This window comes from Neltuma alba, unplaced genomic scaffold (assembly GCF_004799145.2).
Source record: "Neltuma alba isolate B1F8T4 unplaced genomic scaffold, ASM479914v2 tig00012654_pilon, whole genome shotgun sequence".
Lineage (NCBI taxonomy): Eukaryota > Viridiplantae > Streptophyta > Magnoliopsida > Fabales > Fabaceae > Neltuma > Neltuma alba.
Window position 1 is genome coordinate 54,595 of NW_021637089.1, and position 72,089 is coordinate 126,683.

The 72,089-nt window shown below is 37.4% G+C and overlaps 2 pseudogenes; one reads left to right on the top strand and one right to left on the bottom strand.

Annotated features, from left to right (window-relative positions):
* Positions 1-24,214: 24,214 nt before the first annotated feature.
* LOC114729638 (uncharacterized) lies at positions 24,215-36,209 on the bottom strand (annotated as a pseudogene).
* Positions 36,210-42,869: 6,660 nt separating this feature from the next.
* On the top strand, positions 42,870-45,739 carry LOC114729639 (zinc transporter 11-like; annotated as a pseudogene).
* The last annotated feature ends 26,350 nt before the right edge of the window (positions 45,740-72,089 follow it).

Here is a 72,089-nt window from a genome sequence, read left to right on the forward strand (position 1 = left end):
CTAATAGTTCCTCCATGCGCCTTTGTCTACGTCTCCTATAACGTCTCTCTCTGTCCAATTTCTCGTGGAGGCTCTCTAAGCTTTGAGTGGTAGGGTCAACACTGGCACTGGCTCAATGAAAGAGAGCCTTTTCGTCGTTCGCCTTGGGGTTCTCAATCAATAATAAATCCAAGCTATGCAGTATAATGCAAACTCGGGTCGTTTCTCTTTTGGGAGCCTTAATTAATTACCTAAGTTAGACTAAATGCTATGCAAAGTAATGAAAAAGGGGTTTTTGGGTTTTTAACAATTAATAAAATGTGCCAAAATTGAATGCAATGGAAACAAATCTAAGATACTATGTTTTTGGAGTTTCTAAGATAATAATGATGTAATGGAAGTGATTGATAGGAAATCTCTTGAAAATGGTTTTGTTAGCAATCATGGTTCACTTAAAATACTGGGAGTTTCAAAATCCATTAGGTTTTCTTAAAAAGAACCTCATTAACTCAATGAGTCCAAAGCTTTCATTAATGAACTCATTAATGAAAACTTTGTTTAGCTCCCCTAATGTGTAAAATTGGAATGATCATGCAATTGGCTCAATGTAACACACATTCAACTCAGTACCCAAACACAACCATGCAAGATAGGAGAGAATCATGAGAGTTACAAAAAGCATATATGCAACTACATATATTTAAGCTCATAGTTCAACATCAATCAATCCAAATTACAAATGATAACCAGCAACCACTGATTACAGGATTAATCAAAGTGCCTAACTAAGACTTTACAACTCCTAAACCTAGGAAATTATAAACACATAGCTAGAAACCAAAGATTAAAACTAAAACTCCCCTTTGAAGCTTAGGAACTCATGCTACTCCACCATCTTCAAGAGTTGAAAAGCTTAGCTCATCATAGCCTTGGAATCAGCTCCAACCAGAGGTAGATCTTCAGCCATAACAGTAGCAGATGAAGGAAATGAAAATGAATGAAGAAGAAATGTAGGAAAATGGAAGGTGAAGAAGATGGAGATGGAGGATTAGGGTTTTTCTGGAGAGATGAGAGAAGATGATGATAGAAACGTAGGTGGTGGCTGAATAATGAGGGTCTGACCTCATCATACCCAAAATAGGGTTTCTAACCCGAAAATTGCGTGCATGGGTCGGTTCTTGGGGGTGGGTAGGTTAGAATTTCCTAAAATGGTCGGGTCTGGAATTTGCTGATTCGAGGGGTTCGCTGCGGTGAAGAATAGGTTCGCCGCGGCGAACCATGGCAGAGAGTTGTGCTTCTTGACGAACCTTCACCGCGGCGAACCATGGCAGAGAGCTGTGCTTCTTAACGAACGACATTCGCCGCGGCGAAGGCAGAAGTGTGCCGCGGCGAACTGAGGCAGAGGCTCCTTTCTTGCTTCTTGTGCCTTGAGTTCTACAATTCTGGCCCCAATCTTTAGTGTTCTACAATAAAAAGCAACAAATTGAAGTATCAATTGTCCTAGAAATCAATTGAATACAATTAATAACCAATTATGACAATTTTATCCTCAAAAGGACACTAACTTAAAGTAAGAACTCTTAATCTAAATTAAGCACAATTATCATTAAAAAGGGCCAGAAAATACCACAAAATCATGGATAATGTAATGAAAAGATAATAATATCTTGAGCTCAATCAAATTCCCCCACACTTAGACCTTTGTACTCTTGGACAAAGCTCAAGAATAATTCAAAGAGATATTAGCACAACGAGAAATACTATCATGCTTAAAGATGAAAGCAGAAGATTAGTAAGAAACTCTCACAGGGTCGACATCAGTAAATAAGGATATGCTAAGAAAATGAGCACAATGGACAATTAACTCAAAAGATTGATCAAGAAAGATCTATCTCACGGATAAGTGTTTCACTCTTAACTCACTTGTTTTAGGGATATTTCACTCCAAGTCTACTCAATCCAATTCCTACCATAGGCTTGTAATGATTCTACCTCTCTACCACAGGAAGCAAACTTTACAAATCAAGAGGACTTTTAAGGGTTAGAATTTAAATGAAGGCCAAGTGAAATGAATGGAATGAGAATGAAAATGGAAATGAGTACAAGCATACAAATTATTAAGACAGAATTAATCTAAATAAAAGCAAGGGAAGAAGCTACTTCGTTTTTATTTTATAATTTTTTTCTATCTTTATCCTTTCTTTTCTTTGCTTTTTCTCTTCTCTTTTTTTTTCTTTCTTTCTTTCTCTCTCTCTCTATATATATATATATATTTTTCCTTTTCTTTTCTTCTTCTTCTCCTTCTTTTTTTTTCTATATATATATATTTTTTCCTTCTTCTTCTTCTTCCTTTTTTTTTATTGACGATAATTGCATGCATGTACTCAAGATGAAGGTCCAAAGGGGTTTACAATGGTAAGGTGATTGGGTTTGTGTTTGGGAAACATGGGTTTGAAAAACGAATGCCTCTATCATCTTTACAAAAATTTGATTCACTAAGCTTCGATTAAGAATTAAAACAAGTTCTAGAGAAATATGAAATAAGCAGATTCACTCACTTTAATAACTTTAGGCCCAAAAATCCTTCCAACAAGGCTAAAATCTCAATTAATCAATCTCAAGGGTTAACAACCACAGAGTCATAATTTCAAAGCATATCATCATTTACTATCTGTTAAAAACATGAGAATAACTAGCCCAAGTTCAACCCTCATTTAAAAGCATGAGAAGTTTTCTAAAAGCACAAGTAGACTTTGAACTTTCTATCAATTTTAAAAAGAATGTAGGAGCATAAAGAATCTAAGCTAGGAGAAATTTCTGAAGACCAGTTGAAATTGCAAAGAATTTATTATTTAAATAATTTTTTTAAGGGGGTCGCCGCGGCGAAGAATGAGGTCACCGCGGTGAAGGTTGACAGAGGCGAAATCTGGAGAAAGGCCCTGCTTCGCCGCGGCAAAGTGTGGCCGAGAGCGACATGAACGTGAAAAGAAAGGGCTTCACCATGGCGAAGGCAAAAGTTAGCCACAGCGAAAGGTAGCAGAAAGTGAAATCCTGTGCAATTTTCAACTCTTCAACAAGCCAAGTTCAAAATATTCACCATTCAACCAAATTATCAGTTCAAAAACACCTCAAAATCACACAGATGCATGGATGCATGAGAATTATTTGCTAAAATCCCCTCCCCCACACTTAAACACAACATTGCCCTCAATGTGTGAACAATGTGAATCAATGACAGCAAATAGCATAAATGAAGTGCAGAGGTGAAAATAAAGCAAAGATCATAACAAACCAATGAGAAAGCATCCATCTAAACAAGTTCAAAACTAACTGAGCACAATAAAGGTTCAGAAATATCTAGCCTCAGAACAACAGAACAAACGAAACAAAAGAAAACAACAGAAACACAGAGACTAAAAACTAAAGCTGCTGCCCAGGATCATCTGCTCTGGACCCTGACGGTCCTGCACCCGATGTGCCTACTTCGTCCATACCCATACTGCTCTGTGGCTCCTCCTCCTCAGCTAGTAAGGCAAAGTTCAATCGGTCCGCGATCAAGGCATCAATACGGCAGCGGTAGTGACGATCTCGCTCATATAAGGCATCATGGTCCTTTTGCCGCTTAATCTCCTGGAGTAGTGTAACGCGTAACTGGTGAACATCCTCAGATAGCGACAATCTCGCTCATACAAGGGTTCAGGGCGCTTAGTGCGAGGCATTGTCCTGTAGCAACAAACAACAACAACACTAAACACAGAACAAATAACCACAACCTAAATAACCCAGAAAAAACCAAAATTACAACCTAGACAGTAGCAAATGGTTATATAATGATTCATAGGTTGTCAGAGGATCAAAAGTGTTCAGAATGAAGTAAAGAGATTAAAGAAAAACACAATGTACTATGAATCATTAGATAACCTACAGGCTACGTAACTACAATCTAACAACAAAAATAACCCAACCCAACAACACAATAACTGTATAAATAAGCAAATTAACAACTAAACAAAATTAAAAGACAAGAAAGAACAAAGGAAGAGAGAAAACATACCGAGAGGGGGAGAGAATCGGTGCGCATGGCAGAGGAAAAGAAGGAGAGAGAGGGAAAAATGGAAAAGAGATATGGAAGTCGAGGGGGGGAAAACGAAAGGCAAAGGGGGTAAAGGAAAACCGAATGGGGGAGATGAAAGGCAGAGGGGGTGCGCCACTGCTGCTTGAAGGGAAGAGGGTGTGCGTTTGCGGAAGATAAGGGGGGGCTGCAATTTCTGAATATGAGAGGGCTACGGTTTCTGAATATTTGAGAAGGAGTAATGGGGTATAATGGAGTGGGGAGGGGAAAAGACTAAAAAGGGTTTAAGTAAGGAGTGTGGGTGAGTCAGAATGAGGGGCAAAACGGGAAAATCACGTGAAAAATCAGGAAAAAATGAAACCGTCCAGCGCAGAAACTGCAGGTTCACCGCGGCGAACCATGCCCGAGATGAAAAACAAAGGGGGAGAAGGACGTTTTGTCGCGGCGACAATATAAGTTCGTCGCGGTGAAACCATCCCGAGAGGAACACACGAAGACTGGCGACCTTCGCCGCGGCGAAACATCACCGAGAGCAACACAAGAGAAAACGAACCACTTCGTCGCGGCAAAGGCTAGGGTTTGCCACGGTGAAGTGTCACAGAGAGCATAGAACAATACAGAAAACACTCAAACATCAGAGAAACACAACATCAAACAACAGATGAAGCCGGATACTTCAAAAAGTTTAAAGTGCATCAAAAGAGATCAGAAGGTGTTCAACAAGTCCATGATTAAGCAGTATACCATAGACAAACTTTCTCAATCAATTTGAATCATATAATTCATTTCAAGCACCAAATCATCAAGCACAAAACAAGATAGGATAGAGATCAAAACTTCCAGGGGGTCTTATTGAATTTAAACAACAACTACACTACTTTCCTACTGAAAAGGGTTTCTCCCCCACACTCATTCAACATACAATGCACAAAACATAGCAAGATCAATAATTAAGCAAAAGCATGTAAATGAGTGAAGGAAAGAAACGACCAGGGAGTTAAGGAGGCTTTTGGTTCTCATGGTAGAGCTTCAGTTGATGGCCATTAACTTTAAGCTTTGCTCCAGTTTCCTCATTAAGAAGCTCCACCATTCCAAAATTATGCACCTTTGTGACTGTGTAAGGCCCATCCCAACGGGTATTGAACTTTCCTTGCTTAAATGTGAATCTGGCCTTAAACATCAGTACCTTGTCTCCCACCTTGAAATTCTTCCGTAGGAGACCCTTATCATGCACAAATTTTGTCTTCTCCTTGTAAAGTCGAGAGCTTTCATAAGCTTCCAATCTCAGCTCCTCTAATTCTTGCAGTTGCAACTTCCTCTCCATCCTAGAAGATTCCAAGTCCATGTTACATTGTTTGACTGCCCAATATGCTTTATGCTCCAATTCTATTGGTAGGTGGCATGTTTGCCAAAGACTAAGCGATAAGGAGACATTCCAATCGGTGACTTATAGGCAGTTCTATAGGACCACAATGCTTCCTCTAATCTTATGCTACAATCTTTCTTAGATGGTTTGACTATCTTCTCCAGTATCTGTTTCACCTCTCGATTGGACACTTCAGCTTGACCATTGGTTTGGGGGTGATATGCAATGGAGACTTTGTGAGTGACACCAAATTTAGAAAACAAGTTATCTACGACCTTATTACAAAAATGTGTACCTCTATCACTCACCACAGCCCTTGGAATCCCAAACCTACAGAAAATGTTGGACTTAAGAAACTTAGAAACTACTTGGGCATCATCTTTTCTAGTAGGTACAGCCTCTATCCATTTGGAGACATAATCAACAGCTAAAAGAATGTATATAAAACCAAAGGACGGAGGAAAGGGACCCATGAAGTCAATTCCCCAAACATCAAAAATTTCACAAAACAGTAAAGGTTGTTGATGTTGGAAATTGTGCCCTAGGGGCCAATCATTATATTATGAACATTGTTGATTTATGAATTTATTAATTACGTTATCATATTATTTACATGTTTACTGTGATGACTATCCTTGGATAACTCATGATTTATCCTAAATGTCCCTGGTCGGTCATCTATGTGGGAGCAGAGATGAATTAAGACCAGTATGACTTTAAAGATATATAGAGATATAAATTAAAGTCATAGGCACATGTAAGAGTACAAGGTGTTGGACCGACCCGCTATGAGAGAGCTGCATGGGTTAAGTCATAAGCTTCTCTCATATACGAACCATGTCACTGTGCCCTTTGACCTGAGATCATCATGGATTCCTACATGAGAAACACTCAGCTTTGACCTAGTCAAAAGTCACTTTTGACCGAGTGATCATAAAGACTATGTTCAGGCTTAGTGGTTTTTCATGCGGAGGAATGTGAATGGTCAAGATGGAATTTGTCCCTCATATTCGTAGAGAGATATTATTGGGCCCCTCAATGAGTGAGTCTGAGAAATGTATGGCCATACTATAATGGAAAGGTAGTTCCATTTTTATACTAAGATTACTCAGGGATCGAGAAAGTAACGGTCATGAATAGGAGGATGACGTTTTCCATGCCTCATCCATGACCAAAATGTCGTGTGACAAAAGGGACATGATATGGTTGTATGAAAGGTTACATCGTTCAACGATCCTCATATGATTTGGGTAGTCGTGATGTCTTGCTAGAGACCGCTTACGACTTGTGGGTCATTATAGTTAATGGCCCACTGCCAACTTCATATGGGCCTACAGGGTCGCACACAAAACAGCCCAACACGAGTTATGATGTCCAGATTCATTGAATCTAAGATATGTCCAGATTCAATGAATTATATAGGGTGGACGTGTATATATATATAAATTCGTATATATATATGTTATATAAATATTAGAGATATTAATTATTAGATTTAATTTATAAGGATAAATTAGATCTACATCACTTTTGAATTTGAAATTCAAATGGATATGATATCTTAGATTTAATTTATTAGGATAAATTAAATCTATATATCAATTTTAAATTGGTAAGATATAATGTAATATCTCAAATTTGATTTATGAGAATAAATCAAATATAATTCTGTCATATCTTTATTATGAATTAAATAAATAGGTGAATTAAATCTGTAGGACGGATTTAATATAAACCACATTTATTTAATTGTTTTCTTATCTGATTACGCAATATTTGATATTGTATTAATTTCAAAATTAATTTAAGATTAATTTCGAAATTAAATATCCTTCATAAAACCTATAGCATCCTATATATTTGATATTTAGGAGCTAGGGTTTTGAGAGAGAGAGTGAAAACACTTGCAGATAAGAGACGCCCAAAAATAGAGGAGGAGGACAGACTCTTTGAAAAACCCTAGACGGACAAAGAGGCGCTAGCACGTCGTTCGTGACTGGTGAGCTATTCGTGTGGATACCGGTAGAGGAAGCCGATCGGAGTTGTCAACTTCAAACGAAAAAGGAGGCGAGCAGAGGCATCCTGAATGGCGGAATCACCGAGCCACCAAGAAATCAAACGAAGTGCGGGAATTGAAAGACGACGCGCAGCGGAAAACGACATAAAATTTTAAAACTTTCAATCCCTTTCCCGGATCTACCGATCGCGTTTAAGTCAGGTAGTAAGAAGCATTACCTTCAGGCGTTCGATTTCCTGGTGACTCGATGATTCGGCCGTTCAGGATGCTTCTGCTCGCCTCCTTTGTCGTTCGAAGTCGACAACTCCGGTCGGCTTCCTCTACCGGTATCCACACGAGTAGCTCTCAACCTCGAACGGCGTGCTAGCGCCTATGTCCGTCTAGGGTTTTAGAAATCCGTCCTCTCTCCTTTGTTAGGCCGTCTCTTATCTGTTGGTTCTCTCTTTTTTTTTTAAACCCTAGCTCCTCATATCAAATATATAGGATGCTATATAGGTTTAATTAATAATATTTAATTTCGAAATTAACTCTAAATTAATTCTGAAATTAATACAATATCAAATATTGCCTAATCAGATAAGAGAACAATTAAATAAATATGGTCTAAATTAAATCCGTCTCACGGATTTAATTCACTTATTTATTTAATAAAGAGATGACGGAATTTATATATTTAATTTATCCTTATAAATTAATATCTCTTATATTTATATATATATATACGAATTTATATATATATATATACACACGTCCACCCTATTTATTCATTGAATCTAGACATATCTTAGATTCAATGAATCTGGACATCATAACTCGTGTTGGGCTATTTTGTGTGCGACCCTGTAGGCCCATATGAAGTTGGCAGTGGGCCATTAACTATAATGACTCACAAGTCGTAAGCGGTCTCTAGCAAGACATCACGACTACTCAAAACATATGAGGATCATTGAACGATGCAACCTTTCATACAACCATATCACGTCCCTTTTGTCACACGACATTTTGGTCATGGATGAGGCATGGAGAATGTCATCCTCCTATTCATGACCGTTACTTTCTCGATCCCTGAGTAGTCTGAGTATAGAAACGGAACTACCTTTCCATTATAGTATGGCCATACATTTCTCAGACTCACTCATCGAGGGGCCCAGTAATGTCTCTCTACGAATGTGAGGGACAAGTTCCATCTTGACCATTCACATTCCTCCGCATGAAAAACCACTAAGCCTGAACATAGTCTTTATGATCACTCGGTCAAAAGTGACTTTTGACTAGGTCAAAGCTAAGCGTTTCTCATGTAGGAATCCATGATGATCTCAGGTCAAAGGGCATAGTGACGTGGTTTGTATATGAGAGAAGCTTATGACTTAACCCATGCAGCTCTCTCATAGCGGGTCGGTCCAACACCTTGTACTCTTACATGTGCCTATGACTTTAATTTATATCTCTATATATCTTTAAAGTCATACTGGTCTTATTTCATCTTTGCTCCCACATAGATGACCGACCAGGGACATTTAGGATAAACCATGAGTTATCCAAGGATAGTCATCACAGTAAACATGCAAATAATATGATAACTTAATTAATAAATCCATAAATTAACAATGTTCAAAACAGAATGATTGGCCCCTAGGGCACAATTTCCAACACGAAGAAGGTAATGCTTCTTACTACCCGACTTAAACACGATCGGTAGATCCGGGCAAGGGATTGAAATTTTTAAATTTTATTTTCCGTTGTGCGTTTTTTAATTCCCTTCAGTTGAGGCATTTTGTGTCTTTTACCTAACCCTCCAAAACGTTGACATTTGTCACAGGACCGACAAAAGTCATAAGAATCTTTAAAAAGGGTTGGCCAATAAAAACCAAAATCTAGAATCTTCCTAGATGTTCTCTTTACACTGAAATGACCACCACAAACCATGGAATGGCAAGCTGCAATGATAGACTCAAACTCTTCACTAGGCACATACTTTCTTATAACCTGGTCACTACATATCCTCCATAGATGAGGGGCATCCTAGATGTAGTGTCTCGATTCGCTTCGAAGTTTTTGTGCCTGAAATTTAGACATAAAAGGAGGGGTGAGTCCAGTTATAAGATAATTAACAATATACGCATACCAAGGCTCTTTAACAGCTAAGGCACATAATACTGAATTAGGAAAGGAATCACAAGTGAGTTCAGAAGAGTCTATTCCCCTTGTATCATCTGGTAGCCTGCTTAAGTGATCGACTACATGGTTCTCTACCCCTGCTCGATCCTTTATTTCAATGTCAAATTCCTAGAGAAGTAATATCCACCTAATCAATCTTGGCTTATATTGTGGTTTCTTAAGAAGATAGCGAACAGCTGCATGATGTAACATCCCAAATTTTGGCTCAAAGATACAAGTAATAGCACAAGAAAAGGATGATTACTAAGTCCAATGCAATGAAAGTCCCGGAGATCCCTCGGAAGAAAAAAGAGATTTTCCAAGGGCAAATGTGTAAAACAATAGTGTTCGGGGACTAAAGAATGACGAACTAGAAACAACTAAGGGCCAGAGGTTATGCCAAAAGCTTGCAAGAGATGGTTCCGAAGGTTAGGCCTAAGGAGGGACTAAATTGCAACGAAAAGATTCCTAGGCCAAGTAGGGACCTAATTGTGAATAATAAAAATTCTGGTCAATCAATGTTTGAAGTTATCGAAAATGGCCCAAATGTTTCAGAAAAATTCCAGAAAAATAGGAATAGGATCCTAGAGTTAATATAAGGCTAGAAATGACGGAAATGCCCTAAAGTCATTTCAGGTTTTTGAGCAATTTGAGATAGTAACTCAAATTGAATTATTTAAGGTACGAGACGGCTTCAAATAATCAGGAAAAACTGGAGAACAGTAGTTGAGGAATTTACATAGATTGTAAAATTAATTCCAGCCCCAGAAACTGACAAGGTTAGCTTTAATTGAATTTAAAGCCTATTTATGCCCTATCCGGGGAAAGTCAAATTTCCTGTCTATAGTTTGACTTTGAACCCGAGAAAAATTTGAGGAATACCCTGTGATGAAAGGGAAAGAATGAAACCCAGAGACAGATCAACAGAGTTACGAGCCGATAGGAAAGAATTCGGCAAAATCGACTCCGATTGAATATTAATTATTAATATTTTGGGGAAATGAGACAGAAGTATGATTCCCCTATGAATGTTATTAGAAGAGTATGGGAATATATTTTGAAGATGAAAAATGTGCTAAACAATGTCCCAGAGGTATCGGGTAAGTCAGGACCTGAGAAAGTACCTATTACGATGTAAACGGTAAGATAGGTAGAGGAATATTTTTGGATGAATTTATGCACAAATTTTGTATGATTTTCCTCCCTATCATATTGCCATAGGGGCATGAGGATATGTGTGGAAATGTGTAAAAAGATTAAGGACATATTAGGATTAAAGAAAGGATTTTAAGTAAGGTGATTAAGAAGCTTAATCAAGGTAATTAAGAAAGTTAACCATGGTAACCTAAGATATTTAGCAAGATTTCTTGATGAAGAAGCCAAGATCAAGGGCTAGGATTAATTTGAAAATCAAGGGCCAAGATCTAATCTTGCAAAATAAGATCAATGGCTAGGATTTGTCAAGACTTTTTATAAAAATCTTCTCTCCCTCCCTTATGATATTTTCGTCCACTATGAGAGAGAGGAGAGGGAAAACTGAAATGGAGAGAGGAAGAAGGAGAAGAGGAAGAACTCATGATCCTAAGGCCATCCAAGCTTCAAATCAAGGTATGTTCATGGATTTTGATCTAGTTTCTACCTCCCTTGGTATTTTTGAGCTTAGATATTGGTTTGGTTGGGTTTTTCATGGTTGAAACCTAGGGGGAGGTGCTGCACGAAATTGTTCAGAATGGGAGAAGATGAAATTAAAGTCATAAACATGTTTAAAGGCTTGAAAACAACAAGAATCAATTGGTTTGATATTGATTCTTCAAGAAATCCAACTTCCCCTTTCATTTGTGTATGATTCTACCATGGCTGGTTCTTTATGTTGGGTCTGGAATTTGATGATTTTGATGCTTCCAATGAGTTTAAATGATGATTTTGTGTAGGGATACATGTAGAAAACATGTTTGGAAGCATTAGAATTGAAAATGGAAATTTTAGACCTAAGGCACCTATGTTTCGGCCAAACCAGAACAAGGGGGAAGGAGTTGGATTTTGATTGTTTTGAACTTAAAAATGGATTCTAAATGCAAAATTATGTGGGAATAGCATGTGGAATTAATTTTAGAATGATTGGAAATAAATCTCAAAAGTTAGAAACAAAGTGTGATCAAGTAAGAGCCAAGTGTGGAATAGGTTGATAACTTGGTCCTAATTGATATTTCGCGTAATGTGTTGATGTGTTTAGGACCTTGGAACATCCAAGGGGATGTCTTGTTTATGTCAACCGAAGGCTTAAACACTTGGAAGGTTAGGGGAAGCAAACAGAAAGCAAGAGGGAAGCTATGTTACAAGGTAGTGAACTTACCTATTTTGTGTGCTTGATATGTATGCTTGCATGATGTTATTATGTTGCCATGATGTGACTAAGTTATGATGAAATGTTGCAAAGTTATGTTTGCAAGTTTATGTTATGTTTTGCCTTGGCAATATGTTATGAAAGCATGAAATGCTTTAGCTTACTTTCCATGGCGTTCCTATGATGATGTTATGATAACATGTCGTGCATTTGCATTATGTCTTGCATGCTTATGGGTAGTGTTTGCTACTGAGATTCTCCCGAATCTCACCCTCCCTTAACAACCCCTAATAGGTATAAAGGGCATGGAGGAAAAGTCAAGGATGAGGAATGCAGGATTGATGGAAGAAGTCAAGAACATGTTATGGTCTTATAACATGTTAAGTTATGTAACATAGTTTATCAATTTATGTTTGATATGCCATGTATGTGGAATGATGATATTAAATGTTTATAATATGTAATATGGTATGAGGTTATGTATGGAGATATTATGTGGATTTATAGCATGACAAGAGGTGGAGAAATAAATTGTTTATAAAGATTGAATTAAGTTGAAGGGATAGAATGTTCCTAAATGAGTCACGAATTGGTGCCAATGATGAGGTAGATCAAATGAATGAATTTAGCCATAAAATTTGGTGACTATACAGGAAACATCCTAAGCTTTAAAACAAGTGGTAATTCACGAAAAATGGATGTGTATGCTAAGAGATATGGCTGTTCAAAATCAAGACAGGATTTCTGAAAAGTACTGTTTCGACCACTTGAACAGTAATATTTAACGAATAAACTGTACTAATTGGCAAGGTTTGAACCCTGAAAGTTATTTTTCCCTTGTAGGAGATTGAAATAGATTTAAGTGAAAATTGGAATCGCTCCGTTCTGATTTTTGTAGAATTAGTTATGATTTTTCAAAGTTGGACCTGAAATCTGGAGTTTAAACAGTGAAAAGTAACCCGAGTAATTATGTTGAAAATTTTAATCCACGGGCTTGTACTTTGACCTGCTTGAACCATAACACTTACAAATGCGTACTCTGAGGGGTTAAAGGTAGGATGTTTCACATGATCAGTGAAAACAATCACATGAGAGTTTAACAAGTAAGGCCTAAACTTGTCTAAAGCGAAAACAACTACAAATAGCTCTTTTTCTGTTGTTGTATAGTTGACTTGAGCTGCATCCAATGTTTTCGAAGCATAGGCAATGATTCTTGAGAGCTTCTCCTCCCTCTGGCCTAACATAGCTCCTACAGCAAAATTAGAAGCGTCACATGAAATCTCAAAGGGCAAAGTCTAGTTAGGTGCAACAAGAATAGGAGGAGAAATGAGTTTAGACTTTAAATCATCAAAAGCAACTCTACAAGAATCATCAAAATCAAATTTCACATCTTTTTGTAAAAGCTTTGAGAGAGGTAAAGCAATCTTGCTAAAATCTTTTATAAACTGCCTATAAAATCCTGCGTGACCCAAAAATGATCTAATATCTTTAACACAAGCAGGATAAGGCAAAGAAGATATAACCTCAATCTTAGCTTTATCAACTTCAATTCCCTTTTTAGAAATCAAATGCCCTAGCACTATTCCTTCATTGACCATAAAATGACACTTTTCGAAGTTTAAAGTCAAATTCTTTTCAATGAATTTTTTTAAAACTTTTTCAAGACTAGCAAGACAATCATCAAAAGAACCACCATAAACAGTAAAATCATCCATAAAGACTTCCATACATTCCTTTAAGAAATCACAGAATATAGCCATCATACAACGTTGGAAAGTCCCTGGAGCATTACATAGCCCAAAAGGCATCCTACGATAGGCGAAGGTACCAAAAGGACATGTGAAAGTGGTTTTATCTTGGTCCTCTGGTGCAATAGGTACTTGAAAGTACCTAGAGAAACCATCTAGAAAACAATAATGAGATTTGCCTGCAAGTCTCTCAAGCATCTGGTCTATGAAAGGAAGAGGAAAATGATCTTTTTGTGTGGCATCATTGAGTTTTCTATAATCTATGCACACACGCCAGGAATTCTGAACTCTCGTAGGAATAAGCTCATCCCTATCATTTCTGACCACAGTAACCCCACTCTTTTTAGGAACTACATGTATTGGACTAACCCATTGACTATCAGATATGGGATAGATGATCCCAGCACTTAGAAGTTTGGTAATTTCCTTCTTAACCATATCAAGAATCAGGGGGTTTAGTCTTCTCTGGGGTTGTCTCACTGGTTTGGAACCTTCACTAAGCAGGATCCTATGTGTGCAAATGGCTAGGCTAATCCCCGAAAGATCTGCTAAAGTCCACCCAATAGCCCTCTTATGCTCTCTCAATACAGTAAGGAGTCTTTCTTCCTCAACCTTAGATAGGGAGTTAGCTATAATGACAAGTAATTGCTCACCAGACTCTAGAAAAGCATACTTCACAGTAGGGGGTAGGGGTTTCAAATCAAGTGTAGGCGGTTGCACAATAGAAGTAATCAATTTATGAAGTTCAAGAGAGAACAGATTACTCCCCTTTCCTTCAACCAGTGAGAGTTCCTCAACCTTGCAGTTAGCTTCCTCTCCAAGCGTTGAACCAACTTCTAGTTGATCTACAGCAACCGCCTTAGAGGGATACTTCTCCATGACTTCTTCCTCCGTATCTGAAATAACAACAGGAAACCTTTCCCCAAGGGAATTATCACTGACAATAGAGGAATCACAGTCTGACTTGGAGTCAAGGGAGGAAACAGAAAATGCATGTGGGATGGAAAGCATACAATTAAACATAGTACAATCAAGGCATGTAACATCACCACCGCATGTGCAAGTAGAAGGTGTAGAGTAAAGAGATGAAAAAGAAGAAACGGATTCATCCTCATCAATAGATTCATCAGTGTAAATATCAGAATAGAAAGAGTCATTTTGCAATTCAACTTCAGAGTATGCATCCTCAACAGCAATGTCTATCATGTTAACCCCCAAAAGTGAATAGTCCTCATAAGGATGTTTTATTGCTTCATACATGTTAAAAGAAACTTTATTATCACCCACCTCCATAGTTATGGTGCCCTCTTTCATGCTAATCATGGTATTAGCAGTCCTTAAGAAGGTCGACCAAGGATGAGTGTGGCGTCATTTACAAGTTCAGAAGACATGTCAAGCACATAAAAATCAGCAGGAAACACCAATCCCTTAACTTGGACTAAAATGTCTTCAATAATGCCCTCAGGATACCTAATAGTCCTATCAGCTAGTTGGAGCACAACAGTAGACTTAAGAGTCTTGACTCCTAGAGAGGTGTATACGGACTTAGGCATGACATTAATGACTGCACCTAGATCTAACAGGGCTCCCCCTATAGTAACCTTTCCTATGGTGCAAGGGATAGTGAAAGATCTAGGGTCTTGACACTTTACAGGAATTTGGGGTTTAAACAATACAGACACATTAGAGGGTAATTGGACTCTTTCATTAGGTTTAAATCTCCTCTTTTGAGTACATAATTCTTTTAAAACCTTAGCATACTTAGGAATCTTTTTAATCAGGTCAAGCAAGGGTATATTTACTTCTACTTTCCTAAATGTCTCAAGCAACTCATGATCTTGCCTCTCCTTACCCATTTTCACATTTTTCAAATAAGCATTAGGGAAAGGTAGTTCATTGATGTTTACCTCCTTACCTTCCTTGCTTGAGGCTCCATGATTGCTTGGCTCAGATTCCACAGTTGTCCCCTTGCCATCATGTTCTTTTGAGGCTTCTTTCAGCTTTAGCCTCTTCTCCTTGGAGCTTTCAGACTGCTTCACTTTTGAAGATTCTTGTGGCTGCTCATCACATAAAATTTCCTCTTCTATAACTTCATCCTCCTCTTCTTGAAATTTCACTTGCTTCCCACTCCTAAGGGTAATAGCATTCAGGCCCTTAGGATTGATAACAGTATTGGAGGGGATTGCGCCACTGCTCCTTGGTTGTTGCTCACTCATGTTGTTGGACAACTGAGTTATATAGGAGTTAATGTTCTCAAATTTAGTCTCCCATTGCTCCATCCTCTTTCCCAAAGCACTAAATCTAGCATCATTCTTGGATGAGTCTTGTTGAATTAGTGAAGCTAAGGAGTTGAACTGGGTAGCGTTAGCAGTCCTTTCTTCCTTCATTAAGGCCATCATATTTTGTAGGAGTTGATTAGTTTCATCCTTAGGTAGGACAGTTAGGGCTTGAGATTGGTTTTGGAATTGGTTTAAAGATGGACCAGCTCCTCCACTCTTCTGAAATCTGTTTGGAGGTCTACTATCATCATTCCTCCAACCCAATCGAGGGTTTGCCTTCCATCCCTTGTTGTAAGTGTTGGAGTAGGGGTCCCACTTTTGATTTGGACGGCCTTGGAAGACTGTAGACACTTCCTCATAGCGGTCTGGACAAACACTAGAAATATGCATGACTAATCCACATGTTTCACAACTAGGCGCTGTAATGTCCATAGGAGCAGATGGGCGATGCACACTCATATTCTTCAATTCAGCAGTGATCAAAGACAATTGAGATGTCACTTTGCTTCCCAAAAAATCTACTTTTAATTCCAAAGCATCCATTCTCCTACTGTGCACCGAAGAAGTACCTAATTCATGAACTGCCCTAGTATCTCTTGCACTGAACTGTTGATGATTCAGGGCCATCTTCTTGATTAAATCCCAGGCTTCCTCAGCAGTAGAGTCTATCAAAGATCCTCCTGATGCAGCGTCTAGCACACCCTTCTCTTGGTTCTTCAATCCATAATAAAAATACTACACCAGTTGTTCATCCGCGATTTGATGGTGTGGGCATCTTGAGAGCAGATCTTGGAATCTATTCCAGTAATCGTAAAGAGACTCATCATAGTCTTGTTTAGCTGAATAGATCTCCTTTCTCATGGAAGAAGTACGAGAAGCCGGAAAGTATTTCTCCAAGAAAGCTTTTCTTAAGTTCCCCTAGCTGTGGTATGCATCAGCCACATGCCTTGGAAGGCTCATATACCACTCGCGAGCTTTGCCTTCCAATGACAAATGAAAAACCTTCCACAGCACTTGATCCAATGATGCTCCTACTGGCTTCATGCTCTGACAAACCATAGAGAGTGAAACGTCCTGCCTTTAACCCCTCAGAGTACACATTCGTAAGTGTTATGGTTCAAGCAGATCATGACACAAGCCCGCAGATTTAAAAATTTCAACATAATTACTCGGGTTACTATTCACTGTTTAACTTCCAGATTACAGGTCCAATTTCAAAAATTCATAACTAATTCCATAAAAATTGTATTAGGGTGTTCTAAAATTCTACAGAAAGCTATTTCGATGATCTTTAAGGGAAAAATATTCAATTGGACTTATCCTTGCCCAATTCGTACAGTTTAATCGATAAATATTACTGTTCATTTCATAAAATCTGGAACTTCCAGATTCTGTGCCTCAACTTTGGAAATTCGTATCTCCTTCTGTACACATCCGATTGAGGTGATCTACCCCTTGTTTTAAATCTTGGATGTGTACTATGAGTCTGCCAAATCTCATGACTTAACTCATTCGTTTGATAGGTCAAACTGGAGTTACAATCTTACTGCTCCAGGACCCACGTTTTATCCCTTAACATCTCTTTACTTAAATTCTTTTTATTTCTTTGGCATACATAACATGGGCTTACTCTTTCCCATTCATGATCATACATTTCTATACATGCCATAAGCATTATAATTAATTACATGGCATCCTATACATCCATAACATAAATTACACAATAGGAGAATTACACATTGAATAATAATATCATTCATTAACATGAACAATTCTCCACTTTCTTCTCCTTGCTTCTCATGCCATTATTGCCCATTGATGATTGACCTATATGGTTGGTTAGGGAGGGGTGAGATTCGAGAGAATCTCAGTAGCAAACAATACCATATTAATCATGCTGGATGGATGCTAATGCACTACACGTAACTTGTTTATTCTCTTGTTAATTAGTGACATATTAGCATGCTCAAAGCTAACTTCTTGATGCATGGCCATGGAGACATAATCTACTCATCATGAATAGCAATTACAGCAGCTAAAACATATCACAATAACATTCAATAACATGTACACGGCAACACACAAACATACAACATCAAGTAATGACAATAGGTAAGTTCACTACCTTGCACCTCAAGCTTTCCTCTTACTTTTCCTTTGACTCCCTTGACTTTCCGACCATGTGGGCATTCGGTCAACATCACCAAACATCCTCTTGGATGTTCCAAAGGTCCTAAACATAGTCATAATGAACATACAATCTATTAGGACTACTAGATTACATAAAGTTCAAGACTAGCTTTCTTGAATCTCAACCCTTTCTCTTGCTCTTAGGGTTTTCTTTCTAACTTCTCTAACATAAATCTTATCATTTCCATTCTAAGATCCATTTCTTGTCAATTAGGACCACTTTAGATGGCCTTAGATTCAAGAATACCAAATCTGGAAATTTTGGTTCGCGGGTACTGTTCACACAGAAACTCCAGAGATTTTGCTCAACTTTGAAAATTCATAATTAATTCTAAAAAAATCCAAATTGAGTGGTTCCAAGTCTCACTGAAAGCTCCTTAAGTCAAATTTAAAAGAAAAATAGTCTCAGGAACCAATTCAACGCCGAACAGTACCAGAATCGTACGGAACTCGAAACTCTTCCAAAAGTTCAACACTGTTTCCAGATTTCAAACCCTAACTTTGAAAAATCACCATAAATCGTACACATATCCAAATGAAGTGATCTACCCATGGATTTAAAGCTCACATAGTGTAATTTAAGCATAAAAAATCTCAGAATCAGATACAAACAGTAACTAATTCGAAATAGGCATCAAAGCAGATGCTATAGCCATCACATACCTTGATCTTGAAGCTTGAATCTTGTTCCTTCTTCTTGGCCTTCACCCCTACGTTTTCTCTCTAAATTTTGGCATATTTTTCCCTCTACAAATGGCTGCCAAAAATATGAAGGGGAGAGGCTCTATTTATAGCCAAAAAATTGGCTTGAATTGACCAAAATACCCTTGGTGGCTAACAGAAAGGGTAAGGGCAATTTTGGAGCTTCAAGTTGACTTTTACATCATCATTGCATCATCTTCTTGCATCATGCTTACCTCAACCTTCTAGAAGATGCCAAGTGTCACAAAAGTGGTGGAGGAGATGGGAGATTAGATCCTAGCCGTTGGATCAAACTTGTTCCATAAGTTTCCTCCGAATTTACTTGGCCCACATTTCTCCGGCTTTCTTTATGGACTTCCGGAGCTCAGAAAATTCTTCTATCTTCTTCATAAATTCTCTTTAATTTAGAGAATATCTATGAATTTTCTTAGGCCATAACACTTCCTTTAAGCCTTGTATAAAAATTGTTTACTAAAATACCCTTTTATCGACAAAACCGACTCTTTAATTTATTAAAGCCACTCCACTGGCCTTTTGGTTGCGGGACTAATTTTATAAATTAGTATAACCTTTCAACCATTTAACCTCATTTTTGTGTACATTTTTGAGGTCTCTTACTATTTTAAATAATTATTTCAAACGGTATACTTTTAACCGGCCAAAACCTTATAAATTCCATTTAAGCTGCCTGAGGGGTATTTTCGTCTTTTCTCTTTACAGAAGAGCCTTAGAATATTATTTCCCATTTTTTGGGATTTTCTTGGAATTCTCTGTATACTCTTCCATTTTTACCCCTATTGCTCATAACTTCCTGAATTTACGGTTTAGTCCCTTCTTGGAATTAACTTCATGCAATCCTCTCTTTGAGGTTTCTAACTTAACCTTTGGCCTGTACTAGCCTCTTTTCTCTCTTTGGGCCTTCGAGACTTTACTGGAGCCTCTAACTTTAATTACACTTGAGCCCCTAAAAACTTTCACTTTGCAGTTTAGTCCCCAAAACTGCTTTGACTTCCTTTCTCATCTTTGGGACTTCTGCTCAAAAGGGGTCTAGTAGCCTATCCAATTTTGGCTATTTCTGGTACTTCTAAGCCCAAAAGTTTGGATGTTACAAAGAGGGATTGTAAATGCAGATAAGGATCTTCCCCTGTCAAGCCATGAAATTTTGGGAGAGAGTTAATCAATAAGCCTTTAATTTCAAAGTTAACTTCAAAGTTTGGACATGCAGCAGTAAATGGGTCAAAGTTAACATTAGATGTTGTGGCTTCCCTAATTGTTCTTCTTCTAGGGTTCCCATTATTTTCTCCCACTCTCTCTTGTTCTCCATTCCCTCCATTGCCTCCATTCCTCACTTGGTTGGCATTGGGGTTAGGATTAGGTGGGTTAGGTGATAAATCAGCCATTATCTCTTGGTCAGTAGGTTCACTCTCACTACTAGATAGGCTAGATTCCACTGAAATATTCTCTTGCTCAACCACTAACTCACTTGTCCCTTCAACTCTTTTCTCTCTTCTTATCTCTGTGAGTCTTCTCTCAATATCTGGGTTATAAGGCACAAGTTTTGTTTTTCGTGGCATGCAAAATAAGTATAACAAGAGAAGGAGTAACAAAAATGATTTGCTGCATACAAAGTCAGATAAAAGTATGCAATGTGATGAATGCAAGTGTATAGATAAGTATGCAAGTGTATGGGTGAGTATGAAAGTGTATGGGTGAGTATGAGTATGTATGCACAGAAAGAGAAGCAAAAAGTGTAAGTTCAAAATTTTCCAGAAGAGTTCGTCGCGGCGAAAGCAGAGGTTGGCCGCGGCGAAAGTTGACAAAGGTGACCGATATCTGATTACAGGGAATTGGCCGCGGCGAAAGAGAATGTTTGCCACAGCGAAGGTATCCCGAGAGGAATCCTTCGGTTTTTCAGATAGTTGGTCGCGGCGATGGAGAAAGTTGGCAGCGGCGAAGGTTCACAGAACGCTTATTAGATACTGGACTCCACTGATGCAACGTGAGAGATGCTGAAAATCAAGAAAATTAGTATATTTGTTTGTATTTCCAAAAATTTTGATGCTATGCAAAATGAAGACCTATACTATGAACAAATATGCAACTAAACTACCTAAGATGCTACCCGACAAGATCAAAATTTCAATTGACAATCAAATAGCACAAGCTAACCTAGAGAACCAATTTCTTGGCTCCCCGGCAACGGTGCCACTTGAAAGAGAGCCTTTTCGTCGTTCGCCTTGGGGTTCTCAATCAATAATAAATCCAAGCTATGCAATATAATGCAAACTCGGGTCGTTTTTCTTTTGGCAGCCTTAATTAATTACCTAAGTTAAACTAAATGCTATGCAAAGTAATGAAAAAGGGGTTTTTGGGTTTTTAACAATTAATGAAATGTGCCAAAATTGAATGCAATGTAAACAAATCTAAGATACTATGTTTTTGGAGTTTTTAAGATAATAATGATGTAATGGAAGTGATTGATAGGAAATCTCTTGAAAATGGTTTTGTTGGCAATCATGGTTCACTTAAAATACTGGGAGTTTCAAAATCCATTAGGTTTTCTTAAAAAGAACCTCATTAACTGAATGGGTCCAAAGCTTTCATTAATGAACTCATTAATGAAAACTTTGTTTAGCTCCCCTAATGTGTAAAATTGGAATGATCATGCAATTGGCTCAATGTAACATACATTCAACTCAGTACCCAAACACAACCATGCAAGATAGGAGAGAATCATGAGAGTTACAAAAAGCATATATGCAACTACATATATTTAAGCTCATAGTTCAACATCAATCAATCCAAATTACAAATGATAATCAGCAACCACTGATTACAGGATTAATCAAAGTGCCTAACTAAGACTTTACAACTCCTAAACCTAGAAAATTATAAACACAGCTAGAAACCAAAGATTAAAACTAAAACTCACCTTTGAAGCTTAGGAACTCATGCTACTCCACCATCTTCAAGAGTTGAAAAGCTTAGCTCATCATAGCCTTAGAATCAGCTCCAACCAGAGGTAGATCTTCCATAACAGTAGCAGATGAAGGAAATGAAAATGAATGAAGAAGAAATGCAGGAAAATGGAAGGTGAAGAAGATGGAGATGGAGGATTAGGGTTTTTCTGGAGAGATGAGAGAAGATGATGATAGAAACGTAGGTGGTGGCTGAATAATGAGGGTCTGACCTCATCATACCCAAAATAGGGCTTCTAACCTGAAAATTACGTGCATGGGTCGGTTCCTGGGGGTGGGTAGGTCAGAATTTCCTGAAATGGTCGGGTCTGGAATTTGCTGATTCGAGGGGTTCACCGCGACGAACCATGGCAGAGAGCTGTGCTTCTTGACCGACGACGTTCGCCGCAGTGAAGACAGAAGTGTGCCGCGGCGAATTGAGGCAGAGGCTCCTTTCTTACTTCTTGTGCCTTGAGTTCTTCAATTTTGGCCCCAATCTTTAGTATCCTACAATAAAAAGCAACAAATTGAAGTATCAATTGTTCTAGAAATCAATTGAATACAATTAATAACCAATTATGACAATTTTATCATAAAAAAGACACTAACTTAAAGTAAGGACTCTTAATCTAAATTAAGCACAATTATCATTAAAAAGGGCCAGAAAATACCACAAAATCATGGATAATGTAGTGAAAAGATAATAATATCTTGAGCTCAATCACTCAAGCTTCCTATTGCCTCCTATATTCCTCGGGGAACTGTTCAGCAAACATGGCTTCAGTGATCCTTTGCTGTTCTCGTTCAGGAACCAGATTAGAGTAGTTGAATGGTAAAACAGCCTTGAACTTTCGGTCTTTGTCTTTCCATTCTACCCCCACTTTAGATAGCAGATCCGAGATGAGGTGAGGCATGACGAGATTTGTGTTGTAGGCCGCACCCACATCTCATCAGAACCAGTGTGTGTTGCTGAAATGGCATCAAGGGGAATCTCCTTCTGATTGTTGAGATACCACTGATATTGGCACTTTTCCACCTTGGGAAGCTCATAGTGATCTCTGATACGCACCGGAGTAATGAGGAAACGCTGGTACCGTATAAACATCTCATTGCTCAAGTTTGTTGCCACTCTAACATAGAATTTTCTGACCAGCTTCTCATTCCCTTCGCCTTTGGGACCAATCAGATTTAAGAGGTTGAGCCTCCTTGCTTTTTTATAGAACCCGAATTTATTTGTGCATGGAAATTCTCTTTCTTGATGCAAACCTCTTTTTTCAATGAGCTCTTTAATTGGAGGATCAGGGGAGGTAGCACGGCCTTTCTTCCTGGGGGCCATTGCATTGTTACCTGCAAAGAGAAAGCAAAGCACACCACACACAAACTAAGCAAATAACACACCACAATCACGAAACAACCGACAAAGAAAAAGGAGAAAACTAACCTAAAAATAAAGAAAAACACTCCCCCAAACTTAAATCAAGGAGCTAGACCACAATCTCACCATTACCTAATCCCTTTCTAAACCCGAGTTATAAAATACTCCCAATTCAAACCAAGTTCACAAAGGTTCTCTTTTATCTTTTAATTTCAAAATCAGACAACTAGCTGCCAATTTAAACTAATTTCACTAAATCAGACTAACATTTTCAAATCAGTTACAAGTGAAAAAGAACAAACCGGTGTTATTTGAAAATTTAGACAAGCAACTCATTTCATTTTCTCAGATCAGGTCCAAGCTATGATCTCTCAATTTCACAAGTATCACATTTTCAACAGTACATGTTCACAGATAGTTGGGCAATAAGGAATTATCACCTAACCACAATGTAACCTCAGAGAATCAAAATGCCCCCATCTAGACTTCTAAAATCATCTAACCACAATGCACAACCCTAGCATTACCCATCTCTAGCAAAACTAAACTAGAAAAAATAAATAACATAGAAAGAAAGAACACTAACCGGCGGAGGAACAAAGGATGGAAGCGACGGAAGGCACCGAAGCAAGAACAAAAAGAGAGTCGCCGACCTTGAGGGAGAGAAAGAATGGCGGTGGGAGAGAGGATGACTGGTGGTGGGAGACCGACTAGCGTGGCGTCTAGTGGCGAGAGAGGGAGAAGCGACCGGCGGCGATGGGGAGGAAGAGCGAAGGTGACCGGCGAAAGCGAATGGACCGAAGGGGGAATATTTCGAATGGGAATGGGGGTTATCGAAAGGAGGGGAAACCGAAGGGGAGGGGATTATCAGATGTGAAACCGACGGGAGGGGGAGGGGAGGGTTTTGAAATTTGGATGGAGAGTGAAAAGACCAAAGGGTTAGGGTTTTAAAATTAAAACAATGAATCTACTCTCAAAACTGGTCAGATACACTGGGGCAAAGTGGGTATTGAGACAAATGAGCAAGGTTAAAAAGGGAACACAAATTTGGAATTGCGAGAAGGCGCTACGGCGCCTTTTACAGAACTGCAGATCCCTAGCTTAATTGAACGCGCCGCGGCATCTATGTTCAAACGCCACGGCAGTTTTACCGAGGGGGACCAAAGCCACGGACAAAGGCGCCGCGGCAGATTAACGCAGGGGCCGCAGCGCCTATTACAGAAAGGGCATTCTGAAACAAACGAGGCACCACGGTGCCTCACACAGAGAAGGCCTAAATGAAAAATTAGTGAACACAGACTGGACCTACCACAATCAAACACCCTACACATAATAAAACAAGACTAAACACAAGCACAGGCATAAAAACAAACACAACATAAACAACCACATAAAAGCAAAACCCACAAGTCTCAATTTAACACAAATTTAAACCAATCAAGGTCAATGCCACTAATAGAGATTAAGGTTAGGTCCACTTCCCTGGTTGCGCTAATTAGAGATCAACCACTCCTGCTAAGCTCCAAAGTTTGAGGAATAAACCAAAAGGCCTACAAAAAACAAAGAACAAATGTAAATCTACTAAAACAAAACCGAAATAAAAGAAACACATCAAAGGCAAGTTTAGAGCTTGGGTTGCCTCCCAAGTAGCGCTTGGTTTATAGTCTTTAGCCAGACTCTTCAGCTCTGTTATGATTGTTCAGCAAAGTAGATCGTAGAGACTTGACGATCCACTTTTCCACCCCAATAATGCTTCAAACGATGGCATTTGCATGAAATCTTTCACCTTTTTCATTTTCCAGCTCCACCGCACCATGGTTAGCAGCTTGTACCATAGTAAATGGTCTTGACCAACGTGATTTGAGTTTGCCCGGAAATAATCTCAATTTGGAATTATGAAGTAACACCTTTTGCCCCGTTTCAAAGACCTTGGGATAATTTTCTGATCATGATACTTCTTGGTCCGTTCCTTATAGAGCCTTGCACTTTCATAGGCATTAAGGCGAAATTCCTCCAATTCATTTAGTTGAAGAAGCCTTTTTGCACCAGCAGCTTGAAAGTCAAAGTTGAGTTTTTTATGGCCAATAAGCTTCATGTTCCAATTCTACAGGCAGATGACATGCTTTTCCAAACACCAACCGATAGGGAGACATCCCAATCGGAGTTTTATATGCTGTCCTGTAGGCCCAAAGAGCATCATCTAGTTTTAATGACCAATCCTTTCTTGTTGCACCTACTACCTTCTCAAGAATGCTTTTTATCTCTCGGTTGGATATTTCTGCTTGGCCATTTGACTGAGGATGATAAGCCAAAGTTACCCTGTGCTTTACACCATATTTCTTCATCAGAGCTTGAAATTGATGATTGTAAAAGTGAGACCCGCCATCACTAATAATTGCCCGAGGTGCTCCAAATCTAGTGAAGATGTTTTTCTTTAAGAATTTGATCACCGTTTTAGCATCACTGGATACACATGCAGTAGCTTCAACCCATTTCGAGACATAATCCATAGCAACCAGAATGTACTCTTGATTGAGAGACTTTGGAAACGGGCCCATGAAGTCAGTTCCCCATACATCAAAGAGTTCAACTTCCAGAATATAATTCAGAGGCATTTCATTCCTTCTTGATATGTTTCCCACTTGTTGACACCGATCACATCGGATCACAAAGGTATATGCATCTTTAAATAGTGAAGGCCAATAAAAACCACTTTGAAGGACTTTGGCAGCAGTTTTCTCTCCTCTAAAGTGCCCACCATAAGCTGAAGAGTGGCAACACTCTAGAATATCTTGCTGCTCAACTTCCGGAACACATCTTCTTATCATCTGATCGGCACATCTTTTGAACAAGTAAGGTTCTTCCCAGAAGTACATCTTTGCATCGTGAAGAAATTTCCTCTTTTGATGGGAGTTAAGGCCTAATGGTAGAGTTTCACAAACTAAATAATTAACCAGATCTGCATACCATGGAGTAGTTGAGTTATCCACAAAGAACAAGCATTCATCGAGAAAAGATGCATTGATCTCTTGACAATGATCATGTTTAGCCTCATTACTTAATTGAGATAGATGATCTGCCACTTGGTTCTTAGTGCCTTTCCTATCAACAATTTCCAAGTCAAATTCTTGAAGCAAAAGGACCCATCGAATCAGGCATGCTTTGGAATCTTTCTTGGTAAACAAGTACTTTAGGGCAGAGTGGTCCGTATAGATAGTCACTTTGGTGCCCACAATATAAGACCAGAATTTCTCACAAGCAAACACCACTGCAAGCAATTCTTTCTCTGTAGTAGTGTAGTTAAGTTGGGCATCATCCAAAGTTTTACTAGCATAGTAGATGGTATGGAAGACCTTTTCTACTCTTTGTCCTAGAACTGCTCCAACGGCAAAATCACTAGCATCTGCCATAATAATGAAGGGTAGCTCCTAATTAGGTGCCACTAAAATTGGTGCTGAGGTAGCTTCTTCTTTAATTCTTCAAAAGAGTTCATACAAGTGTCATCAAACTTGAACTCTCTATCTTTCTCCAACAAATTGCACAAAGGCTTAGTGATTTTAGAGAAATCTTTAATGAAACTGTAACACCTCATGTTTAAAGCAATTAACTTTCCTTGCGGAAGCATTTGAAATCACTTTTGAAGGTTACAATTGATGAAAAATCAAGTTTGAAAACTTTCATTTACGGGTTACTATTCATTGTCACCTTAAAATGTGACAAACTTCGAAAATTCATAACTAATTGTAGAAAAATCAAAATTGAGTGATTCTAAGTTCTAAAGAAAGCTCTTTGGATAAAATTTTGAGGAAAAATAGTTTCTAAACTGATTGCCTTGAAATTCGAGCTCAATTTTCTTTGAAAAAATTACTGTTCATTTGGTCATTTTCGGATTTTTATTGTATTTTTGCCTAACTTTGGAAAGACATAACTTTCTGCTCGGTTATCAGAATCGAGCAACCTACCTCACTCATATCTCTTTGCTTGCCAAATATTATGACCTAACTCACTCGTTTGATAGGTCAAACTAGAGCTACAAACTCACTGCTCCAGGACTTGCGTTTTATCCCTTAACATCTCTTTAATTCTTTTTATTTCTTTGGCATACATAACATGGCCTTACTCTTTCCTGTTCATGCTCATACACTTTCATTCATGCCATAAATATTATGATTAAATACATGGTATCATTGGCATCCATAACATAGTTTACAAAATAGTAGAATTATACATTTATCAACAGTCTCATCCGTTAACAAGAATAATTCTCCACTTACTTTTCCTTGCTTCTCATGCCATTATTGCCCATCATTGATTGACCTAAATGGTTGGTTAAGGAGGGGTGAGATTCAGGGGAATCTCAGTAGCAAACACTACCCATAAGCATGCAAGACATAATGCACATGCATGACATGTTATAACATTAACACATGAATGCCATGGAAAGTAAGCTAAAGCATTTCATGCTTCCATAACATATTGCCAAGGCAAAACATAACATAAACTTGCAAACATAACTTTGCAAACATTTTATCATAGCTTAGTCACATCATGGCAACACAATCACATCATGCAAGCATACATATCAAGCACACAGTACAGGTAAGTTCACTACCTTGTAACATGGCTTTCCCCTTGCTTTTCCTTTGATTTCCTTGTCTTTCCAACCATGTGGACATTCGGTCAACATCACCAAACATCCTCTTGGATGTTCCAAAGGTCCTAAACATAGTCACATTGATCATACAATCCATTAGGACCACTAGACTACATAAAGTTCAAGACTAGCTTTCTTGAACCTCAACCCTTTCTCTTAGTCTTAGGGTTTTCTTTCCAGCTTTTCTAACATAAATCTTATCATTTCCCATCCTTAAGATCCATTTCTTATCAATTAGGACCACTTTAGATGGCCTTAGATTCAAGAATACCAAATCCAAAAATTTTGCTTCGCGGGTACTGTTCACGCAGAATTTCCAGAATTTTTGCTCAACTTTGAAAATTCATAATTAATTCTAGAAAAATCAAAATTGAGTGCTTCTAAGTCTCACTGAAAGATCCTTAAGTTAAATTTAAAGGAAAAATAGTTTTAGGAACCAATTCTACGCCAAACAGCACCATAATTGTACGGAACTCGAAACTCTTCCAAAAGTTCAACACTGTTTCCAGATTTCAAACCCTAACTTTGAAAAATCACCATAAATCGTACACATGTCCAAATGAAGTGTTCTACCCATGTATTTAAAGCTCACAGAGTTTACTTTAAGCATACAAAATTTCAGAATCAGATATACATAGTAACTAATCCGAAATAGGCATAAAATCAGGTACTATAACCATCACATACCTTGTTATAGAGTTTGATCTGGCTTGGAACCACTTGGCCTTTCTTTCTCCCTCTTCTTTCTCTCTCTAGAAACCATTTTGCAAGAGCTTCCCCATGGATTCCTTATGCTTGGACAAAATGGTAGAGAGGGGAGGGGGTATTTATAGAAAAGCAAACTGAATCTGGACCGTTGATCTTAAAAATACGTGGCTCGATCTGGACCGTCCATTTTCTCTTTTGATCTTACGGTGACAAGTGTCCTATGACATCATGCTTACCTCATCATGATGATATCATACTTACATCATCAAGCCACATGTCTTTAATCCGACCGCACACGTGTCTTGCATCCGACCGTACACGTGTCTTACATCTAGCTGTACACGTAATATTTTCTTTTTCCCATCTAACCATACACTTGTCACTTTCATGTCCTTTCATCATTTATGGCATTAAAATAGGGAGAAAATAAATGGAAAATTCGTGCAAAAATATTTTCTTAATTATTTCTCCACTTACCAAGCCAATCTTACACCGTATCGGATACTTTTCGAGTCCTGACTTACCCTGTACCACTAGGATATGTTCTAACACTATTTTCTCATCTTAATAAGTACATATATAGTGCCACCTTAGAGGAGCATAGGGAAAAATAATTAGTTCTACTGACAGGCTACTTAACCTTACTGAGTCATGTAGTAGAGATTTCACTATAACGGGTAGACAAAAGACTGTTTAAAATATTCCCATACTGCGTTCTAATTTTTATGCTGTCCATAAATATCTTCTGGTGACTCAGCATGATGACTCGTCGGTGTCATGATTACGCTTGATGACTCAGCATGATGAATCGTCGGTGTCATGATTACGCTTGATGACTTAGCATCGTCATGATGGCTCTTAGATATTTTCTTTGGTTTTGTCTCCTATTTAGGGGATAAAATTATTTAATATTTGACTAGAGTATTTTATTCAATCCAGAGCTCCTAAAATTCATCCAAAAATATCATAAAATTTCTCATATTCTAAAGAAAATCTGTGAATTTTCTCAGGTCATAACTCAACCTGTAGCCCCACTTAAAAATCATTCTTTAAAATGCCCTTTTTCGGCACAACTGGCTTTTAAGTATTCTTAAAGCCATTTTGCTAGTCTTCTGGGGATGAGACTAATTTTATAATTTTCTACAGTCTCTTAGATCATACATCCCCACTTTACTATAATTTTCTGAGGTTTCCTTATGACTCAAACAATTAAATCTACCTCTACATCTCAAATTGAGCCATAAACTTATAAATTCCTTTTAAGTTACCTCAGGGGTCTTTTCATCATCTCTCTTCACAAAAGAGCCTTAGAATATTATTTCCCATTTTCTGGGATTTTCTTAGAATTTTCTAAGTACTTTTCATTTTTACCCCTGACGGCCGTAACTTTCTGAATTTACGGTTTTACCCCTGCTTAGGCTCAACCTCATAAAACCATCTCTTTGAGGCTTCTAACTTAACCTTTGGTCTGTATCTAGCCTCTTTTCTTTTGCTGGGCCTTTGAGACTTTACTGGAGCCTCTAACTTTGATTACCCTTTAGCCCCTTAAAACTTTTACTTTGCAGTTTAGTCCCTAAAACTGCTTTAACTTCCTTTCTCATCTTTAAGACCTCTACTAAAAGGGGTCTGGTAGCCTATCTCATTCAGGCTATTTTTGATACTTCTAGGCCTAAAAATCAGGATGTTACAGAAACGATGGTAGAATCCCGTGTGACCCAAGAAACTTCTAATACCCTTAACACTTGTTGGTGGAGGCAATTGCTCAATAACAGATACCTTTGCCTTGTCAACTTATAGGCCTTGTTTGGATACTCGATGACCAAGGACAATGCCCTCTTACACCATGAAATGACATTTTTCCCAATTCAAAACCAAATTAGTTTCTTCACATCTTTGCAAAACAGCCGCCAAATTATCTAAACAACAATCAAAAGAATCTCCAAAAACAGAGAAGTCAACCATGAACACTTCAATTGTTTTCTCAATCATGTCAGCAAAGATGGCCATCATGCATCTTTGGAATGTTGCTGGAGCATTGCAAAGAACAAATGGCATTCTTTTGAAAGCAAACGTGCCATATAGACAAGTAAAGGTAGTTTTCTGGGGCTATTACAATTTGGCTGTGTCTTGAATACCCATCCAAGAAACAAAAGAATTCATGCCCAGCAAGTTTATCCAACATCTGATCAATAAATGGCAGCAAGAAATGGTCTTTTCTGGTTGCTGTATTTAACTTTCGATAATCCATGCAAATTCTCCACCCAGTCACACTATGAGTTGGAACTAGATCATTTTGGGTGTTAGCCACTACAGTTATACCGCCTTCTTTAGGGACGCATTGAACTGGGCTCACCCATGAACTATCAAAAATAGGGTAGACTATGCCAACAGAAAGCCATTTCAGGATCTCTTTCTTGACTACTTCTTTCATAACCGGGTTTAATCTCCTTTGATGATCAATGGAAGGTTTGTGACCATCCTCTAATAAAATCTTGTGCATACAAATAGAAGGGCTGATCCCTTTGATGTCACCTATGGACCACCCAATAGCTTTCTTGTGGTGTCTCAAGACCCTTAACAATTTCACAATTTCTCTTCTTGCAACGTGGACAGCTGAGAAGAAACAATCATAGGTAATGTAGTAGAATTACCCAAGTAAGCATACTTGAGATGTGATGGTAAAGTCTTCAACTCCAACACCGGGGTTCATCCACAGAAGGCTTTAGAGGAGAGCTTAAAGCACTAGTCACATCCAGAGGCTCAAAAGTCTTAGCTTTTTGATACAGAAATGCTTCAATACTCATCATTTCTGCATAAGCTTCAACCTTGCCATCAATACTACTTGTTTCTCCAATCAACAATGCTTCTAATGGGTCTTTGGTCAAAGAGTTAATCAACTCCTCTTGCACTGTAGAATCAATCACATCGATAGAATTACAGTGAGCAGAATCATCTGGAAACTTCAAGGCTTGATTCATGTTGAATATCACCTTCTCATCATTTACTCGCATGGTGATCTCACCCTTTTCTACGTCAATGAGGGTTCTTGCAGTAGCTAAGAATGGCCGGCCCAAAATAATGGGGATATTCCCAAAAACTTGTTCACCAAATAGCTTGACCGCAAGTGGATAGGTCGCAAGTAATATAAAAAGTATCGTTCCCTCAGAGACTAAGGCTAGATGAGTTGAAAATCATAATTGTGTACTTGATTAGGTTAAGTGAAACAATTGTTGTAAAAGAGTTTGTGAAATGAAATTAAGAAAACAATAGTTTAAAGTAGTATAAAATCAAATCCACCTTGAAACAATTAAGAGACTAGGGTTATTCTTCACTAAAGTACTTCATGAAATTGGATTAATTACTTCTCAAGTAGTGCTTTACAATAAGTACAATTAGCCTGGGTGTACAGAATTGATCAAAACCAAACATTTGCAATCACGATTAAAACACAGCAATCTCTTGCACTTGTTTGAAAAGGTTGCACTTTAAAAACCAAAACCCATTTAGTCTATGCTAGGTCAACAGATACATCTCTGATCCATCGACAAACCATCTATTCACTCAATTTAATTTCTGGACTAGCATGTTTTTACCTAAGTTCACGAATTAGTTTAACTTTCTCAAGTTAAACTAATCAATCAATCAATCCAAATGATGGCCAGAGTAAAAACAACTGAATATTATCATTAACACTCAAGAGAAAGTAAAACCAAGTCTCAATCCATACAATAGATCAAAATAACCCTAGAAAAATGGATTTAGCTATACATATCGCGTAAAGAACTACAACTATAAGAGTATCTAGTAGTCATAGCAGAAACAAGAAGGGAAGAAGAAGGAAACCCAGAAAATTCAAGTTACAAGCTTTGAATCTCTTATAGCTTCAAGCCCAAAGGTTCCAAGCCTCCAAAACTCCAAACCCTAGCAGAGCCAGCCTCCAAAATTGCTCCAAAAGTTGAACTCCCCAGAAAAACCGAGTCTCCACCTCTATATGCCCTAATTTTTTAAGTTACAACGTAAAACGCACAGCTGTGAAGGGCCAGGCGCTGCAGCGGATTCCTTCAGGAGCCGCGGCTCCTTTTAGTGAACAGCTTTCTTTTTTAGGTTCCGGAGTCGCGGTGCATTGTAGAATTGGCCGCGGCAGATTATACCAAATAGGTTCCTTTGAGACAGCTTGGGAGCCGTGGCGGATTCAGTAAGGCGCTGCGGCGCCTTTTACAGAGGCGCGCTAGTGCTTTTCTGTTTGATCTGCCGCAGCGGATTCCTTCAGAGGCCGCGGCGGCTGACTTCTTTCCAGCTTTTCTCCATTCTTTACTCTCCTCAGGCTTTGTTTCCTGCAAAATTGACTATCAAACCCCATCAAAGAGCGTTAAATCAGCTTAACTCAGTAGGAATTTTGAGAAGCTATCACTTATCCCTTCATCTATCACTTTTGTTGTCACCCTAGTATGACCCTTACCCATGCATTATCATTATTCCTAACATGCCCATCAAGATTATCATTATTAGGGTCCAAATCTCTTCCTTGCTCTTGTTGATTTTAATTTTGTCCATTGTCTTCCTCATTTTCACCATGATCATCCTAATATATGATTATCCTAATATATGGTCATCATTTAGTGGAAGGCAAAACTACACACAAGAGGCAAGAGAAGAAAGAAAGCTGATGTGCTAAAAATTCATTGGCCGCCTAGCTCTTATTCATTTTGTGGCTGTCATTCCCGTCATTTATTTCATCATCATATGCCCCTGAATACTTGATCATTGGGACTCCTTCTTGTGGATTTATACCCTCTTGTTCATTAATTGAACTTAGCTTTCTTTCTACCATTACAACTCTAATACCATTATGAGTGACAATAGCCAACAAATCTATCCTTTGAAAGTCTCATTAATTCACTCTTTCACATATTTATTTTTTATTATTTGTTCTCTTTTTAATCAATATTGAATTAAAACTATTTTCTATTCCCACATATTTTTCTAAACACATTAATTAACTTAGATCTTGCTAAACATTGACTCCGCATAAAGATTAACCTAGGTTTAGCCTATACTATACAGTGTTAATACTAGTAATTAACTTGGTGAATATATGACCAATGTATATCATACTTCCTACACCTCCCTCTAACCTGCACAGTCTTCTTCTTCCAACAATATATGTCTAAACAGTCCACTTTAATGACGGTATTAAAATATTTAGTGTAATCTCTAACCTTGGCTCTTCTAATAGGACATTAATCAAATTTTTTAAGAGCAAGTATTTCTGTCATGAAAGTTGATTCAACTTTCACACACTCACTAAAACCAAATAAAATCCCCCCATTCCTGTATAGAATCCCCACTATAGCATATTCACCTGATAAATTTTGTTTTTATATCATGTTAGATTTAACCTCTAGCCATCGCTGTTCAAATTCAAAAATGTGATAATAACCACAAGAACATAAGCTTTTCTTAGGGAGAAGAAAGAAGATAATAAACAATGAACTTATTTCTAGTTAGACCTCTTTTCTCTTTTTCCAACCCAACTCATTGTCATGAAATAAGATCATAAGATCATAGAAAAACTCTATTTTGCATCTTTTTTCACCAGAAAATTCTAGTCTTCCTCCAAACCTTATTCTCTTATTTATAGGCTCCACCCCGGGTTTTCTAATTTGTCTCTAATTTTTATTTTTTAATTTTTCTCAATCATGATTCTTAATATAACTTCCTATTTAAGTACTAAATTGTCATCAAATCTTGATTTTTATTTTAATTTCCGTTTTTTATTTTTTTTACTATTATGACTCCTAAATATGTTTCAAAATTGAGAGCCAATCAAATTAAATTAAGTGAGGGATTTTTATTTTTATTTTCTGATTTTTTTGATTTTTCTCTTTAATATGTTCACCTCACATTTCCAAAATTAGAGACCAATCAGTATCTAATTTCATCTTTTGCTTTATTACAATTTATTGTGAGAAAGATATTCTTTTTTATTTTTCTTTTTTAGGGAGGTTTTCAAACTTGATCGGAGAAAGAATTAAAGAAGATATTTCTTTCATTATAATTATTTTTTTATTAATTTCTTATTTATTAGATTTATTATTATTTTTGTGGGCCTGACAAAATAAGGTGTTTACACATAAACTTTTGATTCACTTATAATTAATCCGTTATCTTTTGATTTTTTTTAATACTATTATCTATATGATTTACAATTCATTTTGAGTTGTCCTATGTTGTAAGAATGAGTCATGAAATTAGTTTCAACTCAGTTTTTCATATGAAAACTGTGGAAGACAGACAAAGAGGTTTGAGGAAACGAAGAAATGAGCAAGATAAATCCTACTTATTCAAATGGTGAAAAGGCAAACAAAGAGAGAGAGAAAAGAAAGTTTCGTAGACCAAAAAGGATAGCCGACAAACCTAGTATAGGCGATGAATTTGAACTGCTAGAAATATTAACCTTATCTTTTTCTTCATTTCCCCCTTGGGAATCATCTAAAATATTATTTTGAATGTTAATCCAATCAAGTAACTTGGAAAGTCTACTTCCTTCAAGGCGCGGATATGAAATTTGCTTTCATTCACCATGATCTCCATCGCTATTGTCCTCATTGTCAATGCACCGATGGACGCATCAAATTTTTTTCTACAGCTTCTACTGAATCAATCATTTGGATGTCTTTATAAGATTTTCAATCATGACCAAGCTGGCCACAATTAAAGCAAAACTTCTAGACTTTTTGATGCTGAATCTTCACCTCGAACTCTTCTAAAGTTGGCACTCATCTGGGAACTTGGACCAAAGGTTCGTCAGCATCCAATTCAATCCTAACCACAATGAAATATCTGGTGGCACTCTTTCCACCATTTGGGTCCTTGCAACTTTCTTTTTCCTCCCTCTTCGTCTACACTCTAGTCAGACTCAGACTCACCTTGCTCACTTCCTTTCCTCTCACCTTTTCATCCGTGTCTCTTGCAGATCTTTATATGTAAAGCTGAGTGGGAAAATGAACTGTAAATCATAAGGATAATAATATAAAAAACTTAAAAGATAAGAAACTGAGTAACGATTAAATTATCAATGAGTTAAAAATTCAAAGATTAAAAGATTAATTTTTCCTATTAAAATTATATATTCAAGACCTTGTGTTTGAATATTCAGAAGTTGTATTTAAAAACATAACAATGTTATCTCGTTGTTAACACAACAAATGTTAGTTTGACCTTTGAATATATATTTGACTAACTTACACTGACATGGCGTGCTGAGTTGGAAAATGTGACTTGTTGACCAATCATACTATCTTAACTCAGCTAATTTGAATCCTAGTTGGCAGCCATTTGATAAATTAAAAAATAAAAACAAGATAAAAATAACATAAAATACCCTCATCCTCAAAAGTCAAATCACTCAACGTCCGTTGTTGGAGCTTGTTTGCTTCTAGAACCTAAACTGTAAACAAATATGCAAATGACAAAATGAAATCAAAATCTGAATCATTAAATTTAAATCAATATATATAAAATTAAAAGGAAAAAAAAAAGGACATGGAGACCGGATCTGAACCGGATGGAGGAGGAAAGATGAGGAATGTTAATGAAAAATGAACAGTGACAGCGGCCTGCAAATTGGCGACGAGGGTCAAGCAGACACCCGTATCCATGGACCATCAACACTGTCAGTGTTACACTGAGGGGGACTGGGGGAAAAGGATAAAGACGCTGAGGTGGCGATCAGTTGGATAAATGAATGCCACGTACGCGTGAGCTTTAGTCAAACAAAATGGTCAAATTTAACATCAGTTAGCATCAGCTCACAGCTCCAGAGTACATACCTTGAGAGCAAAATTGGACCTTATCCCTATTTTTAACAACAAATGTTTTTGAATGCGGCTTCGAATACAGAGAAATAAATCCACACGCTTATTAATATAATATGTGAATAATATCCTCCTTCCGGTTCTTCTTATCAAATCATTTTAATTAAATTACATATTTTAAGAAAATAGTTAGAATTAGTTAACGCAATGAATATGTAAATCTTCTATTTTTCAAGTATGTCCTTATAAACGAGTAAATAAGATGAAGAAATGCTAATAATAAAATAAATGATGAAAGATGATGTGATATGAGGAAAAGATAAAGAGATAATAAAAAATTAGTTAGGGGCAAAATTAGTAAGAACACATAATGTTTAGACACCCTGAGCAAGATCTTATAAAAATGACCAAACCAATTCAAATTTTGGGAGGAGTAGTATATCTTGAACTTAATTTAATATATTATTAAGTAAAATATATTAACTTCCCCTCTATTTTACTTAAATTACATAAACATTCCTTCTATTTTGAAAATATATATAAATTTTCCTTCAAATTAAAATCTATGTTTCGCAAACCTTTCTTATATTTTTAAGATTCAATTTTCATCCGTCTAACTATTAGTTAATCATTAAGTTTGACTTTTAAATTTTTATTTTGACCAAAATATCCTTTTCTAAATTAATGTTATTTAAACATTTATATCTATAAAAAAAATAATTTTTGACACAACAAAAAATAATTATAATACATGTATTTTCAAAATTTTTAATATGTTATCAAATTTTTAATTTCAATTTTATTATAGAATTATATAATTTTAGTTCCTCGTGAAATGTTGAAACTTAAGGTTTTTTTAAATAACTAGAAAATATTTCAAATGCTTATTTTTTTATCAATTATGTGAGTTTGGAAACTTATATAAATCATTTAAATTTATGCTTGCATTAACTAAATTACTTAATTTTTCGGCCTTATACGATAAAAATATTAAACAAACAATAATTTTTAAAAATAAAAAAATTAAGATCAAGAGAGAAAATCTTAAATTTTTTGATATAGTTTTAATGAAGATTTTGGGATTTAGTATTATGAAGAGAAATTTAACACATAGAAAATATTTCAATATAAATTTGAATTAAAAAACATCTTTTTGAACTATTCTTAATAGAATTAACAATTTAGATTTAAGTATCGAGATGTAATCAAGTTTTTGATACAAATATAATAAATATCCCAACAAATGCCTTTGATTCTTTTTTACCGAGCTTCTCTGGATGAAGTGTAAAAACCCCTCTTAACCTCAAGACACATTATAACTCATCATAAAACCTCTACTATGGTAGAAAAGGAAAGTTGTTAAAACGAGCTACCATAGTAGAAGGAAAATTTCATATTTTTAGAAATTGACTTTCAAACTCGGGTCAACCCGTAAGAAGTTGCATGCAACTAAAATAATCCATTCATATCCACTGGGCCTCCGAGCCTCCGGCCCGGGTAACACACACATCAAAATCAGCCCATCCAAATCGTTTTCAACCATATAACAAAGTTCCATAAAACAATAGCAATGGCCTCCGGCCAACTAAAATAAGGAGATAACGCATTCTCCAATGTACAATAGATCAACAATCAAAATATCACAAAAGACCCTAATTGTGGCAATATACAACCGATCATACATAAATAAAGGCTAGAGGCCTAGAGCTAACCAAGCTCAAGCCTCTGCGTCTCTTCCCGAAGGCGCACGCCTAGAACCTTCACCTGAAAACATTGTAAACCACGGGGTGAGACAAAGTCCCAGTAACCAGCCTTTCCAATACTAGGTACTACTAAATAGGTGCTCGTGAGGTGTCAAGTGGGGCAGTTCACAAGTAATATAATAACAAGATAGCCACAATAAATCATGCGAGTGAAATGATGCAAATCCCATTAACCAAATCCCTCACTTTGGGGGATTTTCAGGAGCCGAAGCCGGCCTATCCCTCACTATGGGGGACGTAGGGAGCCATAAAAGGCCTATCCCTCACTCTGGGGGACGTAGGGAGCCAAAAGGCCTATCCCTCACTATGGGGGACGTACTAAGCCAACCATCATGCATTAATGGAGGCCTTACCACGTGGTAGTAACAGACAAAACTCTCACCAATTCCTAATTAATGCATCATGCTCAAATCATAATCAAAGAGTAATAATCATTTCACAATTAACCTCATTCAGTGGCATATCTTTCACAATACCAAAATTCATTCATCATTAGTCGAAACCCCACAAGACGGTTTTCCTTTTTATACACAACATACAGTTTGAACATAATTACTACTTAGAGCACAAAACATAAATCTACTCACAATACCACAGAAGCAAGTACTAAGGATTGGAAAGTGGTTACCTCTCGCCTGAGCAAGGAATAACAAACCGACAATGTGGCCCCGTGCACCACCACGACTCACAACCGGTCTACACAAGCACACAAACACACAACCATCATATATTAGCTTTCAAACTAATAATGTGGCAAAAACAACACTTGGGGACACAAATTTCCTATCTCCCACCAAACTCTACCCAACTCAAAGGGTATAACTATCAAGGCAACACTCCAAGGTCATACCAATCCATTAACACCTTAATTCCTTTCCAAACATCAATTAAGATTCACAAGCTCAAGGACCCACTATGGAATTCTACACCCAAACATCCCATTTGAGCAATTAAGGTTCCAACAACAATTCTAAACCGATTAAACATCCAATTTAACCCTCCTTAACATAACCCAATTCACAAAACTCAAAATCAATCTCTACATTATCATCCTCAATCCCAAATCATCCAATTCCATAAACCCTAGCTCCAAAAATTCAAGATTCTTTAAATCCAAGGAAACTACACCGATTAAATACTTAAACTAACCCAATGCAATCAATTAAACTCAAAACAATCGGTCAAAAACCTCAATTCCATCACAACTTAGAAAATCCTAGGGTTCTACCAAAAATCCTCATAAATTCCAAGGAATTCCAAGAAAGAAAGAAGATTAGAGGTTAAAATCACTTACTTGAGGTAATGGATCCTTAGAAATGTCTTTCCCAAGCCTCAAAACTGAAACCCTAGCAGAGCTCCTCTCTCCTCCTTCAGATTTTCTAATTTTCGCACAACTGAACCCTCCAGCGACTATATAGAATCGCGACCTTTCGCCGCGGCGAACCCCAATCTTCGCCGCGGCGAACTAATCCCGAGAGGGATTACTCGCCTAAAAACCCAACTTCGCTGCGGCTAACTCCAAACTTCGCCGCGGCGAAAGCTTCCCGAGAGGAAACTCTTGCTCGCCCAGAAGAACTTCACCGCGGCGTGCCCTTACCTTCGCTGCAGCGAAACCTTCCCGAAAGGGAAGCCTCGCTCACCTGAACAACTTCGCCGCGGCGTCCCCTAGACTTCGCCGTGGCCAAACCTTCCCGAGAAGACACTCCCCTCTGAAACTCCCGGTGCGCCGCAGCGAAGCCTCCAACAAACCTCAAATCCAACCCAAACACCAAGATCAAGATTAGATCACTAATCTATCCTTAAAATCAACCCAAAAGAGGCTATTAAAACCCGATAAAACTCAGGATGTTACATGAAGTCCTTATTAAACATTGTACATTCTAGTCTAATAATACCATATGGAGGGACGCTACAGACCATATTCCAAGAGGCCATGTATAGACCTGGAAGTGGACATTTTGCTGTAGGGTGCTAAAGGATGAGCAAGGAAGATGGATCACTGGTTTCAATTGTAAACTATTGTAGTGCATCCTCACTATACAGAGGTAATTAATTTGTGCGATAGGGGTTGTGATGTTAATCACCCTGTAAAAATATTATGCAGAATACCATATTTATTATCAATATAGATTGCATGTTTTAGTTAGCCTATAATTAACGGACTACTTAATCCAAGGTTTTTGCGGCTGGGATTAGAAGATGGATCTTGATAAGAGGAGTAGCTTTTGTATTGTTATTTTTGCCAGTGATGTTATCCTATTTATATTTTAAAAAAAAAGGAATACAAGCTACTTATTAAAAATACACCCATATAAACTTCACGGTAAATTTTTTCTTTTTTTAGCACAAAACTTCGGTTAAGTTAACTAGTTCCGTTATATCCAGTTTCCAATCACCTTGTGCCGTCCGTATTAGTTTTTCCCACCACCAGTTAATCTCAAATCCACTGTTAAACCACCGTTAGTCTCGAAAAAAGTAGATATTTTTTAAAACAATAAAAGACATGATCTATTGAGGTCGCAATTGGCTGGAGAACTGACGGTAGCGTGATCGGCGAAGGGAAGCGACAGTCAAGGGTGCAAAAAGGGAAGTGGAAGAGAAGGATAGGGATTTTCAATGACCCAGATGATCAATTTCTTCCGTGGTTTGTGGGTGAGCAATTTGAGTGATGCTGGGAAAAAATTCTGCTTTTCTGGGATTGGTAAGGGCCTTAAAAAGGCAGGAGGATGCGGTCAAAAGAAGGAATTTTAGTTTTTTTGAGAGAATTTTTTTGCCTGTATCACTCACGCACTAGAATCGCTCACCAGAGTTTGGTTCGTTATCTCTTGGTTATTCCTGAAAGTCTTCTCTCTGTGTTCGATCTCTTAGAAAAGGCTTTAGATTGGAACCACGAGCCGAAGTCGGGAGAACATTATCCTGTCTTCTTTGTTAATTAACCATCTGAATGCAGGAGAACATAAGCAGCATCTCAGTGAATGGACAATCCTAGGTGCATCCTGGTTCCCGATTCCATCCAATTGAATTGAAGAGGAGCTTTTGCATTACTGCCTCAGTAAGAAGATATGCTATGAGAAGATTGACCTTAACGTTATTCACGATGTCGATCTCAACAGCTTCGAGCCTTAAACTATACAAGGTGAATCATAAAGATATATGCTTTTGGCTTTCAGAGAAGTGCTAAATTAGAACCATCCCACAGAACATAAAGACAAGAAGTATCCCGCCAGAACTTGAACTAAGAGGGCAATCACCACTAGGTTCTGGAAGGTTCCAAGGCAGAACAAGGTGAAATATAAGGATTTAGAGATGTTTGGGTTTTTGCAGAAATATTTTTTAGTGAATCGAGATAAAATTATAATTTAATTTTCACCCAAACCTCCCTATACTATCCTTCCCATCCCCTTCCCTTTCTGTTGCCCTCATTTTCCCTTCATAATTATTCATAACTATTAGATTAAGGAAAACTAATTTGACAATCCTTATAGTTTCATTAAATTTTGAATTAAGTCCTCATAATATTTTTTTCTTTTTTTATTCACTCCTTCTCAGTTATTAGCATTAGTTATTAGCATTAGTCCTTCCGTTAATAATATTTGGAAATGCCGTTAGTTCCAGTCAAAAAGGGGTTGATACAGCGCTACACACTGATAAAGATGCGCCCAAATTAAAGCGGAGCCCTAAACCTCCTCGTTTATATAATAAAATCTACTATAGCAAACCTTCCAACCCAGCAAATCCATTAAGTCCTCTTGCAGAACTACTCGCTATCCCTGTTCCTGCTTTAGTGAATTGCTTCACTTCAAGGCATCGAAATTAAGCTTTAGTAAATCAAATTATCCAAAGTCATGAAAATAACTTTAGCAATCAGTGAATCCATTTTCTTGATTTGATTTTAAAATTAAGTTACTAGAATAGAGAAGATATGCATTAATATATATTTATATATCTCATCAATCAATTCAGTTCCCTGGTATGTTATTTCCAAATTCTTACCTTACATATGCAGGTTTTTTTTGGGTCTTTGTCAATTCATTTGCTAACTCGTGAGAAATCATAACTTAACAATCAATGCATCTTCTCGTTTTGTTTCTTTCGTGCAGATTTCCAAATTCTTACCCTTACATATGCAGGTTTTTTTGGGTCTTTGTCAATTCATTTGCTAACTCGTGAGAAATCATAACTTGACAATCAATGCATCTTCTCCTTTTGTTTCTTTCGTGCAGATTTCCAAATTCTTACCCTTACATATGCAGGTTTTTTTCAGTCTTTGTCAATTCATTTGCTAACTCGTGAGAAATCATAACTTAACAATCAGTGCATCTTCTCGTTTTGTTTCTTTCGTGCAGATTCTTACACCTACATAAATATATAGATTTTGTACAAGTTCACTCTCTTCCCTTAGATGATTATATTACACAGATGCACATGCATTTAGGCGCAAAATTCAATTCTAGACATCGTCTTGAGATTGATTTTGCTATCAAAATATTACTCTATTTTTCATTCTCAAAGTATTTAATCAGTTTTGGATTAGTTATACTATCCGCTAATGATAGTTTTCTTTAAATATTTTCTATGTTACCAAGCTTTTGTGGTGGCAGACTTACCCAACAGTCAATATTATTTTTTTCAAGAGTGGACAAAATAGGAGCATGATCCAGTCCTCAAGAGGCTAATGAAGAGTGATGGCTAGTTACTGCTGATTTTGGTGAATCACACTTCAGGTAAGTGAAGGCAGACAATGGGGGTAAGCGAGGACTCGAGCAGGACTTTATGAAACCTGACTTGCTGGGCTTGGAATGTTCAACTATGGCTGATTTTAGTGTGTAAACTAGGAGGTTCAAGAGTTGGCTTCAATTGGGTGCAATCTTTATCCGTATGTAACTAACAGCGCTTGCAGGTAGTAGTAACAGAAGGACTAGCGTGCATAAAAAGAAAAAATAATATAAGGATTTGATTCAAAATTTAATAAAACTATAAGGACTACCGGGTTAGTTTTCCCTTACATTAAAATTTCAATGGTCTAAATTTAACATCTTATAAAAATAATGTTATTAAAAATAAATAAATTTAAATTGTTAAAATGGTTTAAACAATTCACAATTGTAATAAAAATTAAAAAAAATTTGCTCTATGATAATAGTATGCAGCTATGAAAAACAGTTTAAACTTATTTATCTATTTTTATAATAATGTTTATTTTTACCAAATAGTAAATTTGGATCAATAGAGTTTTGATCCAATAATTGTTTAGAGAAAAAGAGGGTAGTAGAAGGGATGAGAATTCTAGTTAAAAAAAACAGAGAGAGAAGGGATGAGAATGGAAAGGATAACGGAGAGAATCCAAATCCAAATCTAAAATATGGCAATGAGAGCATAATGTTTAGAGAAAGACGGTGGATTTTGGGTTAAAACTTAAATGTTGATGGGAAAAACTATTCAGATGACAGGATCTTATTGAATAACTGGATAATGGATGACCCGAGTTTTGCTCTTTAATTGCTAATTTACAAAATAATTAATAACTTAAATAAAAATGATAAAATCTGATCATACAACGTCTATTTTGGTGATGAATGGAGAGCTCAGAAAAATACACCTCCATTCTCATGGTCCTCTAAGCTTGTCATACTACTCTCTTCCTCTATTCCTCTCTGTCTCAGTCCCTTTCAACGGCTTCATTCTTACTATACTCCAAGACTTGCCTTCTTCACGTGATATTTTATTATCCAAATCATTTTACTTATATGGATTTCTTGTCAGGTTCTCATCCCACCTATCACCACCTTCTTATTCTCCATCTTCCTCCCAATGTCTCCATCGCTTCGATTTCTGCATTTCTTTTAGCTTTTTTTCCTTGTTTTCATCTCCTCTGTTTCTGCCCATGGTGCCTACAACAATGATAGGGAATCTACCGACCCCAACCTCGATCTTCGCTCCAAAACTTTAATTCTCGCTAAAATCTGGTGCATGATCATTGTATTTGTTATGACGGGGAATCTACTGACCCAACCTCGATCTTCACTCCAGAACTTTAATTCTCGCTAAAATCTGGTGCATGATCATTGTATTTGTTGTGACTTTTGTTGCGGGAGTTTTCGCCCTAAGTGTTGAAATGGAACGAGGGTTTCTTGGTTTTGGGGACCCAGTTTGTTGGGGGTGTGTTTTTGGGGACTGGCATGATGCACTTCCTTAGCGATGCCCACCAGACGTTTGAGGATTTGACCGAGAACGAGTATCCCTTTGCATTTATGCTCGCTTGTGTGGGTTATTTACTCACCACGTTCACTGATTGTGTTGTCTCCTCTATCTTTGCCAGACAGAATAAGAGATCAGGTTCAGGAGCTGAATCTAATGTCGAGCTTCAAGGTTGGTGATTTAGAATGTACTAAGATCAACATGCGGTTATAATTATGCTTTTTTGCTTAGTTTAAAAGTTAGATCTTCTAATGTAGTGTAGTGCGGTTTGCTTCTTTTTCTTCTTTTCCTGCTGTTGAACTGTATTGTCTGCCTGAGAAGATTGCAAATTTGGTAGTATAGGAGATGAAAAGGGTGATGATGTTAGGCTTTTATTTAAGATTCATAGTTCTTTAGAATTTACAAAATAATGGGAATAGCATATGGATTTATCACCTTCTAAATTGTTAGAACACTTAATTAGGTTTATAAAGTAAAAGAACACCGCAGTTATTCATTTTATCATGCAGATTTTTAAATCATAAAAGTGGAATTGTTATTATGATGGTTTGTTCATGTCAAATTCATTACTTATGGTGATCCGTAAGTGAACATAAACATTCATGCGCATGACAACTTACTGTTCGTTTTCTTCAATCTGTAAATAAGAAAGGTTCCTTCAAGATGGTAGAAGGGGAACTTTAATTGAGCCAAAACCCAACTTGTATGTGAATATCCTCAGATTCTCCTTTTCTTTCCTTTAAACACGTGGCAATCATCCATTCTTCTTGTTATATTTACAGGTGATGAAATGTCCAACGTTCGCACTTCACAATCACAATACCAGGTAACAAATTTTGAATGATAGAGGTTCCTCCTGAGCAAAGTCTTCTACTGGGAAAACTTCTTGGCTTTGTCATGATGTATTTAGTTGTAGCTTTTGGTTAACAGGTCCATGCTAGTGCCAATCACCACTTTGCCAATCATGTTGCATCCGCCAGTTCACTTGGAGATACCATCTTGTTAATTCTTGCCTTATGTTTTCATTCTTTGTTTAAGGGCATAGCCATTGGAGTTGCTGAGAAAAAAGAGGATGCTTAGAGAGCTTTATGGACAATCTCTATGCATAAGATATTTGCAGCCATTGCCATGGGCATTGCTCTTCTTAGAATGACCCCAAATCGTCCCCTTTTATCATGGGCAATCTATTCCTTTGCTTTTGCAGCGTACGGTCCAGTTGGTGCGACAATCGGAATCATCATAGATTCCACAACACAGGGTTCTCTGGCAGATTGGATCATTGTTATATTAATGAGTCTTGCTTGTGGAGCTTTTATCTACGTATCAGTAAATCATCTATTGTCAAAAGGATTCATACCCCAGAAACCAGTTCAAGTTGACACTGCTTATTTCAAGTTTATTGCTGTGTTGTGATGATTTGGTACACTTAAGCTCTCTTTTGGGACACTTAAGCTCTCTTCGAAGCAAGATGCATAGCTTAGTTCAGAGATACAACAAAAACAAACAACAAGCCTTATCCCACTAGGTGGGGTCGGCTACATGAATCACACGACGGCATCGTGCTCTGTCAACAACCCAATCCTTAGATATGTTGTTGATTAGGAGGTCTCGTTCAATGACCTCATTCAGCGTTCTTCTCGGTCTTCCCCTGCCTCTTTTTATGGGACTCCATCTTGTTTGATCCACCCTCCTCACCGGGGCCTCCAAAGGCCTTCTCTGCACATGTCCAAACCATCTTAAGCGATTTTCAACCATTTTCTCTTGGATAGGTGCCACACCGACTCTTGTCCTGATCTTTTCATTTCGAATCCTATCTTTTCTTGTATGACCACACATCCATCTCAACATCCTCATTTCTGCTACTCCGACTTTGTGCTCTTGTTTTCCTTTATTGCCCAACATTCACTACCATACATCATAGCTGGTCTTATAGCAGTCCGATAAAATTTTCCTTTAAGTTTCTTAGGTACCTTCTTATCGCAAATAACTCCGGTAGCTTTCCTCCACTTTAACCAGCCAGCTTGTATTCTATGAGAAATGTCTCCATCAATTTCCCCATCCTCCTGTATAATGGATCCTAGGTATTTAAACTTTGATACTTGAGGAATAATTTGCTCTCCCATCCTCACCTCCAAATCCCTATTACCTTGCCTCCCTCCAAAATCACAATGCATATATTCTGTTTTGTTCCTGCTCAAACGGAAACCTTTCGACTCCAAAGTCCTTCTCCATAACTCCAAACTAGTGTTAATCTCTTCTTTTGATTCCGCCATAAGAACTATATCATCCGCGAAGAGCATGGACTTAGGGATTCTTTCTTGAACAGGTTTAGTTAGAACATCCAGAACAATGTTGAACAAGTACGGACTCAGAGAGGATCCCTGATGTAGGCCAATCTTAATAGGAAAGTCCTTTGTCTCCCCCCAGGCGTCCTTACACTGGTAGTTACCGCCTCATACATATCTTGTATGACTTTGATATACGCAACCCGTACACCTTTCTTTTCCAAAGCCTTCCACAATACTTCTCTTGGCACACGATCATAAGCCTTTTCCAGGTCAATAAAAACCATATGTAAATCTCTTCTTTTACTTCTATATCTCTCCATTAACCCCCTTAGTAAATAGATTACTTCCGATGTGGATCTCCCTGGCATAAATCCAAATTGGTTTTCTGAAATAGAAGTCTCCAACCTCAATCTATATTCCATCACTTTTTCCCACAACTTCATTGTATGACTCATAAGTTTTATCCCCCTGTAGCTTGCACAGTTTTGAATGTCTCCTTTATTCTTGTAAATAGGAACTAAAATGCTTTTCCTCCACTCATCCGGCATATTTTTAGAGCGTAGAATTTCATTAAAAAGCTTGGTTAGCCATACCTCCCCTCATCGCCCAAACATTTCCAAACTTCAATAGGGATACCATCAGGCCCAACGGCTTTTTCATTGTCCATTTTCTTGAGAGCCGCCTTAACCTCTCCGATACGTATCCTGCGGTAGAAAGCCAAATTTCGATCATCTTCGTTAATTAGCAAGTCCTGCAAGTCCTGAGTCGCATAATTGCTTCCCTCATTAAACAACTTGTAAAAGTAAGCCTCCCATCTGTCCTTAATATCACCATCAGTAACTAACACTTTACCATCTTCATCCTTTATACACTTAACTTGATCCAGATCTCTCTTTTTTCTCTCCCTTTGCTTCGCGATCTTGTAAATATTTCTTTCTCCCGTCTTTGTTCCTAACTCCTGATAAAACCCTTCATAAGCTTTAGTACGTGCTTCGCTCACTGCTCTCTTTGTCTCTTTTTTAGCCAACTGATACTTTTCCTGGTTCTCTACACTATTGCACAAGTGTATGGCCTTAAAACAATCTTTTTTCTGTTTGACTTTCTCTTGCACACTCTTATTCCACCACCAAGTCTCCTTATCTCTTTGACCAGGACCTTTGGATTCTCCCAAAATTGCTTTAGCTACCAAACGAACCCTTATAGCTATCTCTTCCCACATCATGTTTGCATTTCCCTGCAACTCCCAATTCCCTTCCTTCAAAAGAGTCCTTTTGAATAACTCCCGCTTCTCTCCTTTTAACTGCCACCACTTAATCCTGGTTTTGCCACTTGATGGTACTTTTGCCTGGTACTCTTAAAACATACATCAAGGATAAGTACTCTATGTTGGGCACTCACCCCGTCTCCTGGAATCACTTTGCAATTAGTACACAATCTTCTGTCCGGATTCTTAACCAAAAAGAAATCAATATGTGATTTTGAGACACCACTTTTGTATGTGATTAAATGCTCCTCTCGCTTCTTAAAACAAGTGTTGACAATCTTAAGATCGTATGCAAGAGAAAAATCGAGAATAGATTGTCCTCCACTGTTAAGCTCCCCAAAACCAAAACCACCATGGGCCCCGCTGAATTGTCCTGCTTCTTTACCAACATGTCCATTAAGGTCCCCACCGATAAAATTTTTTTCTTCGAGTGGTATGCTTTGAACCAAGCCCTCCATATCTTCCCAAAACTTATCTTTAAGGTGTGTCTCTGCTCCAACCTGAGGTGCATAGGCACTAATGATATTGATAGTATCCTTTCCAACAATTACTCTTAACGATATTATTCTGTCCTCAAACCTTTTAACCTCTACCACGTTTTTTTTCCATGTCCCATCAGCGATGATACCAACCCCATTCCTTGTGCTCACCTTTCCTGTGTACCAAAGTTTATACTCTCCAAGTTCCTTGGCAGCTTCTCCAGTCCATTTGGTTTCTTGGAGGCATAAGATATTAATCCTTCTGTCCCTCATAACTCCTGCTACTTCTATAGATTTCTCATTTAACGTCCCAATATTCCAAGTGCCAAATCTGATCTCAGTCTCATGAACTAACTTCTTTAGCCGCCTCCGTCTAAGAGAGTGCGGTAGCCCTTGCTCATTTAACACTACATCCGGGCGACGATGCAGCAGCTCTAGCTCATTTCTCACTGTACTCGAGCCATACAGCGCGTCACATCTGGGCAACGACCTAGCATTAGCATAATTACTTCGTTGATCCATGTTCATGAGATTCGACGGGTTTTTACGTTGGCTGTCGAGGGCCTAACACAACCCTCCTCCTTTATCCGGGCTTGGGACCGGCTATACAACATAGGCGGAGTTTACTATGGTGTCTAAGGTTGATCTCTTCTGTTATAGTGCATCAACACAAAGTCAGAAAGTGAAAGTAAACTACAAAGCTTTCTCTATGAAGAATGCTTAAAGACGAGCTTTCTTTTTCATTCTCTTAAATTGCCATGCTGAAAGGAGCACATTCATCTTTGATTTTCTTCAAACTATTGGAGATCAATTGTTAAGTTGTCAAATCAAAACTAATCAGATGGTCCCGTGGCTTGCGAAAGTTATTTTTCTTGGTGAGCTTTGGCTAGAGGTGTTGTGAATAAGTCACTCTACTCTGGTCCTTTCTTTTTGTCTGACTAATACTGACATGCATGGCCAGACCTTTAGAATAAAATAACAACAAAGTTAAACAAGAAAATAAACTTATCTAACCTAATGGTATGAATTATTAACTAGAAATCACAATCTTATCACTGTCATAAAAATCACAGTTGGTTTTGTTAAATAGGATAGTTGGTTTTGTTAAATAGGATATCGATACTTTGATGATCAGGAAGGCTGCAATGCAAACCTACAGCTAATGCTAGCAGGGGTGTAGAATATCCTATTCTTGATGGATTTTCCTTGAGGAAGCACTGCTTGCCATGCTATATCTAAACCCTGTTCAACAGTGAGTAGGATTTATCCAACAATAAAAATAAAGATAATATTTACATTAAATTCTTTATATTTATCACATCAACTTTTCTAACAACACATGACTCATGTGAGCAAAAAACTTGATATAAAGAATATAAGGAATTCGATTTAAGTATTTTTCTAAAATAATACTTTGGTCCTTAATGTAGAAACGAGGGAAGAAAAGGGAACCAACGGTTGGTCCGGTCTGGAAACTGCTGATGGATTGAAACATTTTTAAAGTCAAAACCAACCAACTTGCCTCTTGGATGGGTTGCTCTGTTTGCAATATTTTATTTTTTTTAACATTCAACCCCCCGCATGTAACATTGAAAATTTTAAAAAAAAAATCAGACAGCCAGGTCGAAAACCCAAAATCGAAGGCAAGGCTCCCTCTACTCAATACTCGGCCCCCAGCTTTAATTTTGGCCTTTCACCATTATTCTTCCCTCCCCAAATCAAAAATCCCTATCTAAATCCACGCCACGTCATCCAGGTCAAAAGAGGAGGTCATCGTGGTTCAGTTAGATCTGCACATGGCATGGCAGCCTCAGGTGGGCGCCTCCCGTCATCATTTCTACTTCACGACAGCAGAGTCATCATTTCTTCTTCACTTGTAGCTGCATGTGGTGCTCTTGTTGTCTTGTTAGTTATTTTCATTTTCATTTAGTTAGACTTAGATAGTTGAATGTGCTCTGCTTTTTCCTTCATTGGTTTGTGTGATTGTTCTAGTTTTGAGAGTGAGGCTGAGATATTTTGCAATATCTTGTAGAAAGGCTAGGGGAGAATGAACAGGCCCAACCCAAGGCCCAACCCAAGGCACTCGAGGTCCAAACCAGGGACGTGAAGGGCAGAATAATAACACTGATGGGTAACAGAATTTTTGACAATTGCAGGGTAGTGGGAGTGCGTTAAGAGAGGGGTGGGGGATCATTGTAGGGGGAGAAGAGTCACGTAAGAGGAGAGGGTCCTGGTTTCTCGAATACCATTGAGTGTTTTCTTTTGTGTTTATAGGGATTGCTTGTGCTTAATTCTTGGGTTTGTTGATCGCAGCCGAGCCGTTCACTAATATTAATATAACTTCCTGTTAGTCTCATTTGTCACTGGCCCTATCAAGAACCTACTCTCCGGTTGACAACAAAGCTGCACTTTACCAGCTAAAGCTAAAGAAACTACTCAGGGGGCTTAAACAAGGTACCATGACTGTCACTCAATATTACAATACTCTCATGAGAATTTGGCAGCAACTAGATCTATTTGAGGTACATTCTTGGAAATGTGTCGAGGATGGTCAATATTATAGACATCTTATTGAAATAGAAAGAACCTATGAATTTCTATTGGGACTAACCGATGTATTTGAGGATGTTAGGGGCCCAATTATGGACCTCAAACCTCTTCCCTCTCTGTTTGAAACATTTAACATGGTCAAATGTAAAGAAAGCAAAAAGCAACTCACACAAACACCAGCCACACAAACCAAGGCCTCTGCACTAGCCACAAGAGGAACCAGCTCAATTGAACAAAAAAGAAAGATAGAAAGATGGTGTGATCACTGTCACAAAAAGGGTCACACCAAAGACATATGTTGGAAGCTCCATGGAAAGCCACCTAAGCTGGACAAAAGGACGGAAAAGAAAGAGGAGGAGGGAGAGAAACTGAGTCTAGAGGAGAAAGGGTCACACCAAAGACATACCTAACCTGGACAATAAACAAAGGACAGAAAGGAAAGGCTACCATGCAGAAAAGAAAGAGGAGGAGGGAGAGAAATGAGTCTAGAGGAGATCCAAATGCTCCCTACCACTAATCTAGTAAAATCAGGTAACTCTATAATTGCACTTAATATTATGGTCACTAGTAATGATATTTGGATTGTAGATTTTGGAGCTCCGGACAACATGACTGGTAACAAGTCTCTTTTTAAAACTCTTAAATACTGTCTGAAAATTTAAAAGTGAAAGTAGCAAATGGAATCACTATCCAAGTATATGGACTTGGAACTATTGAGCATCTCATTATACATAATGTATTTTATGTACCAGAATTAACATGTAGTTTGATTTCTGTAAGTAAGCTAAGAGCCAGCAGTGACATATCTTATTCAATGACACCGAATATGTGTTTCAAGACTCGGCCAGGACGATTGGCAAGGCTAAAGAGTGGGACGGACTCTACTATTTTAGCATGAACAATAAGGAAACAAGACAAACAATGGTTAGCCACCATACTCAAAAGTCAAAACAAAGATATCCTACTGTGGCACCATAGGTTAGGCCACCCTAGTTTCAATTACATGAAACAATTGTTTCCACAGCTTTTCAATAAAGATTCTTTGGAGTTTCTAAGGTGTGATACTTGTCAATATGATAAAAAACTAGAGCTACCTATCCAAACAACCTTATAAACCTACTGCTCCCTTTACTCTCATTCACAGCCATGTTTGGGGACCTGCAAAGGTTAAAAATCTCTCCAATACACGTTGGTTTCTTACTTTTATTGATGATCGCATGCGAATGACTTCGAGGTTTTCCTACGAAAAGAAAAATATGAAATCTTTGAAACTTTCAAAAGGTTTTTTATGTTTGTAAAAAATCAGTTTCAAACCACAATCAAAGTTTTGTGCAGTGATAATGCAAAAGAACATACGAGTGGTTCCTCCTAAAAATTTCTTGATCAACAAGAAGTACATCATCAAACTTCCTGTATTTACAATCCCCAATAGGGTAGTAGAAAGAAAGAATCAAAACTTGTTGGAAGTAACCCGCACAATAATGATTGAGAAAAATGTACCAAGCTTTGGGGACGGCAACATACTTTACAAGTACCCTCCAAAGTACTGAATTCTAAAACCCCTGTCCAGAAACAACTTGAAAAATACCCAAACTCCCCTCTGGTAAATAATCTACCACCTAAAGTGTTTGGGTGTACAGTATTTGTTTATAAAAATACAGGAAAACTTGAGTCAAAGAGCTGAAAAATGCATTTCTTAGGGCACTCCCCAACACAAAACGGATACAAGTGCTATTCTCTGGCCACTAAAAATGTTTACATCACCAAGAATGTTGTTTTCTATGAAGAAGAAGCATATTACCCTAAATTACCCATTGAGGGGGAGAATTATGAAAATATAGAACGGCAAATTCAGGAAACTACCAACACTCAGCTCACCTAAAAACCCACTAAACTACACTCATACTAGAAAACTCATATCATGAACCAGAAACTCAACCAGCAACAAAATAAGTGCACCCCGATCTGAAACCTCTCCAACGAGACTCAACAAAACTCCTAACAACCTTGCGAAAGTCAAGAAAGAACAACTATGAATATCAAAATGAAATGGAAAACTCACCCACTCCAAGGCAAGACCATGAATCCAACACAGATTTGGATCCTGAAGACTTGAGATGACCCATTGTTTTAAGAAAAGGAGTAAGATCTTGTATACTAGATTTGTGTCATATGGTAACCACTCTACTAGAATGCAAAATTTTGTTGCTAATAGTGTACAAGTAAAGATACCAGTGGAAGAGGAACCCAAAGCCCTAAAAGAAAACAGATCGTAGGACATCACCACACTACCTCCAGGAAACAAGGCTTGTCACAAGGATACACTCAAACCTGACTTTTACCCTAGTAGCCAAATTCAACACAAGGTTCTGTTATCTATTGCAGCCAATTCTGATTGGCCCTTACATCAACTAGACATAAAAAATGCCTTTCTCAATGGAGATCTAGAGGAGGAAGTCTACATGGAGATTCCCAAGGGTGTGGGAGGAACAGAAACTACCACTAAAGTCTGCAAGCTCAAAAAGTCACTATATGGACTAAAACAATCACCTAGGGCCTGGTTTGACAGATTTGCAAAGGTCCTGAAGCGACTAGATATCTTCAAGACAGGCAGACCACGCACTATTTGTAAAGAACAACAAAGGTTTGATAACTAATTGTTTATGCCAATGACATCAATAAGACAGTAGATCAGCTAAAGAAGGCACTAGCTGCAGAATTTCAAGTCACAGATCAATGAGGTATTTCGGAAGTGATAAGAACCAAGAAAGGGATATATCCCACGGAAAATATACACTTGATCTCCTCCATGAGACAAGGCTGCTTGGATCAAAACCTAGTAAAACACCAATGGAAGTCACATGCAACTTGGAGGTGAAACCAAACGGTACTCCACTTGATTCAGTACTCCAGTTGATTCAGAAAGGTACAGGAGATTGGTGGGAAAGCTAATCTACTTAACTCCACTTGATCCAGTAGGAGTGGTGAGTCAATTCATGCACCAACCCCAAGAAGAACACATGGAAGCTGCCCTTAGAATCCTAAGTTATCTAAAACTTAAGCCTGGAAAAGGAATCTTCTTTGAGAAAAATAGAAGGAGAAACATAGAAGTATACACAGACCATGGTAGAGCTATGGAACCCAGGAGATCCACTACAGGATAGTGTACTTATGTATGGGGAACTTGGTAACATGGAGGAGCAAGAAGCAGTCTGTAGTATCTAGAAGCAGCGTTGAATCAGAATTAAGAGCGGTTGCGCTAGGGGTATGCAAAGGAATTTGGATGACAAGGCTCCTTAATGAACTCAAAATACTATGAAGGACCTCTTTATCTCTGGTGTGACAACAAAGCAAGTATTGAAATGACAAGAAACCCTGTCTACCATGAACGAACAAAGCAAGCATGTGGAGATAGACAGACACTTTATTAAAGAGAAGGTAGAAGCTGGCATTATAAGTCTATCCTACATAAAGTCTTCCAACCAAATTGCCGACATAATGACTAAACCACTTGCAAGGGTACAATTTGAAGGGCGAAGCAAGCTGGGAATGCTAGATATGTATTCTCCAGCTTGAGGGGGAGTGTCAGAATCAAATCCCTACTACTAGACGTTAGAATCATATCCCTTAGAATCTGTAAATTTCCTTTTCTAAATCACCTAGAATCATGGTCCTTAATTATGGGGATTCCCTGTCATAAACTCTATTTCATATAATTAGATTTCCAAATATATTGTAAGGAAATCTGATGCAATTTATGTACCAGTTCTACTATGAAATAATATAGAAAATATACTTTGAATCTTTATCATCTTTTATGTTGTGTTATTCGTCATATGTTGTGTTGTAATCATCTTTTATGTAGTAAAAGTATTATTAATCTCAAGTATTCCCGGTTTGTGTTGTTTTTTCATTTTTCACTTTGTTTATAAGCTTGTTTAGGAGAGGGTTCTATCAGAACGTGAGATCACACTCTCTTGTCCACAACAAGAAAGACGCCACATAAAACCTAATATCCAAATTTGAATTCAAGGCCAAAAAGACTGTAAAGTAAAACTGGTAAGATGCTAGATTTCTGCAAGAATACATAATCCAGGTCAACTGACCAATAGTTTTCCACAATATTAAAGTGAAACCCATTTTAGCTAATAAACCAGTTAATTTTTAAATGTTTCCAGGGTGAATCAATACACCTTACAGTGAAGACACTGAAACAAGGATTCATACCAAACAATTTGTTGGATATGGGCCTGCCGCCACTCTTGGGCCCGCGGCCACTTGGGCTCGCCGCCACTCTTGGGCCCTCTCATGATTTAACCAAGTTTTATTTAACCTAGTTTTTTAATCTTCAATCTGCTGTATCTTATTTGTGTTTTATTATTTGATTCTCTGATTTTATTATCCGAGATTTTAGGAGATCTTTTAGGGCTTAGAATCAGATTCTATTCTCTCCCTTTCTCTACATATGTAACCATCACGTATCAATAAAAATACAGCTGTTCTTCCATACTTTATTTCACAATTTTAGATCTGAACACATGGTGATATCATTACAGCACAACATGGAAGTTATGTCCAACATTTTCAATGGTGACCAAAATGTCTTACAATAGCCACAAAAAACCTTACCAAAAACAAAACGGTAGGGGACTAACTCATGCATCAATAAAGAAAACTAGAAAATTTAAGTCAATGTGACATTTCAGACCAAACCCAAGTTTAGAATATCAGCCTTAAAATATGAATGGCCAGATGTAGGCAACAAGTAAGGGAAACAGAATGCAATGAGGTGTAGAGTAGATCGTACCTCACGAATATCTAGTATTGGCATATGTGGTAGAAAATCATTTCTAACAAAAAAAACACAAGAAGATAAAATCATCCACAATGCGTTCAAAATCAATCTCAAATGGAAGATTTGTTACTCTCATCTCATATTCGAGATATTCCCCTAGGGTCCAGATGGTTAGAAACTGAATGAGAAAGAACATATGTAAGAGTTAAGGATTGCATAAGCTAGACTATCATTTCACTAACATAACAAAATTATCGAAGTTCAACTTGATAAAAATTTACCTGGAAGGGCTTTTTAGCCATAACAGGATTGCCTTTAGTCCTTTTTCATCAAACTCTCCTGACTTTCTTTTAGCCTTGCCTTCACAATCTGCAGCCGCATGACCCACCTAGCCACATAAGAAGCATTTGGCTTGTCTCGGGGTAAATACCATCTGCAACAACCCATTTGCCACAAGTCATACCACTCTCAAACTGTAATCAGAAAACCAATAAAGCACACAATAATAAAATTCATTCTCTGACTACAATCACAGGGGTGCCACTCGAGTTGAAGGATTACGTTATGAAAAGTAAAGAAATAGGAGAGAGAAAGAAGAGAAAGGAAAAAGAGTAATAAAAATAGAGAAGAATTAAAGAGTAGAGATCAAGAGAAACTGAATAATTTCTAATAACATTGCAAAACTGAGTTACAAAGAATGGCAAATACTTATTTATAAGCAAAAGTCCTAATAGATACAAGGAAGAATGAGAGAAAAAGAAGCTGGAAATTGTAAATTTAATTGGTATTGACAATTTGCAAATGACAACAAAAAACATTCCTTATTTGTCATTTACAAAATTCCAGCTTTTTTTTTTTTTTTTTTGGGTCATTGTCCCTGTATATAAATCTAAGTAAATATCCTAATATTATATAGATATCCTAATCTATCCAAATCCTACTAATATAATTAAATGCTATCTAAATCCTAATAATATTTATTTAAACCCTATTTATATCATTAAGTATTTTCTTGTTTATAATTATAATTACATAACAGATTATAAGGATCAATCATCACACACGTCTCTTAGGACTGAGAAATGAATTTCATGGGTAGCTAAAGCCAACATAATCAAATCTGCATCCTGACACGTGATACCAAATGACAATATGATTGAATAAGTGCATAATAAATAAAGCAAGACATGAAGAGAAGCACAGAAGAAGCTGAACTTGAAGAAAGATATAAGAGATATACCAAACCATACAAGCAATGCCGTGTATTTGGATCATAGTCTCTCAGGTTTCTCTGAAGCCTGATACATGACATAATCTTGCGCTCCCCTTCACCAGGAACATTTGCATCACAAAGAATAACCTTCTGGCATAAAAAGAGTTATAGCATTAAAATTCCTCTCAATCAAGATGCCCATACCAGCATCCAGGCAACTAAAAAGGTACAATGAGCTTCATACCTTAATATTTTGCCAACCAAGGGTCATTGTTCAGCCTAAGATGAATCTAGTACTAAAGTGCGATTGACAAAACAGCCATAAATTCAGCTCCTGGGGTAATAACATTAGAATAAAAAACTTGTACATCCTCTTTAGGAGGAAGCTTTCTACCCTCCCTCTCAAATTCCTCCCTCAACCTTGCTTCTTCAGCAACCTACGATTCAAAAACACGTAAGAAATTAAGAAAGGGCAAAACCTATCCAATAAACTCTGTCACTGTTATTGTCATCTCATAATAATGATAACGATAATGAGTTGAGAGGTGGTGTCAAAAGCTATCATGACATACTGCTTCTGCTGCATCTTTTGCTGTGCTGATCGCTGTTGGTTCATTTTAGCCCTCGGGGCAACGCCATCTACAGGGAGACTTAATAAGATGCATTCACCATGTATAGGATAGTCATAACATCATCATCACCAACTAGACCAATAAAAAAGCATACCAATAGCCATAAATAGCAACTTCCGAGGACGCACCATGACAAATAACCTATCAATATAGTCAAACATGCACTGGAACACCTCGTCATACGTAGTTGGGCATGCTGCAATGCATAAAAAGCAAGGTGGTGAAGAATAAGTAAACGTGTACATTAAGGTAACGGGAAAAGTAGCAGTTTAGCAGAAAAATCCAAAATATCAAGGGTTAAAATATTAGTAATTTAATGTAATACATAGATTCTAACCGCAGACAACCCTTAATAAAGATCAGAAACCGACAATTAAAGCAAAGATAATTGACAACGTATCATAAGCATGAACCCAAAGAAGATTCAAGCAAAAAGAAAGAAAGAAAAATGTACAAAATTGGTTAGAAACTCAATGAACATATGTGCCACAATTCTATCTGCTTCTGAAATTCAGCAAAGAAATAAGCATTTGATGCACTGCGTCCTACGCCCACCTTAGGATTCATTATGATCCCATCTAGGTCTTTTGAATAGCATAAAATTGTCTACAGCAGTATAGCTAATATTCATCACTGATTCAAAAAAGTGTGCAGCACAATACATAACATCGAGCATAGAACAGAAGCTGTAATGGAACACTCGGCCAGAGCCTAATATAAGAGAAGCAGCAAAACGATAAAAGCAAGGCATTAGAGCATACCCGATCCTCAGGGTGGAAGCAGGGGTGAATGATGCCGTCCATGTCGAGGTAGAGGTTATCATATTCGATGTCACTGGAGTTCTTCTTACTTGTATCCACGGGAATTTCGACACCGTTGATTACAACAGGTTCCTCCTTGATCACGTCCACCACCACTAACACATACTTTTCCGCCAACCAACGATAAAAAGCCGGGACTCCCATCTCGAGGTAGAGAGCACTGGAGTTCTTCTTACTTGTATCCACGGGAATTTCGACACCGTTGATTACAACAGGTTCCTCCTTGATCACGTCCACCACCACTAACACATACTTTTCCGCCAACCAACGATAAAAAGCCGGGACTCCCATCTCGAAGACCTTGCAGTGTTCGTTAGTATTAGACTATAAACAAAATGCACCCACCAAACAAAGAAGTGTAGAAGTATCAAGGCATGCTGCTATAGCCCAACCTTGAGAAACCCTCGGCTGAGCTATCTCGGGGGGAAACGAGGAAGAACGAGGGCAGAAGTGGCATGGACCTCTATATTTTTCCTAACCCAGATGTTGAATCCACGCGCACTAAAATGATTCTCGTCTCAGAATGAGAAGCTACGAAGCTTTCTTTCTTGCGTAGGTTTTGGGACTGAAAGGATAGTATAGCATGCCAGGGTACGGAACTATAATGGAATGACAACGTTAGCCCCATAAATCAGCATATACTTACCCACAAAAGACAGTCAGATATTTATCATTCACCCCTCTTGGCAGGACAGTGCCCTATTTGATCACTTAGTAAATTGACTCAATTCTTCCGATGTAAATAGCTACCCTTGAAAGTCAAACGTATTTTTGTAATTTTTTGTGTTTTATGTTTTTTAATAGTAAAACAAGCATTGTGTTAGAGTTTAATTATTTTTTTGGTTTTAAAACAATTTTGCATCTAAAACTAAAAAAATGTTTGTTAATTATATTGTGTTTCTTGGTCTGAATTATTACTAATATTGTTTATAAATATGGTTTAAAATTAAATTTATAATTATATTTTTCTCATATTACCACGCGACAACTTATTAATTAAACAAATGTATGGATGACATTCTACTATACTTTGGTGTTTAGAAAATTCCATGAGCACTTAAATAGAAAGTATTTTTACACAAACCAACATAAAAAGCATTGCTACAAAGTTGATCAGAACACTCATATTTAGCTTATTTGTTTAAGAGATGAGTTTAGGAGGATGGAGAGGGATATTGAGAAATGGATATGGAAAGAGGATATAAGAAGTAGAATGATATTTCTCTTTTTTAACCAACATTTCTATTGGAGACGTTGGCAGAAATTACATAAATTGAAGAAACCCAATCAAAATTTTTATATATTTTCAAGGATGTTTATTTGCTATTTTTCTTAAAAAATTTCCTGGATTTGTAATTTGATAAAATATTACATGTAATAATATAAGCTTTTTACATAATAAATGAAAAAATTTTCAGCTTCTCAGATTTAGAGCCAGGCATGTTAACATGTTAAGGCATTCATGATTGTGTTGGGCCTTTTCTTATGGCCGCAATCTTAGATGCAAGTGTACAGTTTTAGTGCCATGTATATTAGACTTAGAACTAGATTGACTATCGCACGGGGAAGAATTTGTTTTAATATAATTAATGATACCAATTCATTGCAATCTCTATTATAGCATAACATAAACTAAACATCATTACAATCTATACATAGATCAATAGTATTACAATTATCATCATATAACTAAATTTCAACTTCTCAATTAAATAACTTATGCTTCCTTCCTTAATGTCAAAACTTATCAACAAAAACCCTAACAAATAATAAATACGAAAACAATTTAATTAGTTTGAGAATATAAATTCTATTACACCACATATAAAAGAATGAACTTAGCATGAAAGAGCAAAATGTTATATATAAGTGTTATCTTCTTGCCTCCAATGTAATCCTTTTAAAATTCTCAGTTAACTACATACTCTACATGTTATGGTTAAAACATATAAAAAGGATTTTATAATTAACTATGTACAGCAAAAAGTCATGAAATCTAAATCCCTTGTCAAACATAGATAACCATAACCCTAAAGTTTTAAATGTTGATTGCTAAAACAAACTGGATAATCAATGTACAATGAGTAACTTTGGTAATTACGTAAAAATCAAGTCTACAAATGAGGGTAATACTACTAACGTGCTTCAATAGAAAAGTGGTCATAGCCTGTAATGTATCTTTTTTTTAAAAAAAAAAAAAAGACTCTAACAGTAAAATCAAGAATAAGAAGCATTAGATATGGGAGCATTTTTACAATGTACATTGAGTAATACCACTCCAAAGTGCTATTAAGAAATAAAAGAAAAAGTTGCATTTAATATTCATCATTCAAACGTGCTTACAAGACAAAGCTGTGTTGATACTAGATAGAAACCAGTGACATCACTAATATTTCAGTTCTGGTTCTGATCTAGCTTGCTTTAGGGAAAATCTAAGGAAACTTGTATCTCCACACCTCATAAGTCAAATAAATGCTATATAGCTTCATATATAGGACACTAAAAATCCCATGACCTGTAACATTCGATGCTATGTTACAGGCCAAAATTTAAAATCCATCATCTCAACTTACGCTAAAACTTATCAAGGTCTCATTTTCTGTTAGCCAGTTTTATTGAAATTGAAAATATAAAGTACATTTGGTTATTGTTAGAGGACAAAGGCCCAATGAAAGAAATTGAATGCACATAATAAACTATATTTTCTCAGCATCAGGAAAACAAATTTTGCTTTCTCATACAGTCTTATTGTAGATACGTAAAGTGATCAAATTAGTTAGTAATGTAAAGTTTCATTTAAGTATCGTACCCACACATAAATCAATATTGTATTCCCTATGATTGTTTTTGGTGGTGGTTGTGGTGAGAAGAGAATGATAGAAATGCTTGGTTGGAAGCGGGAATGGCCACGGCATAGTCACTTGTATTTCATGTAATTTACAGTATGGTTTTCACATGAAAAAGAAGATATTCAAATTACTTTAGTTGCAACCTGTTACCTACCAATTTATGTATAAGCGAGGAATATCACATCATGCAGCCAGTACTTTGAAACTTGTCTAATCATCATAGAAATTTAGTTTGCGACATGTTTGGGCAATCACCCAATGAACATTGCATAACCATTCCACATCTAGGGAACCCCAAAAAGCAAACCTCACAGAAAAATGAAACAAAAAAAGCACGATCCACTACTTAATGTGAAGTGGACCTTGCGTGTGGTATATGCATATCTTTACATAGATCTTTACATCTACAACGTCTTTGACCACTGTATAAAAAACACCCAATAACCACTGTGTAAAGCATTAGCCATTGTAGCATTTATTCTTAATCTTGACTAATATAGGTATTAAAACATTAAAATATAAATGAAATACTCTTCTGCAGCATAGGGCAGGTTCACGTGAAGTGCAAGGGATTAAAAAAGAATCAAATATAATGCATGAACATCTGATCAAAGATTATGCAAAAGACAAAACAAATGAGGGAGGGATTAAAAAAGAATCATCAAATATAATATATGAAATAAAAGAGTTATCAACACCTTCCATCAAACTGCAACACTGATGGGACCAAAAACTATAGAACAAACTTATCATATACATAGCAACAACAACTCTCAAACAACCATCAATTAACCATCATATTTTTCTTCATTTGTACAAAAGTAGAAAACATGGTTTTCTTCAATCGGGACCAGTTCAGCGGCATATACTATTCCTGCGGGGAGTGTGTTTGCCTAATTATATTTGTGTAGAGTGAAAAAAAAAACTCCAGATATAAGCAAAGCCAAAAGCAACCAAAAAAAAGTATACCCAATCAAACTCAGATATTGGATGCTTTTCTAGAGGGGAAATAGTGAAATAGGATAGAGCTAACTCACTCAATACTTATAGAAGTGCCAGGCTTTTTCTGCATAATGCAGGAATTAATTGGTACATGATTAGCCGCCAACTCACCGAACTGGCTGGCAGATTCAAAAGAAACCTAAACATATAAATCACATTCTCATCAACAACTTAAAGGTTTTGATGAATTGTTTTCTGCAGCATAATTAATAATGAAGTTTGGTCCATTTTGTAAGTATTAAATATTCCCAGCCCCCTGCTTTCAGGATGGAACTTAGAATGGCTTTCTCTCCATCATTGTATGTCCGACACATCAACTTGTCATATGAAATCTAAAAAATGATCCACTTCATAAAAGATTACAAAGTCCACCTGGTATTATTTAGCCAAAGAAAAAGATGAGAAAAAGAGGAATACGAAGAGGATTAGGAAAGTGAAGAGGATGCCGAAGGGAAGACGATGAGCCACGCACAGAGCGGCAAATAAATCCATCGGCGAGAAGGTCATAGCATCAAACAAACAAATCCTTGTTTGGAGCCCTTAAGATGAAGTCGAAGAGATCTGAAAGACTCAAAAAGAGAAGAGAAGAAGAAATAGGGAAAAGAAGATGAGGGAGGAAAAATTATATACTAGCCACATATATAAATGTTGGTGTTAGATGGAAGAGGTGGTCATGACAGGCTGAAATGACAACAAAACCTCAGATAAGAGTGCAGGGGAAATGATCTTCAATCAGCCATGTCCCATGTGAGATTCTTCTGTGAGGACCCACTTTCTTTCACGATGGCGTCTTCACCTTCTCTGTCACTCTTTTCCCCATCTATGACGCCTCATCTTTGCTATCCGTTACCTTCTTTATCAACTTCTCCATCCAATCCATACTCACCAGCTTCTTTTTCTCATGCTCGGTAGAAGAGGAAGAGTTGGGTAGAAGCTCCCCATCAAAATTTAAAAATAAAAAGGAAAAAAAAAACCAGAGAGGAGTGGTGGGGAACGATGGGTGCACCGACGAAATGAAAAGGAGAAAATACAATCACTCTTGAGTGAAATAGAAAACCATTAGACATTGGGACTCTCAAAATTTGAAATTCAAAATTGTCATTGTTTACCTTATAGTTAAAAAAAGAAAAAAGAAAAGAACACAAAGCCACATGCATAAGCCGTTCCTCTTCACAGAGCTGGTACTGTTCATAGCACAGTAAAATGAGTGAAAAGCCCCTATGTATAAAAATATGGCTCGGCTTGGCTTTGATTTTTATTTAATAGATATATAGATTTGATGTACATTACACTTAGAATTTGATTATAGTACCTTTCTTATAAATCAAAGAGGAAGCTTTTTTTATGAGGTGCCAACTTGGAATTTGATTATGGAATTAAAAATAGACTAAGTTTATAAGCCCTTTATTGCACCCTTCTTGTAAATCAAAGAGGAGGCTTTTTTTATGTAGATTAGACTTGGAATTTGATGTACATTACACTCGGAATTTGATTATGGAATTAAAAATAGACTAAGTTTATAAGCTCTTAATTGCACCCTCCTTATAATTAGTTACGATGACATTGGTAACGCAGAAATTGAGAGAGAGAGAGAGAAGGAGAAAAGGTATTGTCTTATTCATTGAATGGATCGTAGACAGGGTTAGTGTTCTAACTAAATTACAGCTCTACACTAATAATCTCTAACCGAATGGTATTTATTTAACTAAGTCTGTTACCCCCCGCAAGCTGGCGAGTATATATTGATCATTCCAAAATTAGACATTGAGCTCAAAAAGGGCTGAGGATCAAGGGGCTTGGTGAGAACATCTGCAAGTTGTTGTCAACTTCGAATGGGTAATAGATGAATGATGCCACCTTGAAGTTTTTCTCGGACAAGATGACAATCGATATGTTTAGTACGTTGATGGAAAGTAGGATTAGCTGCAATATGTCGAGCAGATTGATTATCACAATAGAGCACGGCCAGAGAAGAATAATTGATATGCAGATCAGCGAGGAGATAGAGCAGCCATTGTATTTCACAAGTGAGAGAGCCCAAAGCCGCTTCTGAAGAAGACCGAGATACTGTGTTTTGTTTCTTGGACCGCCATGAAATTAGAGCTCGCCCCAAAAAGACACAAAAGCGATTAACAGACCTACGAGTGTCACGACACCCAGCCCAATCAGAATCAGTAAAAGCCTTAAGTTTGAAATTTGATGATGCTGGAAAGAAGAGACTTTCCCTCGGCTATGTTATGTTTGATATATCTTAGGACTCGAAGTGCAGCTTGATGATGAGTAGTTGTTAAAGCCTGAGTAAATTGACAAAGCTGTTGAATAAGAAATATCTGGGCCAGCTGTTGTGAGGTAAAGCAAGCAACCAACTAGCCTTCGATAGCTAGCTATATCAGTAAGAGGAGCGCCATGATCCTTTGATAGTCGTGTAGACCTATCCATTGGTGTCGAAACTGGCTTGCAAGCAAGATATCCAACATCAGAAAGAATGTCAAGAGCAAACTTTCATTGGTTCAGAGTTATACCAGTGGTCAAGCAAGCAACTTCAAGGCCTAGAAAGAATTTGAGCTTGCCAGGGTTCTTTATCTTAAAGGATTCATCAAGAAACATTTTGATGCGTTTAATTTCATTAGGGTCATTGCCTGCAAGAATGATATCAGAGGTGGTATGACTGCACACAAATAATGAATAATCAGATTTGGACTGATTGTATCCATAAGAAGTAAGAGCAGCAGACAATTTGGCAAACCATTGACAAACCTTTGACGAGAGGCCTGTTTTAAACCATAAAGTGACTTTTGTAGTTTACATACCAGAAGTAAATCTAGGAGGCAGAGTCATATAGACTTCCTCATTTAAGTCCCCATGAAGGAAGGCATTATTGACATCAAGTTGCTCAAGATGCTAGCTAGAAGCTGTAGCGATTATTAACAAACTGTTCATTTTGGTGACTCGGAAAAAAGTATCAAAGTAGTCAGCTCCCTCTATTTGTTGGTATATCCTTTTGCGCTACAAGACGAGCCTAATGTTCAAGACTCTCATCAACACGAAATTTTGTCCTAAAGACCCACTTACAGCCAATTGGAGATTTGTCCTTAGGTAACTCAGTCAATACCAAGTATGATTCTGCTCTAGAGCTGAAATTTCAGCTTGTATGGCTTGCTACCACTTAGGATATTGAATGGCTTCTCGATAGGATTTAGGCTTTAGGTTCACGTGGAACAGTTATTGAAGAAACAAAATGTTTATAAGAAGAACACTCTGTAAAGGATATCTGTAGTCTGGAGACATGGAAACTGATTTATTAGTAGTAATTAAAGAACAGTGATAGTCACTTAGATATGTAGGTTGAGTTCTGATGGACCGGCGAAGAGGAATGGAAATTGGTAAAGAAGGAGAGTCAGAAGAATGTTGAGATAGAGGGCTATCAATGGAAGGAGATGATGGTGATGAAGTTGGTGGAAGTAAATCAAGAATTGATGGTGAAGGGACAGGATCATCAACAAGGGTAAAAGATTGGGGCAGAGGAATAGAGTTAGTATGTTGTGATAAAACACCAGTGATAAAACACCAATCTGGGAATCTGGGAATAGAACTATAACTGTAGTCAAAATAATAAAATATCACACTGTGAATAGCCAATATTAAACCACTAAGATGCATTAGTAGGTAACAAAATATTAACCCAAACTTAGAAGTACTATCAACAAGTTCATAATAATTTTAATCGGTTTAGATTTCTCTATTTGTTAGTTTTAGTATTTAAATTAAATTATTTAGTTGAAAATCTGTTATTTATGAGATATACCATATTTTTACCGATTAAATTTAAGTTAAATAATTTATTTGGATTGCTTGACATATTATTGAGATTTTAATCGGTTTAGTTTTATTTATTAGATGACTGGAGGTTTTAAAATAATTATTGTAGCTAAAAAGTTTATTATTTGTGGAAATATATATATGTGGTAGTTATACCATTAAAGTTTTTGATCAGATTATTTATTTATAAATACTTGAAGTATTATTGAATTTTTGATAGTTTGATTTTGAGGTTTAAACTTAAAAATGGGATTTTTAGAATTTAGAAAATAATAATTTTATATTTAGAAATTGTGGAAAATCCTTTTTATTAAGGTAAATAATTTGGAGGTGGTAAATAAATAATTTGGGTTATTAGGAATTTAAGTTGTTTCTAAAATACTTAATAATTTTTGAGTTATGAGAGTTACGGGAATTTAGAGTAAAAATTTAATTAAATTAGAAATTTAAATAATATAGAGAAGTTTAATTAATTAATAAATTAATTTATATTAATATGTGGTTATATTAATTGTGTAGATTAATTATTGGTTGAGCAAAGGATTGACCTTGTGGTAATCCTTAGTATTACTTTGGCGAGAGGTAACCACTTTCCACTTGTTATATGTGATAATATGTTGTTTGTGAGTATTTTGCTATTTTTAGAATAATATTTGATATTTGGAACCTGAGTAGATATGTTATATCTTTTGAGCTATGAAAATTGTCTTGTGGGATTTTCGGAATGGTGATTGAGAAGTTTGGAAAAGATATATGATTTATATCTTATGGATTATACTGAGAAAAGATTGAGACATTTTTATTATTTTGTGAATGATTGGTTGTTATTTGAATTTTGGGATTGAGTCCTATCCTACCATATGGTAAGGCCGCCATTGGTGCACATTGGTTGGCTTCTTCTTTCGTCCCCCATAGTGAGGGATAGGCCTTTGTGGCTTCTTATTCGTCCCCCAAAGTGAGGGATAGGCCCATATGTTTGATTGATCCCCCAGAGTGAGGGATAGACTTATGTGGCTTATGTGTTGACCCCCATGGCGAGGGTTTGGATGATTGAAATTATATTTCTATGGATATATCTATATTTCTCGAGAATTAATAACTGTCCCACTTGACACCTCACGAGCACGTGTCAGTATGTATGATGAGTTGGAAAGTTGGTTACTGAGGCATTTGTCTCACCCCGTGGTTTAACATTTTCAGGTGATAGTTCAGGTGGTGGCCCATCAGGGAAGGCTCCGGAGGCATAGTGTGCTGTTATAGCTTGTATAGCCTCCCTGCTTTTGTTCAATGTGCTAACTTGTTATATATTGCCACATAGGGCTCATCTACTATCATGATGTAAAATAATACTTTTAATTACTACTATCTAGTATGACAGGGTCGCGAGTAGGCCCGAGACATCTGAGACTCTGCATGTAACGCCCTTCGAAAGTGTTGACTTTTGACTAATGAGCTCTATAGTTTATATTAAACTGATTTATCAGTTTGTATGTTTGAAAATATAAGTTTGGTTTGGGCTAATGGTTGAATGATATTTCTAGACTTTGGAAGTCCAAGGCCCAAGGTAACGATCGAAATTACTCTTATTATAAGTTTATTTCTTTTAACTATGATAGCGATTTTAAAATTTTAAGGTTTCTTCTTTTCTATCATGGTTAATCATTCGAATAGATTGAAAATTTTGATCTAAATGGGTTTTAAAAAGAATGGTTATCACACTATTAGTTAGCGCTATATTCTTATTCCCATCATATAAAAGAAAAAAAGAAAAGAATAGAAGCAATTGGCTGAACTAAGTTTGCAGAAGTCTGTTTACCATAATTGAAGCTCAAAGAAGCATATAATACTCCACGGTCAAATGTTTCAGCTTCAATTAGTAGAAAAGGATTTGATAGACATAAAAGGACACAGAATATCACAATTAGACGCATTGTGATGAGCACATCTAAAGTTGTAGCTCCAGTGCAACATTTACAGGAACGACAGGAGTCAAATGGTTACCTGGATTCCAATATAAGATCCCGAATAAATGAAAATGAAATCTGAAAGGGAAAGAAAATAAGTACTCACGATGTGGCTATTATCTCTTTAAATTATCACAGTACGCCCTCCTTGTCTCCAATGGCCAGATAATCACCATGCTTCTAGAAATGAATCACTGCTACGACATCGTCTAAGAGAAAGCCCCAACAGTCAGTAGAACAAAAACCAAGTGTATGCTCGGCAGTAGGGAAAAGAAAAAATATGCAAGTTTCTTTTGAAAAAAGGGCAGCGCCAGCCAAGTACCATGCCACACACAAGGAAAAAGGAAGAAGCTTGGACATTACAGAGCATTTCAGTAGAAGAAAGGAGAATATTCGAACATACCGACACATATAGAGTAGAAGACAAGAGGTAGGAACAATGAAATGAGCAGTTGACCAATAAACTCGTGCTTTCGCACCGATGACGAGAAAAGGAAGAATATTTGTGAAGTTTTTCGCCCCCGACGCTCCCTTCCAGTCGCCGCGACCTGCAAAAGAAGGAGGCTAATTAAATGAAAGAGATTGATTCATCATCGAAGACAAAGGCCACTGAAAAAGATGAATGAACCGATGAAGGAGAGCCGGGGGCAGAAGAAGAAGCTTTTAATGTGATGACAAGAAAAGGAAGAATGTTTGTGCAAATTCTTCCTCTCATCACTCCCTTCCCGTCGTCACAACTTGTAAAAAAAGGAGGCTTTGAAGATGAAGAAGATTGATTCATCATCGAAGAGGAGGGGTGATGAGGATACAAGAAGAAAGAGGGTACAAGGAGAAGAGAACAGAAGATTTAAAGAGAAAAGAGAAGGAGAAGTCGAGAGGAAGTCTGAAAATGTTTATCTGATAACCGTTCCATCGTGTTCCCCGCATTACATATACATGCAGAAACAATAAAATAACCAACAAGGCAGAAAAGACAAAATAGTAATATAAACCAATCAAAATGACTACCATGCCCTTGTACATATTATATTATCATATCAATACCCCCTCCTAACATAATCCTTGTCCTCAAGGATTAGCTGTTGATACGAAGGAAGGGAAGCGTCGGGAAAAGTCAGCCCAATTCTCCCAGGTAGACTCCTCAGGAAGCTCATTGCGCCAATGCACCAGAACTTGAGTCATAGCATGATTGTTCTTTGGCACCACCCGTCTATCCAAAATAGCAAATGGTTCTTTAAGTCGATCAACTTCATTAGTCATATCCGGTAATGGAAGGACAGGTATGGATGAGTCTGGGCATGGCTTCAGCATAGAAACATGGAACGTAGGATGGATCTTGGAAGACGCTGGTAATTCTAAAGTGTACGCTACTTCACCCACCTTACCGGCAACACAAAAAGGTCCATAGAAGCGAGGAGAAAGCTTCTCAGATGAGTGAGAGGTGACTGACATTTGCCGATACGGGTGCAACTTGAGAAAGACCCAATCACCAATCTCATAATGACGCTCTGTCCGGTGCTTGTCAACAAACTGTTTCATCCTATTAATTGCCACGGTTAGATTAGCTTTCAACTGAACCAATAGGGCTTCCCGAGCTGCAAAAGATCGATCAATAGACTCCATGGCAGATTCATGTGGCAAATATGGAAGGTGTAGAGGTGGGGGTTGACCATACATGATCTCAAAAGGAGAAGTCTTGCTTGAAGTATGGAAGGTGGTGTTATACCACCACTCTGCAAGTGGGAGCCATTGAACCTAATCGCTGGGATGCTGCCACGAAAAACACTGAAGATAGTGTTCAAGGCAACGATTCAAAACTTCACTTTGGCCGTCACTTTGGGGATGGTAAGCCGTCGACATACGCTGCTCGACTCCTAATCTCAATAAAAACTCTCGCCAAAATTGGCTGGTGAATAATGGATCTCGGTCACTAACAATATTGGCAGGGGCCCCATGCAACTTATAGATATTATCCAAGAAGAGTTGCGCAAGGTCAGCTGCTGTAAATGGGTGCGCTAAAGGAATAAAGTGAGCATACTTGCTTAATCGGTCCACAATCACCCATATTGTATCTTTTCCCTTTGACTTCAGCAATTTCTCAATAAAATCCATAGCTATACTTTGCCACACACCATCAGGTACTGGTAACGATTGCAACAGCCCAGGATAGGCAATTGTTTCATACTTACATCTGAGACATGTATCACACTGGCGAATAAAAATCTTAATATCCCGCATCATATTCTTCCAGTAGAATAGTGACCTGACACGCTGATAGGTGGCTTTTACCCCTGAATGACCCCCTTGCGGCCCTGAATGTAGCCATTGTATAATAATCCGCTAAAGCTCTGATTGAGTTGGCCCCATAACTATTCGCTGCTTATGGAAAAGCATTCCATTGTGCCATCGGTACTTAGCGTGAGAGTTGGGGTCAATTTGCAAGTCGGATATGATCCGTTTTAGGCTATCATCTGATTGCCACTGCGCTTTAATTTGGTTCCACAATTCAGTAGAACTGGGGCATTAACTAAAGCATGTTTGAGTGTACAAAATGCTTCCTCAGCTTCTTGACTCCAATTAAACCCATTCTTCTTTAAAAGCTCCGTTAATGGCCTAGCCAATATACCATATGACTAAATGAAACAACGATAGTAACTAGAGAGCCCCAAAAATGCTCGAACCTCCTTGACAAACTTAGGAGTGGGCCACGCGTTAACTACTTCTAACTTGGAGGAATTAGCAGCAACCTTTCCATCAAAGATAACATGCCCCAAGTACTCAATACTCGAAAATGCAAAAGCACATTTGGACCTTTTAATGAGAAAGCTATTTTTTTTGGAGAATGTCAAACACGGACCTGAGGTGGAATATGTGGGAAGAGAGATCAGGACTATAGACCAATATATCATCAAAAAATACCAAAACATATTTTCTGAGCAACCCATCAAAAATACTGTTCATAATAGCCTGAAATGTGGAGGGAGCATTTGTCAGGCCAAATGGCATCACTAAATATTCATAATGACCTGCATGGGTTTGGAATGCAGTCTTATGAATGTCTTCCTTCCTCATCCTAATCTGGTGATAACCAGAACGCAAGTCCAGCTTAGAGAAAATTTTTGCCTTACCCAATTCATCTAACAAATCTTCAATCAACGGGATGGGAAAGCTGTCACGAACAGTAGCTCTGTTAAGTGCACGATAATCCACACACATACGCTAGCTGCCATCTTTTTTCTTAACTAGCACAACCGGGGAGGCAAAAGGCGATGTACTATGCTGAATAATACCTTGATCCAACATATCTTTGATCATTGATTCAATAATATCCTTCTGAAAGGCAGGATACCTATAAGGCCGTAGTTTAATAGGGTCTGTACCCTCTTTGAGAATAATACGATGATCATGATCTCCCCGTGATGGTGGTAATGTCGTAGGTTCACAAAAAAGCGAACCAAAAGTAGACAAAAGCTTTGCAATAGCGTTAGGAACAGTAGGAGACAACTCTACTTTTATTACGCCACAATCCTCGGCCTTTGAACACGGAATAATCTGAAGCCCCACTACCTTAGGTTGCTTGTGGAGCAATTTCATCATTTTAGCTTCTGTTATTACTCGACTCTTTCCTACTGATGAAGCTGTGAAAGTCACTTCTTCACCATTCCACATGAACTTCATCCATAAATTTTTGCAATCCAGTCTTATAACACCCAGCTCCCTTAACCATTGCATACCAACAACCATATCACAACCTGCCAATGGAAGTAGAAAAACATCAGTTTCAAAATCTACCCCGTGTGAAGTCCACTTCATACCTGAGCAACGTTTAGTCCCTGTTAAGTTACTGCCTCCTGCCACCGAAATTTTCAAAGGAGGAATTACTTGAATATCTAAGCCCACATCTCAACCAATGGTCGTATTCAAAAAATTATGAGTGCTTCCTGTATCTATTAATATATGTACCAGCCGTTTGCCAATTTTTCCCAACCACGCATTGTATTGCAATCAGACACACCAAACATAGCATTAAGGGATATCACAGGTTGTTCATCCTCTCGTCCTCCTTCCGAAGACTCTGTCTCAACAA